We start from the raw sequence: 72,089 nt of genomic DNA, 5'->3' as shown, positions 1-72,089 counted from the left end.
TGGGGGGGGGCAGTGAATGGAGAGAGAATTAGGAGAAAGAGGGGGAGGAGAGGAAAGCACGTGCAACTAGGAAGATTGAGTCAGGGTAAGACTAGAAGACAGGAGAGAGAGAGAGAGAGAGAGAGAGAGAGAGAGAGAGAGAGAGAGAGAGAGAGAGAGAGAGAGAGAACATAATAGATGGAGCCATTATTGGTTTGAAGAGAAAACTGAACCTAAAGAAAGGTCTAGAGACCTACAAGACTGCCACCAACTAACAATTTGAGCAACCGGATAGTAAGATCGACAACTAACTTATCCATGGAGCCCTAATATTGGACATTTTATCCCCCAAGAGAAAACAAGAAAAAAACCTGCCTAGACAGATCTTAGCTCACTTTAGGTTTTTCTAGCAAGTTGATCAGACCTGTTCTTTTCACAAATGTGCATTTGTAAGTTGCATTTTGTGGCACATGAGTCTGTATTCAGTCTATTATGTATGCACAGTGCTGCTTCCCTCTCTATGGAAACATTGGGCATTCTCTCTGTTAAATGACCACACCAGATGATGCACTAAGACATTCACGTGTTCCATGCTAATGTTTTGGAGGAAATGTGGGTATTCTGACAGGGTAGTAATCTGAAAGGCTTGTTGGCAACTTAAGGCCAACTTAAGGCCCTGCTTCTTGGACTGGGGAACTTTCAGAAGTCAGAACAGGTAATTACATTTTACATTCAGTAAACCAGCCACAGGAAATACTTGATACTCATTCCACAATCCATCCACCGCAGTTTCCAAGTTTCCATCTTTTCATATTCCACCCACATGGAATAGTGCCTCTAAGAATGAAAACATTGATAGATGTACTTAACTTCTCTGTATGACAAGGTTTCTCTTTGTTCAAAATACACACCTACTTATTAGTAGACAAGAAATACACTGAAAAAAAAATCTAAGTGTGTTAATGAACCATTGTCCTTACAATATATACCATTGTCTTTTCCTAATAGAAAGCACTTGACTCATTGACAGTAATCATAAATGGGATTCATTTTCCATTTATGGCAGTGCACTTTTACAATTGTAAAAGCCATGCTTGTTCACTTCATTGCTGGTTGACTTCCTGTGCAATGTGACAGGCTGTAGCAGAAGGGAGGAAAGTAAGTTATACCTGTAGTCCTCATTCTTGTCCAGATTTGTTCTTGCTGATTCCCATCTGCTGCAACAGAAAGCTTCTCCAATGATTGCTGAGGAAGGCACTAATCTAAGAGTATAGCAGAGTAGCTATCATTAGGCATTGCTACATTTTTTGTTTTTAAACAGTAGTATTTGGTTTTACTACTAGGACACTGGGCTATCTAGTCTCAGGTTCTTGGTCACCCAACCAGTGCCATGTTTGGGTTCCATCTCATGGAGTGGGCTTTAAGTTAAATCACATACTGAATGATGACTCCTAAAATCTTTGTGTCACTATTGCCCTAGCATATCTTGCAGACAGGACACTGTTGTAGATCAAAAGGTTTGTGACAATGTTGGTGTTTATGCTTCTCCTTTGGTAGCACAGGAGAGTACCTCCCTTGAATCAAAGATGCTAGGCCGTAGTGATGAAGGCTCTATGGAGGCACTAGATCAACTTCTCCGTATTCAATGCAGTGCATAGGTATTTTCTTCACCAGTGGGGTCTTGCCATTGGTTTGTGGAGAATGGCTTATAGTCTTGGCAACATCCTTGATTGTTTGGGAATTTCCTTGGGACCTCTTTGGTCAACAACTCAATTAGATGTAGCCTAATCCTGACACTGGAAGCTTCATTTGGTAACAAGAAATGTCCATGGGGCTCTGTCTTCCCTGTTATTTGGTGATTTCAGTTAGATTGCCTTCATACATGTACATATTTTAGGAAATTTCTACTGCATTAGTTTTCCATGCTACCCCTCAAATGGCCTTTAATGTTAGTTGTCCCCCCATATATCTTCCTTATTCTCCATCTCCTCTCCCCCAGCCCACTCCATTAATCTGTAACACTCTATTTTCCTTTCCTAATGAGTTCTGTCACCCTTGGTCCCTTACTCTACACTTAAGTTCTGTGATTCTATGGGTTATAGCTTGGTTATCACTGATTCAACAGCTAATATCCATATCTAAATGAATACATAATATGTTTGTCTTTCTGGGTCTAGGATACCTCATCCATTTTTTGTGAATTTAAGTTTTTAATAGTTGAGTAATATTCCATTCTGTAAATGTACCACATTTTCTTTATTCATACTCTGGCTAGAGTGAATAGAACAGCAGTGAGCATGGTTGTGCTAGGGTGAAGCTTCCTTTGGGTATGAGCTGGATCTATGGGGGGATGGATTTCCATCTTCCTGAGGTACTGCCACACTGATTTCCTTAGTGGCTGTGAAAGTTCACACTCCCACTAGCAATGTAGGAGTGTTCTCCTTGCTCTACATCCTTCCAGCATGAGCTGTCACTTTTACTATAGATCTTAGCTATTCTAACAGGTGTACGATGAAACCTCAAAGCACTTTTGATTTGCATTTCCCTGATGGCTAAGAATGTTGAACATTTCTTTGTTTCCCAGCCACCTGAAATTCCTCTTTTGAGAATTCTGTTTAGATCTGTATTCCATTTTTAACTGGATTGTTTGTTCTTTTGAAATCTTGTTTCTTGAGTTCGTTGTATATTTTGGATATTAGCCATCTGTCAGATGTGGGATTGGTGATCTTTTCCCACTCTGTAGGCTTCTGCTTTGTCAGAGTGACAGTATCAGTTGCTTTATAGAAACTTCTCAATTTCATGAGATCCCATTCATTTGTTGTCAGTTTTAGTGCCTGTGCTATAAGTTCAGAAAGTCCTTTCCTGTTCCTCACTTTCTCTTCTGCTGGGTTCAGTGTATCTGACTTTATCTTGAAGTCTTTGTTCCACTTGGAGGTGAGTTTTGTGCATGGTGATAAGGATGGTTCTATTTGGATCTAGTTAGGCCAGCACTATTTGTTGAAGATGCTGTCTTTCTTCCAGTGTGTTTCTAGCGTCTTTACCAAAAGTCAGGTGTCCAAAAGAGTGTGGATTTACATCTGGGTCTTTGATTTGATTCCATTGATCAGCATGTCTGTTTTTGTTCCAGTACCATGCTGTTTTTAGTACTATAGCTCTGTAGTTGAACTTGAGATCAGGGATGGCAATATTTAGACAGTTCTTTTGTTATTAGGATCATTTTAACTACCCTATGTGTTGCCAAATGGAGCCAAAAAATTGATTTTTTTCAATTTCTGTCAAAAATTGTGTTGGAATTTTGATGGGAGTTGCACTGAATCTGTAGGTTGTTTTTGGTAAGATATCTTCTTTATATAAATATGTAATATATATATATATGTGTGTGTGTGTGTGTGTGTTTAATTATATATACATATATGTATATATGTATATATAATTTATTTTATCATTAGTTTTTTGCCTGTATGTACATCTGTGTGAGGATGTCAGAAGCACTGGAACTGGAATTAGAGACAGGTTTGACCTGCCATGTGGGTGCTAGGAATTGAGCCGGGGTCCCTTGGAAGAGCAGCCAGTTCTCTTAACTGCTAAGCCATCTTTCCAGCCCTTTTCTTCAATGTCTTAAAGTTTTTACCATAGAAGTATTTCACTTGCTTGCTTAGAGTTACCTCAAGATATTTTATACTAGCTGAGACTATTGTGAAAAGTGTTGTTTCCCTGATTTCTTTCTTAGTCTATTTGTCATTTGTATAGAGGAGGGTTTCTGATTTTTGTCAGTTAATTTTATATCCAGCTGCTTTGCTGAATATATTTATCAGCCTTAGGAGTTTCTTGGTGGAATTTTTAGGGCCACTTATATTAATATCATATTACCTGCAAATAAAAATACTTTGACTCCTTTATTTCCAATTCTCAGTCCTTTGGTCTCCTTCATCTGTCTTGTTGCTTTATTGAATACTTCAATCACTATATTGAATAGGTATGGAGAGAGTGAACAACTTTGTCTTGTTCCTGATTTTAGTGGAATCTCTTTGAGTATCCCTCCATTTAAACTGATGTTGGACTCTTGGTCAAGAGGGAAATGCAAACCCAAACTACTTTGAGATTCCATCTTATATCTGTCCAAATGGCTCAGATAAAAACAAACAAACAAAAGACAAAAACAACAAACACAAGTGACAGCTCATGCTCACAAGGATGTGGGACAAATGGGACACTCCTTCATTGCTGGTGGGAGTACAAAGTTCTGCAGCCAGTATGGAAATCATCATGGTGGTTCCTCAGAAAAATGGGAATCAGTCTGCCTTGAGATTCAGCTATACCACTCTTGGACATATACCCAAAGGACACTTCATCCTACCATAGGACACTTGCTCAGCCACATTCACTGCTGCTCTATTCGTACTAGCCAGAAATTGGAGGCAACCTAGATGACACTCAACAGAAGAAAGGATAAAGAAAATGTGGGACAATTTACACAATCGAGTCTTATTCTCAGTCCTTTACAAAATGGCATCATGAAACTGGCAGATGAATGGATAGAACTAGACAAAAAATCATCCTGAGTGAAGTAACCCAGAATCACAAAAATAAATATGGTATATATTCACTTATGTCTGGATATTAGCCATTAAACAAATGATAACCAAGCTACAGCACAGAAAGGCTAGGAATAGAGAAAGGCACTATGTGGGGACACATGAATTCTTGGAAGGCATTTTTGCTTAAGTTTGCAGTGCACCATGTTCAGACAGCTCTCTGAGCTCAATGGAAAAATGCAAGACTCCCCCACCCATTCCCAGAGCTTTCTACTCTCTTCCTGACCTTATTTTGAGGCTGTCCTGGAGCTCGAATGCCTGACTTATCTTAAGTGTAACCTTTGACACAGTTCCCTGCAAATGCTCTACCCCTGTTGCTCATATGATAATTAGGTATTGTGCACCTGTCTGTATGATGGGACTGTGCTGCCAAATGCTAACAAAGCATACTATGAGCACTTACGGGGTGATGCCTCAGCTGCTCTCCTCATCCTGTATATTCCCCTCACGCCTGAAAATAAAATTGAACTGTCCCACTGACGCCATCCATTTGTTTTTGTTATGCTGACAGTCACACAAGCCCTGCTTGCTGTTCCTTCTCCCTTTGTCCTTGTAGCCTGGTGGCCAACAGGCTGTGAGAAAAAGGGAGACCCCCACAATGGACCTCCTTTGTAGGCTGCAAAAAAGAGAAACATAAACACCAACCCAGCTATAAAAGCTTGCTCTACAATCTGTCCTTCCTGCAAAGTGTACTAGGGCAATGGTGGCACAAACCTTGTGGGAGTAACCAACTAAATTTTGATTTGATTTAAGGTTCATTCCAAGAGATGAAACCCCCTACATGACACTGGGTGATCAAGAACCAGAGGATAGATAGCTCAGAGACCTAGAGTAAAGCCAAATACTACTACTGATCTAAATAAATAAATAAATAACAATGGAATGACTCCTAATGATATTCTGCTATGTTCATAGATCAGTGCCTTATCCAGTGAACATCAGAGAGACTTCCTCCTGCAGCAGATGGGGACAAACACAAAGATCCACGGCCAGACATTACACAGACAGAGACCATGGAGCACACAACTGTAAATGAAATATCTCTATGAAATCTCTCCCCACCAGAGCTCAGGGAATCCATCAGAAGAGGAGGCAGAAAGAGTCGGGTGGACAGAGAGGGGACAGAGGACAGCAGAACAAGGCCCCCTGAATCAGCTGATCAAATCTCATATGAACTCACAGAGATTGAAGCAGCAAGCACAGGGCCTTCCCATCTATACCGGGTCCTCTCCACATATACTATAGCTTTCAGTTTAGTACTTTTATGAGACTCCTGAATGTATGAGTGAGTGGGTCTCTGGTGCTCATAATATCTCTTGGGGATCTTTTATTTTTCTGTTGGTTTGTCTTGTCCAATTTCAATGTCGTGAGTTTTGTTGTATCTTATTATAATTTTTTACTTTTTGATGTTTTGTTGTATGTCTTAGAAGTCTTTTTCTTTTTAAATGAAAGACAGAAAGAGGTAGATCTGAATGGGAGAGGAGATGGAAAGGAGCTATAAGGAGTAGAATGAGGAGAAACTGTATTCAGGTTACATAGTGTGAGAACAAAATCTGTTTAGTAAGAGAATGAATAATATGGAAATGCTTCACCTTCAAAGATTATTAATGATATAATTTTAATGCTTATAATTTTGACAAATTTAGAAAATAAAGACGTTCTTAAGTTTTCTTTACACAAAATCTATAGGCTTTCATAATATTATAAGTATTTATGTAGTAGCTAATTTTAAATGATTGTGCCAACTTGAAAAAAAAAAACTAGAATCATCTAAGAAGAAGGAACTCAATTGAGGAATTACCTCCCTCACACTGTGGATATATCTATAGGACATGTTTTTGATTTATGACTGATACAACAGGTACCACCTATGGGTTTATGGTTCATGATAGATAAGAGTGGTAACTGAGCAAGTCAGAGAAAGCAAGCCAGGAGGCAGCTTTCCTCCATGATGCCTGCTTGGGTTCCTACTTGAGTTTCTGCCCTCACTTCCTTCAATGATAGAGAATGATCAGAACATGCAAACCAAATAAACTCTTCTCTTAACAATGAATAAAAATAAATAGGTGTTGTATATGGAACTACTATAAGCTGCTTTTATTAAGTTGAGGTATATTCCTTGTACCCCTAATCATTCTAGGACTTTGATCATGAAGAGGAATTGCATTTTGTTGAAGGCCTTTTCTGCATCTAATGAGATAAATATGTGATTTTGACTTTCAGTTTGTTTATATGGTGGGTTACATTCATCCACTTACATGTGTTGAACCACCCTACATCTCTGCGGTGAAGACTACTTGATCATGGTGGATGATCCCTTTGATGTGTTCTTGGATTTTGTAAGTATTTTATTGAGCAGTTTCGCAACTGTGTTCATAAGAGATATTGTCTGTAATTCTCTCTCCTTGGGGGGGGTCTTTATATGGTTTGAGTATCAGGATAACTGTAAGGCAAATTGAGCAATGTTCCTTTTGTTCCTGTTTTGCAGAATAACTTGAAGAGATTGGCATTAACTCTCATTTAAAAGTATGGTAGAACTCTGTGTCAAAACCACTGAGCCTGGGCTTTTTTGTTTGGGAGACTTTTAATGATTGCTTCCATTTCAGCAGGAGTTATAGATCTGTTTAAATTGCTTATCTGATCTTGATTTAACTTTGGTAAGTGTAAATTATGGAAAAAATTATCCATTTCATTTAGATTTTCCAATTGGATGTAGTTCAGCATTTTAAAGTATGTCTTTAGGATTCTCTGGATTTCCTCCATGTCTGTTGTTATGTTCCCCTCTTCATTTCTGATTTTATTAATTTGGATATTCTCTCTTCATCTTTTAGTTAATTTGGGTAAGAGTTTGTCAATCTTAACAATATTCTCAAAGAATCAAATCTTTGTTTCTTTGATCCTTTATTTTTTTGTTTGAATGCTTGTTTCTATCTTGCTTATTTTAGCACTGAGTTCAATTATTTCTTCAATTATTTCTGCCTTCTACTCCTCTTGGATGTGATTTCTTTCTTTCTTTCTTTCTTTCTTTCTTTCTTTCTTTGTTCTGGAGCTTTGATGTGTGTTTTTAACTAGTATGAGATCTTTTAGTTTTAGTTTTTCTTTTTTTAATGTGGACATTTAGTGCTATGGATTTAGCACTGTTTTCATTGTGTCTCATAAATTTGGGTATGGTGTGAATTAATTTTTATTCAATTCTAGGAGGGTTTTCATTTCTTTCTTATTTCTGTCTTGACTCATTTTTCATTCAGTAGAAAGTTACACAGTTTCCATGAGTTTGTTGTTGAAATCCATCTTTTATCTGTGGTGGTCTGATTGGATGCAGAGAACTATTTTACTTTTCATGTTATGTGTTTAGACTTGCTTTGTGTCTGAGTATGTGGTCAGTTTTGGAGAATGCCCCAAATGTTCTGTTTGGGTGGAATGTTCTGTAGATATTTGTTAGGTCCATTATTTTTCTATTTACTTTTTGTCTGAATGACCTGTCCATTGGTGAGAGTGGAGTATTGAAGTCTCACATTATCAGTGTATAAGGGCCAATATGTGATTTAAGCTCTACTGCATTTATTTTATGAACTTGGGTTTCCTTGTGTTTGTGGCATAGATTTTAAGAATTTCAAACTCTGAGCTGTGCAGTTATGGCACACTCCTTAGGACAGCCAGAGCCACTCAGAGAAACCCTGTCTCGAAAAACAAACAAAAAAGAAACAGAACAACAACAACAAAAAATCCAACCTAACCCCAAAAAAATGTTTTTCAATATCCTCTTGGTGATTTTTTTTCCACTGATGAGTATATAGTGTCCTTCCTCAGCTCTTCTGATTAGATTTGGCTTTTAGAGTTCCCACTGGGAAGTCAGTTGTTATTTTAATAGGTTGGTCTTTGTATGTTACTGTTACAAGCAGCCCACCAGAGATGAGCACTCAGACACAGTTTATAGCCAATTGAAAATCTATCCCAGACAGCTAGTACTTCACCCAGGTATTCAGAGACTTAGGTGTAGTTCTGGGTGTTCCAAACAAGGGTTTTTTGATGGTAGAAGCCATGTGCAGACATCTTGCCTGGCAGCTTTTAGGGAGAAGAGGGATTTCTCATAATCAAGCAATTTGGCAGAAGCTAAGATAGATAATCTGTTAGCTGGGAAGGGAGGTTTGCACAAGCAGGCCATTTAACAGATGCTAATAAAAGTTAGCTAGGACATAATGGCCCTTGGTTCCTAGAATAGAGTTAGGTAATTTTCCATGGGATTCTCCATCAAAGAGATCAAATTCTAGTTAAATCTTTAAATGTTCTCAGCAAGAATATAAGATGGAGGAACATTTACATGGTCTTTTTCCCTTGTAGCTTTTAATATTCTTTCTTTGTTCTGTATGTTTAGTGTTTTGATTATTATGTACCATGGGAACTTTGTTTTCTGGTCATTATTCTTGGTGTTCTAGTGCTTCTTGTGGGTTTTATAGGCATCTTCTTTAGCTTAGGAAATTTTTCTTCTATGTTTTCATTAAAAAGATTTTCTGTGACCTTGATGTGGGTTTCTTCTCCTTCTATTCCTATTATTTTTAGGTTTGGTCTTTTCATACTGTCTCTGATTTCCTGGATGTTTAGTACCAGGATCTTTTTGATTTAACATTTTCTTTGAGCATGATACTCATTTCTTCTATTGAGCTTTCCTCCTCCATCTCTTGCATTCTGTTGGTGAAGTTTGCCTCAGAGGTTCCTGTTTGAGTTCATAATTTTTCATATCCTTTAGATTGGGTTTTCTTTATTGATTCCAGTTTTGAACTATTTTATTCATTTACTTCCATTGTTTGTATTTTTATAGATTTCTTAACGGGGATTTCTTCATTTCCCCTTTAAGATATCTGTCATATTCATAAAGATCTTTTAATCGTGCTTCAGCTATGTGCAATCTTCAGAGCCTGCTTTGGGGTGCTGGGCTCTAGTGGAGACATATTGCCCTGGCTATAATTGATTGTGGTTTTTATGTTGGTGTCTAAGCATTGGATTTTGGGAAGGCTGTAATTCTAGGTGATGATATCTAGTCTTGTCTTCATTGGGTGAATGTTTTATACCTTGGTTTCTGTTGCCTTCTCTGGTTCTTAGGAGAGTGGCTTCATGCTTGCCTAGTAGGAAATTCTGGAACCCTGATACTCATGGCCACTGGGAGTTCCAGGAAAGCTCCAAAGCTACAAGAGAAGCCCCATCTTGAAAAACAAACAAAAATGTGTTTCTGTGTATTGGGAACTGACACTTATGAACGGTGATAGTTGGGTTTCACAGGTGAGAAGAATTGTTTAGTTAGTCCCCTGGGAATGGGGGCAAAGGGTTAAGAGAGCCAAAAGCAGGTAGTCTGCTACAGAGCTGGGGATGAGACTAGGGGATTTGGACTTGGAGGGATGGTGGGAGGGGTGAAGATCCACAGTTAGCCTTCCCTGACAAGTGTGTCACTGAACCTGGTTTTCACTGTGGAGGGATGAGGCTGTTGGCCAGCATGCCGCAGTTCTTTTGTCCCCAGCCTCCATTACCCAGTTTACGGGTTACAGGTGCATATAGTCATGCCCATGCAGGTCTTCATGTTTGTGCTGCAAACCCTCTCACACTCTGAACCATACCTCGGACTGAGACTTCTACAGCCATGTGATGAAATAACCATTTTCTGTTTACATTGTCTTTTTAAAAAGTTCCATGGTGTGGAACTTCTCGGGCTGTGCTCATGGCTATGGCTCCAGGTGTAAATACACTTTTTCCCCTTAGTTATTTGAAGTGTGTGATTGGAAGATGAAGTAAGCAGAGGGTCATAATCCTCTTATTTGCCAATCTGGTCAATGGCTGGGTACTGGATTTTTATTACATTAGAGTTCAGAATCTAGTTTATCAGTGGTGAAGAATGGCAGCTTCTGGATCCATGGGTCGCAGACCAACACACTACGCTCTGAGGTAATATTAGTTTCCTGACATTTTTAGTTATCTACTTGTGCATAGCAAATTTGACCAATGCATTGCAGCTTTCAACAGACTGTTCCCGTCTCATGCATGTCCTCTGAAAGGGAACACAGTGTTTTTCCTCAGGGTTTTTCACAAGGTTAAAGGCAAGTTGTTAACTAAATTTCAAACATCTGAAAGCACTACTGAGCAGGAGGACCCGCTTCTCAGTCACCTCATTCACGTGGCTCTTGTAGGCCCCAGTTTTCCCTGTGCTGAACCTTCAACAGATCTGTTCACAACATGGTAACTGGTTCCCCCAAGAGTGGGCAGGATAGAGAAAGAAAGAAAGGAAGGAAGGAAGAAAGGAAGGAAGGAAGGAAGGAAGGAAGGAAGAAAGAAAGAAAGAAAGAAAGAAAGAAAGAAAGAAAGAAAGAGAAGTGACACTGTAAGACAGAGCAGTGATGTCTTACAACTTAAGTTCAGAAATGGCCATCGTACAGGTGACCTCTAGTGTAGTGTACAAGGAGACACATATGGATGTGTGTATCATGAAGAGTAGAACATTTGGAGCCATTTCTGGAGGCTGGCCTTCACTTAAGCTAACACTGCCTCATTCAAACATCCCAGCGCTGCATGCATTTGCATTTGTCACTTTTGGTTTCTCTCTCTCTCTCTCTCTCTCTCTCTCTCTCTCTCTCTCTCTCTCTCTCTCGTGTGTGTGTGTGTGTGTGTGTGTGTGTGTGTGTGTGTGATGCTTGGGATCAAACTCAGGTCTTTATGCAGGCTAAGTACACCCTACTCCTAAGCTACACCCTAAGTCCATACATTTAAAAAGGTGACAGAAGCAATGTGAAGTCATGCTGTTTAAAATGTGTAAGTGAAGTGGGCATAGGCATGCAGGTGTGGTGACACATACTTTTACTTCCAGCACTCAGGAGAAAGAGGCACATGGGCCTCTGTGAAGTCAAGGCCAGCCTGATCTACATAGTAAATTCCAGGACAGAGCTACATAGAGGGATCCTATCTCAAAATAAGCAAACAAACAAATGAATAAATAAGTACAAGAATTTCATATAAGGAATTTTTGGAAAATGTATTTTAGGGCCTGTTCTTTATGCTCAAAAACTTCTTCAGATGCAACATGGAGAGAGAAAAGCTGAAGTTATGGGATTCAGAACTTAAACTTCAGAGGTGTTCATGTCGACTGTGCCCTTCTGAGATCAGAACCAATGTTATTGCTGGAAACCTTGGCCAGAAAAAGAATTTGTAACTTTACCAGCTCATCACTTTCTCCACTTCCTCTTGCCAACTAAACCCGAGCAAGAGATTTCTGAGGCATATTTTATTTCCTTCCATATGGCAGGTACTGTTGGATGCCTAACCAACATGTGTTCCTGTCTTTCTTGCCATTGGGGTCTCAGTTTATGTGGAATACAGTGGTAGAACTTCCCACTGGAGTTAGTTAGATATATATATATATATATATATATATATATATATATATATATATATATATATCGTCTCATCATGTTAAACTTGGCCAGGTAATTTGTTTCATGAATCAAATACTATTGAGTATGATATTAGCAGAGATGCATGCTTATTTGTGTAATTTTTATCTGGCTGGAGATAAGCACTATCTTCTACCCTTCATGAGAATGTGCACAGCTTGGCAATAGTGCCAGAATACAGCTATATGTGAGCTAGGCAGGAACACATGCATAGCCCTGATCCATGCTCAGTCAGTTGTGAGCAAATCCAGTAATCACCAGTAGTCTTGTGTCCACAAAGAGTAGCTGCTCTTGTGGCCCACTTAGGTGCTGCGGCTGCTTGGTTTGAAGTCTAGGAATGAAGTGGCAACCTGCCCAGCTTCAAAGGAAGAATCATAATTGGACTAAGAAAATTCTCTTTTTTCTTTCCAGACATAACAATGGCCTAATTTTAGCCACTGAACTAAACAAAAATAGCCTGTCAAGAACTTTTGAAAAGGTTTCTGCTTTCCTGAAAAAAATAAAAAGTATTGCTAATGCTCTCTCTCTCTCTCTCTCTCTCTCTCTCTCTCTCTCTCTCCCTCTCTCTCTCTCTTCCTGGAAAACTTGCTATTCACCTTGAAACTGTAAGTTGAAAGGCCAAGAGAGGAAAAATGATGGAACAAACAGAAAGTCTGGGCCCTGGATGACATGATTTCATGATTTAGTAATTTATTGAAATTCACAACTTTTTGCCTCTAAACTTTTTATTTAGTCAGGCTTCTGGTCCTTTTTTCAAAATATTTTTATTTGTTTGTTTGCTCATTGAGACAGGGTTTCTCAAAATAGCCCTGGATGTCCTAGATCTCACTGTAGACCAGACTGAGTTTGAACTCACAGAGATCTACTTGCCTCAGCCTCCTAGTAGCTGGAATTAAGGCATTCTCCATGTCCAGATTCTTTTTAAAAATAATTTCCATAGCTGGAGTTTCTTTTTAGTCTGGTCCATCAGATATTATCCCCAAATAAACATACAAAGACTTTATAAACTATTGGCCAATGGCTAGGGCTTCTTACTGGCTAGCTCCATCTTAATTATTAACCCATAACTACTAATCTTTGTATTTCTACATGGCCTTATCTTACCAGAGAATGTCTGCTGTGTCCTATCTTTCTGGTCTCTACATGGAGTCTCTCTTGAGGTTCCCTCTCTCTTATTCTCCTTCCTCTCATAGCCCTGCCTTATACTTCCTGCCTTGCTACTGGTCAATCAGTGTTTTATTCATCATCCAATAAGAGAAACATATGTACAGAAAGTCATCCCCCATAAAATTCTAGTAGAGTCTTATATATGAGTATATTTACATAAATTCCATTGTTTCTCATCCCCTCCCACTCTTACCCCAACTTCCTCTCAGATTCATGACACATCTTCCATAATTCTCTCTCTCCCTCACTCCCTACCCCCCCAACCTTTCTGAGTACATTGGCGTTGCTCATATATACAAATGTTTAACTCTGACTACTTGTGATTGGATAACATATCAGGGGAGGGAAAATAAACAGTCTTGCCTACACTTTTGTTTTCTTTTCTTTTTTATGAATAGAAATGCATAAAGAGGAAAGGCCATGAAATAGAAAACTAGATACACAGAAAATCCTGGAAAAAAATCTCTATACTACTGGAAAGTGTTTGTTTTTGAAGAACAAAATATGAGATCAGGGCAAATCATTTCTAATCAAGCAGACAATTTCAAATGCTTCTCAAAGGCAGCCAAATGAAGGCATAACACAGGTGTCCTTAGTTGCAGAAAAGTCTGTTCCTGGTATTGTGTTCTGGCAGAATCCCTCAGTGTCTAGAGAACAGCCATGGATAGGATGTAGCCCCAAGCTAGCCAACGAGCATGCCTTCTTTTAAAATGCTGGCAATGGGGGAAGTGAACACGTAAGAACAAACAATAAGAACATAACATATGTGTGTATGTAGATGCCATAATGAGACCCTTTACCTAGTACGATAACCTAAAAACTTATTAGATAGAAGACTTCCTTAACAAAAGTAAAATAAAATAAAAATAAAAATAAAATAAAATGGTTGTCACAACCTAACTAGTAGAAATGTTAGCAATCAAAACAGACAAAAATGGATTCAAGTGTACACTGAAACACTCTTTATGATGCTTTTGTGTTTCTGGTGGAAATTATGATGTCACCTGTGTTATCTCAAGAACCTCAGGCAGTGGTGACACACCCGGTCTTCTGAAACCTGTCTGTGATTGTCTCTTGCATGTGAGATTTCAAAAACAGGTGCAACTAGAATGTACTTAGACAGATAAACAAGGCCAGCCTGGAAAGATTTCTTGATGCATCATAAGTGTAACACAGCACTTGAAAACTTAAATCATTTAGCAAAGGGTTTAGTGATCAGGAAGTAACAGATGAACAAAATGACCAGAGAGACCACAGGAGATGACTTCTAGGGCAGATTTGAAGTTACAAATCAACTGAAAACAAAACAGGGTTAGTGATGTTGAAACCTGAAGCCCAAGAGCAGAGATCTTCCAGACAAGAAGCCTTCCAGGCTTGAGGATCAGAGGGCAGCATTCCAGCTCCTGAGTGCAGAGGACGCAGGTGACAAAGCATGCTGGATTGCTTTCTCAATCACCAAAACATCTGTATGGCCACAGCTAGGTTCCAAGATTGTCGAAGTCTTATGAATTAATTATCTGGGAAATTGGAAATATAACATGAATCCCTATCTGAATGTGTCTTATACAGCTAATGCTGATCTATATTTTTCTCCTAAAGTTTTTCCTTTATTTTTATTTTATGTATTTGGGTGATTTTTATGCTTTGTACATTGGTGTTGGTGTACAACATGTATGCAGTGCTCAAAGAGGTCAGCAGAGACCATTGGGTCCCCTGAAGCGGGAGGTACAGATGGTTAAAAGTTGCCATGTGGGTGCTAGGAATGGAACCTGGGTCCTCTGGAAAAGCAGCCAAAGCTTTTAACCATTAATGCATCTCACCAGCCCCTGAGTCACTGTCTTTTAATTTTTTTCTAATGTCCTTTTTAATGTAGTATTTTTATTATTGGAGAATTCCACAGAGTGTATTTTGATCAAATGTACCCCCTCTTCCCTCAGTTCCTCCCAGATCCACCTCTACCACCCTACCTCCCCCAACTTTGTATTATCTTCTAAAATTAGAAAAAATTATTATCCATGGAATCCATTTCGTGCTGCCTTACTACCATTGGGTGTGGAGGATAGTTGACCTACCAAGGGTCATACCCTTAAAGAAAACCAACTGCCCCTCCTTAGAAGCCATCAAATGGCTCCTCAGTTAGAAATGGGGACTTATGGCTCCATTCTTACAGGGTGACCTCTAAAGGATGTGTGACCAAGAGTCCCTGGAACTCTTTAGAAATGAGACACTGGAGAATCATAGTAAAGCAATCTATTAAACATGGGAGAAGCAGGGTCATCCCAGCATATAGACAGACATGTTTCTGAAGACCAAGGAGGTGACACAGGGGTTCCCTAAGAGCACACAAGAGCAAGGTGAGAAAGGCCAGCATAACACAGCCCCATCTGTGGTCAGAACTTGAGTTAGGATCAGTCACTAAGGTGGCCCCTTTGTCAAGAGAATGTAAAGCCACACTGGTCTGCTGGACAGTGTCTTAGGAGCAAAGACGTTATCCCAGCTGGAAGTTCTCCTAAACTCATCTCTTCTATAGCCGTTTCAGGGTTTCCTCCCGTGTGTGAAGCGCTGCTTCTGGCTTACCTGTCATGTGTCACAGGCTTGCACCATTTGTGAAAATAAATTGCAGGAGAAGAATTGCATATTTATGTAGCAAAAGATGCTGTGGCTGCTCTGAAAGCCAATGGATCCAGTTTTGTCAAGCCCTGGGAGCTTAGAGATGATTTACCCTCACACATGGAAGCTATTCAGTCTTTCCAGGTAGATACGTGCAGTTTTCAGAATCATGTTACTTCATCTAAAAACAAAAATAAACAAAAAAACTACTATAGTCATCTCGTGAAAATTCTTGTCTATTGGAGATTTTTAGTGTGCCCAAACCTAAGGGAATAAGCACTGTGTACGTGCTAGGTGTACGTCCTCACACTGTGACTCTTTACCCTCTGCAATACTTTCACTCACTTGGGAAAGAAGGCTCTCCCAAGCTCTGGGACAAATACTTATACTTACCCTGTGGCTACTTGGTGACAGCTGAGTCAAAGCTATTTATAGCTATTGGGAATCTCTCTGTGTGGTTAAGGACGGTTGTATTTTGTTTCATTTGTCTTAGTAGCCTTGGGGTTCAGAGAGTCGCAGAGAATGAATGGCTGATACAGCTTTAGTATTACATAGGGTTGACATTTTAAAGTGTATTTCTACTGTACAATTCTTGGGCTTAATTTAAGCCTTGTACATTAAAACATTCATATATTTAAAATTTTACAAGTCTCCCTCACTGGGAAAAGTGATCCCCTTGTGGATTCCTGTAATGTGAACTTTTCTGGCCCGGCAGGCCCAGCTGCCCTTCTCAGCCCCAAAGAAACACATGGACTCTATATTAGTTATAAAGCTGCTGGCCAGTGACTAGTGTTTCTTATTGGCTAGGCCTGTCTTAATTATTAACCCATTTCTATTTTCTATTAATCTATATATTTCTACATGGTCTTATCTTACTGGGGAATGCTAGACCTGCAACTCCTTTGCCAGCTACACGATGACTGCTCAGTGTCTCTGCAGAGAAGAGAGCTTATATCCTAATTCTGCCCAGCTACATCACTTCCTGCCTGGTCAATCAGCCATTCAGTGTTTTATTCATTAACCAATGAGAGAAACATATACAGAAGAACATTCCCCATCAGATTCCATACTGAACTCTGGAAAAAGAAAAAGTGATATCATCACAGATTGTCACACACCTAATTAACCCAATTTTTCCTGTCATTGTCCAGTATTTGGTTTATACCACAGGCAACAAGCTCTCAGTTTATTCTTATGTAATTACTTATGCTTAACTATTTAAGAAGATTTAACATCAGCTGGGCGTCGGTGGTACACACCTTTAATCCCAGTCCTCGGGGGCAGAAGCTGGCAGATCTCTGTGAGTTTGAGGCCAGCCTGGGCTACAGAACTAGTCCCAGGACAGGCTCCAAAGCTACACAGAAAACTTTTCTTGAAAAAAAGAAAAAAAAAAAAAAAGAAGAAGAAGAAGAAGATTTAACATCTTACTATCATAAGAAGTAGAATGAAACAGCCAGGCATGGTGGCTCTCCTCTAGCACATAGGAAGCTGAACCAGGGAGATTCTGTAGGACTGAGGCCAATTGAGGCAAGCCTGAGCTGAGACTGAGAGTCTATCCAGAAAACACATAGACTGAGATTAACAACAGTGATAATTCACACTACATCATTGGCATTATTGGTTACTCACATAGACTTTCATAAAATGAAATACAAGATTTGGGCTATGGAATAAAAGGATGGAAATTCTAGTTTAGGCACTGTCATTTACCTATCATTTGACTCTTCTGCTAACTTTTGGCTAAGATCAAGCAGACATTCTGTTTGTTCTGTCGAGTAAGCAGCAGAGGGAACAGGTAGGTTTGCACCTGTTAGCTCATGCCCCAAGGGAACTGTGCGCAGTGAGATGAAGGAAGCGATTTTGGTTGTACAGAGGCAGGATATATGGTTACACAGTCAAAATGTTCATAAAAGCGTGTGTGTGGAAGGCCTGGTCCCTAGCTGGTAAATCAGGAGGACTTAACCTCATCAATGGATTCGTCTGCTGATGAGTTCTGAATTGAACAAACTATTGGAAGGAGGTGGGAACCAAGAAGAGAAAGACAGTATGGAGGCAGGGCATCACTGAGGACCTGTCCTGAAGGATGAACTTTGTCCTGGTTCAGAACAAGTTTGTGCCTCTTTTAAATGGTTTGTCAGGCATTTAACCAAAGCAAAGTAAAGCAAACTAAAAAGTACAGCCAGAATTTTCTCTTTAACTTTTTATTTCATATATTCATTGTATATAGTAATGGATTTTTATAAGGACAGTTTCTTTCAAGTATGTTATTTGTTTTAACCATGTTTACACATTTAGCCGTATCACCTACTGTCACTAGTCTTTTTTTAAATTTTTTTCTTTTTTCTTTCTGAGACAGGGTTTCTCTGTGTAGCTTTGGAGCCTGTCCTGGGACTAGCTCTGTAGACCAGGCTGGCCTAAAACTCACAGAGATCTGCCTACTGCCTTCTGAGTGCTGGGGTTAAAGGCATGTACCACCAATGCCCGGCTCCATGTTTTTTATTCATGATATCACATATAAATTATTTTTTTTCAATGTATACATACTCCAAATTTTACATGTGATATAAGTTGTCTGGTTTATTTCATGTAATAGTGATCTCCAGTGCATTTATTTTCTAGCAAGTGTTATAACTTTAGTCTGTTTTATACATGAATAAAACTGTTCTATGTATACACATAGTATTTATACATAGACATACACACATATCCCATTCTCTTTACCCATTCATCTGTTGATTGATACCAAGATTGAGGAAATAACTTGATTATTCAAACAGTGCCGAAATAAACGTGTATGTACAATATCTGATGTGTTGACTTAGACTCCCGAGGAAACACCCATGAGTGGTATGGCTGAGTCCTACTGTTTTGAGGATCCCTAGTACTGATTTCTATAGTGCCGGGACCAATGTCCCTTCCCACCAGCATCATCTGAGAGCTTCCTTTCCCCTGCATCTCACCTGCACCTGTTGTTTTCTTAATGATGGTTGTTCTTACTACTGAGAGAAAGAATATCAGTGCAGTTTGAATTTCTTTGGTGACTAATGATGTTGAACACTTTATATTTTTATTTTACGTGTTTACTTTATTTTGAGACAGAGTCTCACTATTTAGCCCTGAAAGGCCTCAAACTCACAGAGCTCTACCTGTCCATGTCCCTTGAGTGCTACTGTGATTAAAGGTGGGCATAGCCACACCTGACATTTTAAAATATAGAGCATTTGTGCTTCACTTTTTGAGTTTATTTCATTAGCCTGTTTACTGACTAGATTGTCTGAGGTTTATTGATATATATATATATATATATATATATATATATATATATATATCCTAGAAATGAATCATATTTCAGATGCACAGCAAACAAAGCTTCTTTTCTCTCTTTTTCTCATCCACAAGCAATCTTTTCACTCAGTTAATTGTTTCTTTTACTATCAGAAGTCTTGTTATCTCATTTGGCTGCAGTGGATGTCCAGCAGTTTTACAATTGCTCTAGGGCAAATAACTTCACCATCTGCTTGTAAATATGTTTCTTTGTTCTTTGTCTATAATGGGTTGTTCTGCTGAATACAGTAGTTCAAATTGGCAAATGTTGCTTTCAGAGCTTGACATACATCTTGAATTTTACTTTCTGCCGGGAAATCTGCTGTGACTCTAACTGGTTTGCATATATATATATATATATATATATATATATATATATATATACACACACACACACACACACACACACACACACACACACACACACATATATATATATAAAAAATATATTATCTCTTGTCATTTGACATTTTAGCCTGCATGTGATGATGGTGTCCCTGATCTGAGAATCACACCAGTTTGCCTAGTTGGTGGCTATGATATGGACTGATGATAAGGAATAGAGCTGAGAGATACAAATAGTTGCATCACAGATCAAGTCTTTAGGCCAGACCTCACGCTGCCTGGAGATGATAGTGTTATGAAGACATCCCAGGTCATAAAATCACACGAGGTTAAGACCACCTGGCCCCTGTTACACAAGAAGCAAGCAATCACATTCATTATCTCTGAGAAATATTTCAGGAGAGTTAAGAACCCTGACCTTCCTGTTAAGAAAAGAGAGAAGTCACTTCTTATGACTCGTAAAACTGGAGTTTCCAGTTGTCATGTAAAACATTTCATTTGGTCCTCATATGATCACTGAGTGTATGTGGGTGTGGTGTGCACATGCTTGTTGGTTATTGTAAAGTAATTAACAAGAAATCTGTCTCTGATCCAGAACACTATGTATGTTCTAGACAAGATTAAGATGAACATAAAAACTCAATGATCTTTGACATAATTATAAAATTATATCATGTGTTTCTAGTCTGTAGAATTGATGGTCTAGATGTGGTCTCAACTGTGGATGCATCCTCAAATGCTTCTCTAAAGAAACAGAAACAAACTATAACACATTTTATTATTAACCTTTTATTAAAGGTTAAAAAAAAAAAGACCCAAACAGACAAAAACAAACCAACACAAACCAAAACAACAAAAAACCTTACAAATGTCACAAATGTCAGGCAGGTATAGGAAAACACAGGCTGTGGCTAAGAAGACAAAAAGTCCTGGGTATCTGGAGTTAGGAGTCCCTGTTCCTGGAGGGAATGACAAAGCAGATTAAAGAGTTACAGGAGTAGAGGTCAGGGACTTACAGGCCTGGATTCTACTTGGGCTAGTTAGTTTTGTCAAATGGATGCAAGCTACAGTTACCTAAGAAAAGGGAACCTCAATTGGGGAGTTAACTCTATTTGATTGGTAATAGAGGGGCATTTTCTTAATTGATGATTGATATGGGAAGGCTGAGACCCAGCCAATGTGGGCACTCCCTGTGGGTGGTTCTGCATTGTATAAGAAAACAAACTGAACAAAACTATAGAAAGCAAACCAGTAAACGGCTTTCCCTGTGGTTTCTATTTCAGTTCCTGCTGGAGTTCCTGACTTGACTTCCCACTGTAAGATGAAATAAACCCTTTCCTCCCTAGGTTGCTTTTGGTTAGTGTTTTAACACAGCAATAGAGAAGCTAAGTAGGATTCTACTGTCCTAGGAGCTATACCCAGGCAAGGGGCTAACAAGCTTTCATAGGCCTGAGGGTTATTGTTGGTCCCTACAAGTTTGGAGAAGCTCCTTCTGGTACAATAGTAATTCTCCTTCGATAAAGTTTGCACAGAAAAAGCCAGGGCAATAATCAACTTTTCCTGTTAGGTTCATGCTCCAGGTTTGCTTCTGAGGCAGGAATGTGTCTAAGAGCCCAGATTCAAGGCAGCAAGAAGTGTAGGTGGAGGTTCAGAGGCTCCAAACCATAATCTGTTTGGTTTCAGCTGAGAATTCTACCAGCAGAATCCAAGGTGGGAGTCTGAGATATCTCCTTTGCTCTGTCCAGTCAATGAGTTTAAAAAATGGCAAACAGCAAAACTAAAAATTAAACACAACTTAAAGCTGCCATGATCCACCATCTTTTGGAAGGTGTTTGTTCAAGAGAAGACATCACCATTGTTAATGGAACCTCACTCCCCATCCTTAGGTACATATCCCATTACAATGCTCAGAGGTCCTCAAATAATTAGCAAGGACAGACAGAGGGAATATGAATGGGCATTGTTTCAGACTGGTTGTTCATATTACTTTCGGACTCATGTGCTGAAACCTATCATAATATGCTGGGATTAGGAAGTGAGGCTGAAGGACTCCATGATGGCTTTCTAGAAGAAAAATAGGGTTCCACCAGTAGCTCAGCTGACTCTGGCTTTAGACTTCCTGATCTCTAGAACTATGAGAAATACATTTCTGTTGTTTATAAACCATTCAGTCTATAGTATTTTTGTCCACAGAATTCTGAAAGTTTAACAGACTAAGAAAGGCATGCTCTGGGAACATTTAATAGCACTCTAGATCTGTGTCTCTACCAGTGTCCTACCCTGTAAAAGGTAGGAAGCAGACACACAACAGCCAAGGTACAAGGATGTGACTACTACCTGGCATTTGATGAAATTGATCAATTTAAATTAAAAAGTCAGAGAAATCTTTTCCAAGAATAATGATAGTTACTTGGGAATACTAGAACATTGCTATGGGAACATTGGTTCCATAGTGAATGCTGGGTATTTTAAAGGCAAAAACAAAGATTACATAATCTATTTTGATGCACTGGCCCTTGGTTATAATGATTAACATTAAGAAAGATGTTAATTTGGGGTTGAATTGTTACTGGGCAGATGAATATACAACTGTGGTGGCATCTGCAAAGCTTGTGGCCTCAGTGAGTCTTTTGGAATAGACACTATCAGGTAATCATATGTAATAGCCCTTCATAACCTTCCTGATTATCTTTTGAATTGCATTTTCATTGTTAGTTGACATAAGTGGCTTCATTTTGATTCTGACAGCTTTCATATTTCTTTCAGGAGTCTCAGATGATAATGTAGGCTGTTCAGGAGATAGTGATCAGGATCAGTTCCAGAATGAGGAAGACAATCTCTAGGACAAGCACCAAATGGGCCAATGGAATCCCTGTCCTTCACAAAGGTCCTAATTGGCGTTGGTGAGGTAGACCAGAAGGCCTAGTAGGGCTACAGGGAGGGTGGTAAAGCAAATGGTGTGGGTGGGCTACAGTTCTTGAGAGCCGCAGAAGACCCTGCAGTGAACCATGCTCTGGTCCAGGCAGGACATGTTTAACCTTTCTGTGATGGCTAGCATGGCACAAACACAATTGCTGAAACATTCACCTTCCTCAAGTGTGGGTGCTAGGAATTCACCTAGCCACTAGTGTCAGGATCATGCTTGGGATTTTCAAATCAATGGACACCTGAAAAGCTGGAGTGTATAAAAAGGAAAATAAAGTGCCTCCCACAGGCTAGGTTGAAGATGGAGGTGGACATCATTCAGTGCTCATGCGCTGATTGGTGAGGCAGAAGAGACTGCTCTGCCCAGCCTTCTCAAGGGGAATGCTCCAGTGACCCGCTTCTCTAAGACTCTAGGAGTAAGGAGGTTGTTGTGGTGGCAGGAGTGACTAAGTCTGCTTACTAATTTAGTGGACCTGGTGACTAAGGGATGGCCACTAGAGTCTAAGTGAGCTGTTTTGACCTCAGATATTTTACTTAGCCTTTCTGGGCCTCTGTTTCCTATCCTACAAGATAAAGGCAGCAATATTATATTTTATTTATTTAATTCATATGTTTATGGGTTTTTTTTCCCCCTGTATGTACCTATGCCTATGTGTGCAGTTCCATTTAAACCAGAAGAGGGTGTCAAGCCCCCTGGAAGTGGATTACAGATTGTTGTTGTGAGTCACAATGTAGGTGCTAGAAACCAAATCTGGCCCCAAAGAAAAGCAGCCAGTGCTCTTAACTGCTGCTTTATCTTTCCAGCCTCAGCAAGATTACATTTTTCTTTCTTTCTTTCTTCTTCTTCTTTTTTTTTCTTTCCATACAGGGTTTCTCTGTGTAGCCTTGGCTGTCCTGGAGCTCACTCTGAAGACCAAGCTGGTCTTGAACTCACAGAGATCCACCTGCCTCTGCCTCTACCTCCCAACTGATGGGATTAATGGCATGTGCTTGGCTTTTTATTTCTTTTTTTGCAGGATTGCATTTTAATGTATAAATGTAACTATATCTTAAGAAGTGTATTAAGTGGTACGTGATAAAGCCTAAATAAAGCCTAAATACTGTGTACTGTCTTAATTATTGTTATGTAATTGCTATATTCCTAGGACCCCTAAGAAACTTCGGTTGACTCACGTGATGAGTTGTTACATGGCTGAGCTCCCTTCCCACTCCCTTGCATACTCCCCTGCAAACCACACTATCTCCCACCATCCATTGGCTGGAACATCTGTTAAGATGGTACCCAGATGGAAATCATTGCAATTCATGCTGGAATTCTACACTACCAGCACATTCAACAATGAATTACCATTACCAAGGCATTAGTTACAAGTAGTATTGAGTAGTGCTTACAGTGAATGGCTGTCAGAGTGTTCCTAACAAGAAAGAGGATATCCATGGAAGTTGTAGTGGTTTCCCCTATAGTTTATCAGAGCCCCTATGACTGCGATCAGAGTTGGGATACATTCTTTATTCCTTGCACTCTAAGCACTTCCTGTGGGCTGATTTCCGAAGGAAAGGTGGGTCTGGTGGCTATTACAGAGATAGCTGCTACTGTAGACATGCTCTGAGAAGAAAAAAATACTAGAGAGTGGTGGTCTGACTTCCCTTTGGAAGAGAAAAAGTATGAGTCAGCGTGGAGGAAAATATCAAATAGCAATTTCTTTCTTCAAGACAATCCTAGTGCTAATGAAGGTGTGTTCTCTGGGTCGCTCAGTTTTCGTTATCTATGCATAAGCCTCTCTGCCCCTTCATATGATACCTGTATGTATTTGCAGTGTCTTCTAATGTTCCTTTTAGACTGTCTTTTATGGGTAATGGAACATTTTCTTCCATTGTGGGAAGACAGAAGAATGTTATCAGGTTGACTCTTCCATGAGGATCGGACAAGACATTTAGTTTGTAGCATTTCTAAAAGTTCCTTCACTGCCTGTCTTAGTTAGGGTTTCTATTGCTATGAAGAGACATCCTGGCTGTGGTAATTCTTATAAAGGAAAGCATTTATTTGGGGGCAGCCTTATAGTTCCATTATCATCTTGGTAGAAAATGGCAGCATGCAAGCAGACATGGTGCTGGCGAGGTCACTGAGAGTTCTACATGGGGATCAGGCAGCAGCAGAAGAGACTAGGCCTGGCTTTTGCTTCTAGAGACCTCAAAGTCCACCAGCAGTGACAGGACTCCTCCAACAATGCCACACCTGCTTAATAAGACCACACCTCCTATTAGTGTTACTACCTGAGCCTACTGGGGCCATTTTCATTTAAACCGCCACATTGACAGACTAAAATCCATGGACTGTACTACTCACATGCTGGTAGACAGAGGCAAAGGGACAAGACAAGCTGTGGCAAATCATTTTCCCCATAATTGCTGAATGCAAGTGAAGGCTCATCCCTGCCTTTTCTTCTTGCAAGTCTCTGGTGTCATCCAGCCTGCTCCTCAGTCTTTGTTCTTGCTTGCCACATGATTTCTGAGGATGGTGTTCTCTAGGGTACAACTTTGGGCCAAGCACATCTTGATCAGGGAGCATGGGCTCTTCTGTCTTACTCAGAAATATGAACTTCAAAGATGTCCTGTTCGGCACCAAAGGAGGGTGCAATTACATAGCAAGGCCATCCATAAGTTTTTATAAAAGTCCAGCTACTCTCTGGGGACTTTAGGAGTCACAGTTTGAGAGTAAAGAAAGGGTCATTTGAGGATTATCTTCTGAAAATGAAACTAAAAGTGATAATTCTGGTAGATCCATAGACTGTGTCAATGGCTCAGATGATCGAGCTGTCTCCTGGTCCTACACGGAGTCCTTCCGGCATGGATGCCATTCACTACATCACTGAACTGGGCAAGAAGATGAAGATGCCTCAAGGGCAGACAGGCTTTTCTGAAGGAACAAGATGTTTACTTTCCGTGTGAGCTAGAGCACAATATCAATATTTGTATTTCAAGTGCTTGTTTGGGAGCTCATATTCATTCACCCTTCCGTTAAGGCAGGTGACCATGGAGTGCCAGGGCTTATCAAAACTCCACAAAACAATAGGAGGAACTGTTGCGCTTTCATGTCTGATTATTGCGTTTTGTCAACCCAGGGCTCTGATCTCCCAAGGAGTTTCTAAGACAAAGGTGTGTCATGTTTGAGCTGGCTAGCTAACCAGAACTGTATTTCCACACTTTCTATGTGAATATGAATTAGTATGACAGACCAGTTTATTGCTTTGGGGTGGGATGGGAGTGGAGCCATATTGCAGTGTTCTGGTACCTAATTTAATTTTGTGGTCACACTGCAGAACCGCAAGATGTCATTTTGTCTGATTCTGCAGTTTAGAGGAAGGAACTGTGATTCAGAAGGCAGTGGTTTGCTCAGGGGTTTTGGAAAACAAATCAAGCAAGAAACATGATCACTGCTGAGGTCTCTGATTTGCTGCTGGTTTTGATTGCATTCGGATCAGGCCCCACTGTGTGCATCAGTCCCAGCTGAGGCTTTCTGCTTTATTTTCATCTCAGCTGTTCTCCAGCCATGATTCTTTCAGACCCTAACTCCTTCCCAGGTCTTAGCTCTAGCCTTTTCAGTTAGCCTCATAAGACAATACAGGATCCTGTTTTTAAACAATTCTTTCATCCCCTTTTTTTTTTTTTTTTTTTAAAGACCTAGATTAAGCAAGGGATTACTAAGGCTTTGATCTTGAGTATGTATGGCTTCCAAGAAATCAGAAGACATCTAATGTGATACTTTGTTATTGAGCCAACTGGACTTACTATTTCTAACTAAAAGTATTTGACACCATACACATATTCACTTCTATCATTTGAAATTATCTTAATTACTGTTTTAGTTGTTTGAGAGCTGCAAGAAGGCACTGCGAGTTGACAAAGGGACTTCGAGAAATGAAAAGTCTGAAGAGGAAGTAGAGAATTGTGAAATGCCATTGTAGGGAGACTGATAAACAGCTTTAGTGGCCCTGCTGGGAGACCTCAGGACCCACATGAGGCTCTCCCTTCATGACCCACTCTGCCCTTCTAATTGCTTCTCTGGTGCCCTTTCCTTCTCTTTCATTAATTTTATTTTCAGATTTCACAAATCAGTTCTTCATATATGTGGGTAGGGTATGGCATTTCAATACAGAATACCTGTATACTGATCTGACTGGGATCATTGTTATATTTATCATTATGTACATTTTACTTAACCCTTCTGGGCCTTCATTGTTTCTTTGTGTCTGGAACATTTAAACTGGTTGTTGTTTTCAAATTCAACTAATCACTGTCAAGCAGTGTTACCTGCATATGCTATAGAACATTAGAAGTTACTCACCAATTGTATTTTGTATTATTAATCATCCTTTCTGTAAGTCTCCACTTTGAGAAATGTAATTTGGTGTTACAGGGTAATGTGATCATTTTCTTGGCTGCAAGCAACAGTCAACAAAGGAAAACAGTTTCTAGAAGTTCAAATAAGGAGTACCCTTACAGTATAACCAGTGCATTTTGAGACTTGGGTCATTTCAACCAGATGGTTATATTTATCTTAGAGAGTCCTATGAAAAGCTCCCGTGCAGTCATGGTACAAAGACTTGGAAAATATCTACAACATTGCAACACAGTTTATAGTTTTTGAGTGCTAGTCTGTAATAAGAAAACAAACCAAAAGCCAAACTAAAAAAAAAAAAAAAAAAAAAAAAAAAAAAAAATTCAAGAATGGTGTTCCAGCATATTAACAAAAGCTGTTTTAATATGGAACTATCCAAAAGCCTAGATTTTTTAAAATCACAATTTCTTTATTCTATAGTGCATGTTATATATAACACATTCCCCTTCCTATCTGCACATGATGCAACTCATGAGGAAAACAAAACCATTTGCCTTCATTATAGACAAAGCTCAGACAGCTTAAGGGACTACAGCTGGTTCATACCCATATGGAGCTCTTGTCTTCAGTTGGGATTAGCCCTAAATCTGGATCACTTTGTTTACTTCAGTTCTTTCCCAATGATAGACGGCTGTTGTGTTTGGAGACAGTTTTATACTAGAAGTGCTTACTTAGCATTTGGAATTTGTCAGCACATTTCTGTGTTTTAATTGCACTTTTGATAGACCAGTGATCTAAGTAAATTAATCTCTGGGCCCAGAGCAACCTCCAGCCAGCCCATCAAATTAAGGTAATAGCCGACATCCTGAATTGTAAGTAAATAGGAATGTGAGTGAGATGCATGCCACATATGCAGGTGGTTAGCCTGCCGCCCATCCACTAAGGTTCAGTTCATATACTTCTAGGAATGAAAAGCTTGACCTTTCATCAAAGACACAATGGCGAGTGAGGTCAAGGCCTTGATAAAGATGAGCAGAGGAAGGAGTGGATCTTTAATGTGATAGTTAATGCAGGTTCATCAGTTGTAACATGTTATCATTGTCAGTATGTTGACATTTCAGAACTGATTCACGTGTAGGGAAGGGAACTTCTGAGAAATTTCTTATTTTTTCTTCAGTTTTGCTTTGAATTTAAAATTGATTAAAAACTTGGAGCTGGAGAGGTAACTCACTGGTTATGCGTGTGTACCCTTCTTGCAGAGCACTCTAGTTCAGCTTCTCACAATCCCATCTAACTCCAGCTCTGGGAGTCAGATCCCCTCTAGTGGCCTCTATGAGCACTGCACCTGGATCTCCTTACACCTCAATATACATACAATTATTATTATTTTTAAACCTTAAAACATCACAGAACAACTTGTTCTTCTAAAGGGACATAAAATTAATGGATTAGGCTATGAAGCAACGTTCAATGGCACAACTGAGTTTTCAGTTTAGTATGGTGACATTTCAAAAGTCTTGAAGACAAATGAACTAGTAGTTCTGCTACTAGGTTAAGTATGCAAGAAATATGAACATCACAGATGAAGTGCTGATACAAGCTCTAACATGAACGCTGTCATGTTTGAAAATACAATCAATGTTCCCCACAGGCTCACTTGTTAGCCTGGTCTCCAGCCAGGGACACAATTTAGGTCTCAGGATCAGGTGCCTGGAACTAACTTTCCTTGATGGACTAATTCACTAATTAACAGCTGACTGGCCGGTTAGGAGATGATGCCAAGCTGGAAGGAAATTACTTGAGGTGTCTTTGAAAAGTTTATCTTGATTCCCGCCTTCTTCTCTCTTTCTGCAGTCACAATACACAAGCTCGATGCCACACTCACCTCAGCCAGGCTCTTCTATTTCACCAGTTCTGTGGCAAGGGACCCAGCTGACCATGGAGACACAGTGAGCCTAAACAAAGTCTTGTGTCCTTTCAGCCATGCTACAGTTAAGAACATTAGGTGGACGAAACTGGTTGCAAGAGCTCACATTGCATGACTCCATTGAAATGAACTGTTAGAAGTGGCAAATTTGTCAGGTTGAGTATTGTTACTGAGCAGGAATGGTGTGGAGGTTGAAGAAAGTGGGTGATTTTTTGGGGGGTGGAGGGAATGGAGGGATGAAATTGCTCAAAAGTTGGCTTCCATGATGATATACAATTCTGTAAACATACCAGAACTCTCTTGTTCATTTAACATGTGTGAGCGAGGAGTTACATTTCAGTACAGTTGGTATTTAGTACTGATTAAAAATATAGGCCATTTGTGCTAAAATAACACAATGAATACTACTGGCTGGGTGGCTTATACTTTGTTTTGAGGTGTAGAAGCTTGGAAATACAACCGAAAAGAATCCTGTTTGTTGTGGGAATTAATCAGCCATATCTGGCAAATAAATGAATTTTGGTGTCAAATTTAAAAGTAATAGCAGCAAAGCCTCTTGACTTTTGAAATATTTTCCTATCTTCAAATTAAAGATGAGGGCATCTATATAAACTACAGTCACAATACCTACCAGAAAAAAGGTTCCTCTGTGATTCAAAATAGAAACCAGTGGTGAGTGCATACACTCCACAACACACAGAACTTTACACTATGAGTTTCCTAAAAAGCCTGGCCAGAAGCTGGAGAGTTGGCTCAGTGATTTAGATCACTTCTTTCTCTTGCAGAGAACCAGGGCTTGATTCCTAGTATCCTTATGATAAACCATAATAACAGGTAACTAGTCCCAGGGGCCTGATGCCCTGATCTGACTCTGATGGGCACCAGGAAGTCGGTACACACACACACACACACACACACACACACACACACACACACACACACACCAGGAAAAAATTCCTACACATAAAGTTAAAATCTAAACAAACACATAAATTTGACCAGGCTCAGGTAGCAAGGCCTATAAACCACTGATACAGGGCCTGAGAGAGGGGCCTCAAGTTCAATGTTAGTCTAAGCAACGTTATCAAGATTAAACAAACAAGCAAATAAACAAAAGACTTTTAATATTTTGTTTTAATAAAATAACTTTATCTTTTGAGAATTAGCAGACAGTTAAAAAAATTAAGTACAACAGTCATTGCATCGTGCCTCCGCCAGCAGCTGTGGTCTCGGCCTACAGAGCAGCTAGCCAGCTGTAGTCTACTTTTCGGAACTTTCTCAGCTCTTTCTCTTCAGATTTTGACAGCTGATGTATAACATTTTCTCCCAAATCCATGTTATTTGTTTCCTGGGCTTTTTCAGTAAAATCCTTTTCTTCATCTGAACTGTCACTTTCTCCTTTTTCTTCCATAGCTACATCGTCAGGCATTTCTTCAGTACTTAACAAAACAGAATAAAGTGTAAACACTGTTAGATACTTCTAAATAATAACTTTAAGACACACTGAAGCACACACAGAAAAGGAAACACAACTGAAAACACCATGGTTAGCATCCTTCTGGAACATGGGCCATAAAAGAGCAAGTGAACTTCCAAAACGTGTAATTCTCACTGCATCTTTAAGCATACACAATATACTTTTCTCAAGTCTGTCACAAGTATTGTGACAAGTATTAATCTTATGTCATTGGCTACATTTCAAGGCTGAGATACAGAAAACAGTGAACAGCATTTCCCAAACAATACAGAAGACCAACCATCTGGAACTCTTACCTTTTGGTTTCTTTAGACAGCAGCAGTGAGTTTATAAACAGGGAGCACAGGAAAGAAGCTGACGGCAGTACATGGGCTGGGGTGTGAAGAAGCTAGAGGCATATAGAAAGGCAACCTTTGTTAAAATATCGTCCTTCCTAATACTCTTTATTCTAAATGCCTAGGCAAACACAAAAGGCTTCCCTGGAGAAAAACCAAACCAAAGGAAACAGCCCTTCCAGCTTCACACACTTTGTGCAACCCACTCCTCACCCAGGTAGGTGCAGGAGAGAATCACCTCACTAAGGTACTGTGTTTGTCTTGACGGAGGATGAATCAAATGCTACTTGAGACAGTTTGCCTGCAGCTTCAGGTGCTTGCTCTGTTCACTGCCTCCCATGGCCTTCTGTATTGATCACTCACCTCATTAATTGCAGGTATGTTCTCTGTTAAGGGGAGTTGTATCAGTTCATTGTCTGACGTTTCATTTAACCTTGTATCCTGCTGTTGTCTGTGTTTTCCCAATATAAAAGAAAATGGGGTCGTTGGCAGACTTTCCTCTGCCAGCAGCTGTATGGATGGAAGAGAAAAGGAAATTATTTCAATAAAAAGGCAGATTTCTTTGACTTAACAGCTAGGTGCCACTGAATTATGAATGGCTCTGGTGAAAGCTTAGAAATTACTCCTAGTTAATTTCATGCCACAGACAAAGCAGCAGATGATTAGTGTCCCATTTTCTACACGGGAAAGCTAACCAGAGATGCTGAGGACAGAACTATGGTTCCTTGCTGGGGCTTATAAAGAGAATAGGAAAGGCTCCATGGTGACATGCTAGGATGAAATCTTAGAGCCAAGAAAGCGATATTCTAAGACAACTGTGATGAGAGCAAAGTACTTATGTTCATGTGTGTTGATAAATAGGAGCATGAGAAAACTACCCACAAAACAGACAAAAACTGAATAGAGTAAAAGGCTGGGGACTAAGTATAATTTGTTTTTTATTAAAAAATAAAAGCTTGGGGCAGTTGGGGGTGTGTGGGAGATAGAGCAAGCACCTCCTGAGTTAGTTCCCCATCCCAACTCTCCGGGCCCTCCACAGTGCATGCAGAGTAAAGACGGATGTACCCCTAAGGCCTATTTGACTTCCTACTTAAAACTTCGAGGCACACCTCACTCCCCTGTCCCTCCATCTCCAACCCTGCTGCACATCTTTGCATTTTCTAAAGCACTGCACATTTACTGACTTGTTGGTTAGCATCTGTATCTTCCTGGTAACTACAAATACCACATCTTTACAGACAAGGCTGTTTTGCTAACATATCCCAATTGTCTACAATAATAGTCCCTGGTATATAGTTGGTGATCAACAAACAGAAATTTGTGAATAAATTCAATGAGTTTTCAGAAGAAATTAAGTAAGCAATGGAAACACAATCAAAGAGGAAGAATGGGTATTTAACAACATCAGAAATTAAACAATCTTAGGCTACTGCCTTCAAAGTGCTGAGAAAATGGTTTTCAGTTTACACTTATACACAACTAACCAATCAAGTAAGAAAGAATTAAGAATACTGCCCAAACTGCAAGATCCTAAATTTGAGCAAGGTCCTAACCCAAGCATGCATCAATAGTCTTCGCCAAAGCAAAGAAGTGACAGTTCTATGGGATCTAATGTTTTAGAGGTGACATGGATTCCTAGAATGATGAACACAAGCCCTAGGATGACCACTGTGTAGTAGACTCAGAGAACAACTAGTCCAGACTGAAGTAAGGTATAGGTTTGTGAAAACAGTTTTCCATGATTTGAAAGAATACCCTTGTGCCTGAAAATTCTGAAAAAATTAAGTTAATTTGCATAAATGTTAGAGTAGAATTAAATAAGAACAAAAGAAAACAAAACAAAAAAGAGGCTATCATTAATTCCAGGAGGGGGAGTATGTGGACTTGCTGAATATGAATACACTTATACGTTAAGACAATACAAACTTTCAGCTTCAACAGATAGATATATCCATAATCTATAATCTAAACACATTCTTAGAGTAAGTAAACAAAACTTTAAGCACAATAACAAGAAGTTTCTGTGATGATGATGATTTAGAAGTCCCTTAAAAGTTCATGGGGAGTTGGTTGTTTTGAGAAGACAGTGTAGATAACAAAATCCAAGATCCTTAGTGGAGTAGGTTGGGATGTCATTTCAATATAAGCTCAGCACACACACTCATCTACTCTGGCATGTTCCACCCCACCCCAATTTTTGATTTACAATTGGTTATTCAGTCAATTCCATTTCATAAATTAGACATGGCAGGCCAACTGACTGATGATTTAAAACACAAGATTATTCTTCTAGTACTCTAAACTTTAGAAGGGCAGTGTAATGTCAAATCAGTCTACAGGTATACACTGTACAATTCCTTTTTATAGCCTAGATAGCCACTTTTGCCACAGCTGAATTCTAATACCTAACTTTCTTTAAGGAGACAGCACAGGACACACACAGCAGTGAATGCCTACCTGTTTGCTTGTTGGTGTGAGTTTCTCTTCTGGAGACTTTGTACTAAATGTTAACAAACACTGAAAAGACAGGTCAGTTAATGGAGCAAATGAACATTATCAGGTACAAATTAAGTAAGATGACACAAAGGTCCTAAAATGTCAAATTTTAAATTTGATACACACATCTGCTCACAGAAAAGCTATACAAGAAAAAGCTATAAAAGTTTACTGAAAAAAAAAAAGTTTACTGGAAAGGTCCTGTAAGAGTTATAAGACTATGTTTTGAAAAGCATGTAAGACCTAGTAACAAAATAAAAGCCACCAGTTTCTTCCATAGCAAATCAAATCATAAAATTAGGGGAAAATGCTAATAAATGCAACTTAAAGTAATTTGGTGCTTTTCTTGTGTCACAGGGTTAACACAAAGTCTCACTCACAGATGTGGGGTAAAGTGACTGGACAATCACATTCATGGCACTGTTGTACTGACATTTATTTACCTGACCACTTCTTTTGGGAAATGAGTGCTTAATGAAAGAGTTCTACCTAGAGACAGACTTTCTAAAATAGTGTCTATAAACTGGTCACACTTTTCATGGGAGTCAATTACCTGTGATTTCGTTAGGAAGTAAAACTGGGACCTGTTCAGCCACTGGTGAGCTTCTGAGGTGAATGATCCAGGGACATCTCGAGGGACAAACACTCCCCACTGGACTTCCTCTCTGGAGACATTCTTTTGAATATACAACGGCCTTGGCTCACTAGGTTTAAATACAAACACTAAAGGGGAAAACAGAAAGATGACGCCATTTTACCTGTGGAAGTTGGTTCTAGCCTCAGGCTGCTGGATCACACTCAACCTATACCCGCCCACCAGGTAAATGGCCCTCTTAGGACTGTTTCTACTCTGTTGTTTCTGTTTAATCCACCTACTGTGCACCAAACAGGGTAGGGATGAGGACTAGGATCTGAAAAATAAAAGGAATTCTGTTCCAGAGATCAGGGGCATCTGTAGAAGAGCATGACACCAGAATACTGCTCAAACATTCGTCTTAAGTATCAAAGACATGCAGACAATGTCTCAGAAGCAGATGAAATCCAGTTACACATTCAAAGGGAGACTTTGAAGGCAGAGTGCAAACTGGCCTGTGGAAAATTCAAGGATATAACTGAACACTCCTAGCTCTAAGTGTGAAAGCACACATTATAGGTGTTGGGCAAGAGAGGCAGGGCAGGGCCCCAGGCTGCAGATGAATTTCTGATTCAAAGTGAGTGTGCTTGAGCTTATACTAAAGACATAGAACAAAAACACAAAACAAAACAAAACAAATAAAAACCTTAGAAACATGCCTCACACTATCAGAGCATGGTTAGTACTTACGATCTGAGCCCACTGCAGACTGAGACACCGCAGCAACATGGTCTGAGTAGGGGTCAGGTTCCAAAACTCTAACATTCAGTTTTGCACTCCACTGCACTGTGGAAAAACGATACACTTCTCAGAAAAAGTTTCCTAAAAGCTCCATGTCTTTACAACAGGTGTTCTTCATCTTTCCTGGAACAGTCCAGCCCCTTACTCTTACATGGAAGGAGTTTACACTTTCTGTAACAACAGACACATACTGAGTGTGATCTGTTATTCTAACATGAAAGGAATTTACTCTTACATTGCAGGAGTTTATGCTTTCTGTAACAACAGACACACACTGACATTCCCTGGGGAGGCTCCAGTGAAGTGTGTAGGAGAAAGCAGAGCTGCCCACCAACTCCAATTCCTTCCACACACTACCAGCATGAATAATAAAAACCCAGAGACACATATTAGGGTTCAAGCTGAATATCAGAAAGGCAAAGCGACCAGCCACTAGAGAGTTCTCACCTCCATCTCAGATTGAAAGAGCAAACATGTCTCCACAAATCCTCAGACTAAATCCAACTACATCTGTCTCTACCAAAACCCAGACTGCAATGAACCCCATCTCCTCCCACTTATAAAGTTTCTCTCTCCACCCAGCCATATCACTCCTGTCTCCACCTCCCTAGTGCTGGAATTGCAAGTGTGAGTTCTGTTTCTCTCTTAGACTAATTTACTCTTAGAGATCTATCTGCCCCTGTCTCTTAAGTGCTGAGATTAAAGGTGTGTGCCACCACTGCTTGGCCTCTATGGTTGACTAGTGTGGTTGGCTTTGCACTCTGGTCATCAGGCAAGCTTTATGTGTTAATAAAATATCATAACACTCTGTGACAAAGTTAGGCTCATTCAGACTCATGGATGTTGCTTTCCTGGACTTACTAAATGTGGGTGACAGAGACCACCATATCCATTTATTGCAAAATAACATCATACCTTCCCTATATGCAAATCAGTAGCATGCCTCATTTTTCAGGAGTACTCGGACAAACTACTTTAAAATCTTATACTTTATGGGGTCCTACATACAATCGATGATACAATACATACAATTCAACGCCTGATGATAGAGTCCTGCACCCTGAGCACACTGGGCACAAGTGCCTTATTGTTTACAGTGCACAATCTACTATCAGCCCACTGATTCAAAACTTGGCCAAGTGAAACACTATATATTGCTGTGGTAAAGACATGAAAATAGGACCCTTTATTCCTAACCTGTCAGTCTAACTACAGCAACCCACATGTGCCCCCCTAAGTCACCTCAGAGTAACACAGCAGCTTACTTGAACAGCTGAGCAGGTTCCAACAGCAGAGAATGCCATTGTCAGTCGTGCCAAGAAGGTACTTTGAGCATGTCAATCTTCCGAAGCACAGGTGCCTAGGTCAGAACCACACCAGAGTGAGCCACAGGCAGTGCTAGCTAGCACATTTATATACAAAGAGCAGCAGGGTGTGCCCACTAGGTTAGTTCTACTCAGTACAGACTTGTAAGCAGGTATGGGTTTTCCTTTTTGTGTTTCTGGCAGTTGTAACAGCAATGGAAAAGGTGCTAAGGCAATACAAGTGGTTATTTAGGCACTTGTATTTCTTTAGGACACTAGGACGATCGACTGACTCTCTTCTATGCTGCATCATGTAACAATCACCACACAGCACAGGACCGTTTATGTAAAATATATAACGACAATTAACAAAACCTTATGTTCTTTACCTACAGGAGGAAATCTGTATTCAGATTCTAAAGAAAGTTTTACAAAGTAAATTCAAAATCAGCTACATTAGATGAAATTAGTCACTTGTCAGAACTGTCTCATGCCTGGGTACTACAAGTAATGGTTTGAATGTTACATTACGTTTTATTTGGAACCCATAGATTGGCATGTTGGGATTAACCAAGGCTGGCATAGCTTTAATTGCTATACAACATGCCCATTAAATTGTCTATTAACACTGAACAAAGCTGGATATAATAGCCCAATATTAATCCTAGTTTAAGAATGCCTGTCAACTGCCCATGTACTCACAAGTTTTAGTTTTCTGACATTTTGATTAGCTTAACCTTATTCCCCAGCAAACTATAGATTACTTTTTTTGGGGGGAAACATGCATTTTTATTGAAGTTTAAAAGCTCAGTGAAATTACAAAGATATACATACTTTGATAGCAATATAAACTAATTTACCTACCTTATTTTCCCAGCTCGTTGGCAAAATGTACATTTTAGCTCCCATGTTTCTGAATCCCATATTGTAACAATTTCTTCAAAACTAACTGCTAGTAAGGAGCCGTCTTCAGAGAAACAGCAGTTGGTTGCCTGATACTTGTGGTAACTACCCACAAAGTCACAGGTCCAGCCAATGGCTTTTTCTGTGGAAAAACAAGCCATAACAAAAAATAGCATAAACATTAATAAACATGTTATTAGCTGAAAAAGTTAAACAAAGAAAACAAACATAACAAAAACAGATTCGCACAACTGTGCTAACAAAGTGTTACAAGATATCATTTTTGGTATTTTCCTCTCCTGGAGACTTTGACATCCCTGTAATGGAGAAGAGCTAGACCCAACCACAAGAGCCCTTTTAGCTGTACCAAACTGACATAATGTCACTCACTTCTCCAAGGCATAGATGCAATGAAAGAGTATATAAAAGTTTAAATGAAAAAAGCTGTCCAAATTAGCAATAGTTTACAGACTTTAACCAGATAGAAAACACTTTCTTAATGAGGAGATTGATGATACAAATATATCACTTCTTCAAACTGTATTTTCTCAACATAATCTATACGTTAACTTACTATATATATCAGAGTTATAACTTACTATATATATCAGAGTCATCTGCCAACACCCACACTTTGAAGTGGCCATCTCTGCTAGCTGTGACCAATATGGGTTTTTCATAGTTTTCTGCATTATTGAAACAGAGAGCTGTGATGCGGTCATCATGTGGCATGGCGATCTTTGTGTTAAGAACAAACCTAGTAGAAGGAAAATCACAAATTTACTCTCAGGAAAGAGTCGGTAGGCTAGTACTCTGTACATCATGCAATAACACCTTTAAAATGGGCAGCTGATAGACTGTTACTCACAATGGTTAAATTTCACATACACTATGTCTAACATTACAGGATAAGCTCTAATATCACATGCATCTGGGGTGACTCAAATACTGATCATTATAGACAGTAGCCAGCTCACTAGTAAAAATGTACCTAATGCAAAACAAACCATGACTGAAGGCCTCTGTAGCAGTCTCTGCAGGGCAATTACACAGAACTTAGAAGTCTGGTTTCTTCAAAAAGGACAGAGAGGGAAAGAAAGGCCTTGAATTGCTCCACTATATTTACATTGTAAAAACATAGGACTGACTCAGACCCCCTGAATATGGGTCTCAGCTAGAAGGACTGAGCAATCTAAGGGACCTCAGACAGTGGAACCAGGATGTATTCCTGGTGCACAAAAGGACCTTGTGGACACATGGAGGGATACTGCCTTAACCTAGAGACAGGAGAGAAGTCCTAGTCCCTGCTTCAAATGACTTGACAGATTTACATGACCCCACCTGGATGGCATTGCCCTACATGTGGAATTGGGGTGGGGGGATGGGAAGGGAGGGTGGTCAGGGTGCATGTGAGGGGGGAGAGAGGATGAGAGGGAGGGAGAGATGAGGGAGGGAGAGGGAACTGGGATCGACATGTAAAATAAATAAATAAATAAATAAATAATAATAAAAGGCCTATTCACACAGCCAGCTGTTGAGACTGCTTGCTCTGTCCTTAGAGAGCATCAAGCTGAGTATCAAGTGCCTCCAAGAGCAGATGTTACAAGAGAGGACTAGGAGAATCACTGAATTCTATTCTTTAGAAATGTACCAAGCCAGGTGTGGAGGTACGTGCCATAAATTCCAGCACTGGGGAGGCAGAGACAGGCAAATCTGAGTTTGAACCAGCATGGTCTACATACAAGCTCCAGAACAGCCAGGACTACACAGAGACTCTGTCTCCAAAATAAAAAGACTGATACACAAAGACTGAGTGAACAATTTTGCCAACAAGCAGTGGGTTATTTACATAAACATGACAGATGTTATGGTCCTACTTGGAGAGTTAGTGAGGCACATCATTTGGATCCTAATTCTGGATTTGCCTAGAATTGTATATTATGTTATGGGCTACAATTCTTTCTCATGTTTGACCTTTTCTGTGATGACACAGCATGACCTACACTGCACCAATGCTTTCTCAGAATAGAGAGCTAAAATAAAGCTTTATACTAGAATAATGCTCCAAGCCCCATTTCCATGTGTCAAAATGAAGCACAAAGGTTGACAGTTTTAACTGGGACACAGGAGTACAGTGGTCACACAGTAGGATTACCCTTGGGTTTTCTTGCTATAGGTCCACAGCTTCATTTGCAGTTCAAGCTCAGTTTCATTTTCTTGCCGTTGTTCAACTGTCGCCAGCCAAGTGCCAGAGCAGCCAAAGGCAGCCTTGACTAGTTCAATCTGGATTAGACCGTCATCGTTGATATACTCTTGCTGTATGATATCTAACTGACAAGGTGAAAGAGTCCAAAATGTTATTAATGTAAGTACTTACAGTCATGTTTTCTTCTAAGAAAACCTAAAGGCTAAATTAAATTCTCTATCCTGTTAAGAGTAAAAATATAAATCAAGATAAGCAATTGTCTAAAGTAGGCTTTTTATTTATGACTGATCTCTGAATCCCTTAAAATGGGTTGACTTGGTTTGCTAAGAAAATAAAGTGGTTGTTTTTGGTTGAGGAGTCTTCATCTAAATAGCTATAGATCCAAAATGTTTCAGATCTCATTTGGTGTTTAGTAAATTTGCGTAGACAGGAGGTATTTGGGGGCTATGACCCAAGTCTACACATAAAATCCATTTTTTTTTTTTTTTTGTTTTTTCTTTTTCAAGACAGGGCTTCTCTGTATTGCTTTGGAGCTATCCTAGAACTAGCTCTGCAGACCATGCTGGCCTCAAACTCACAGAGATCTGCCTGCCTCTGCCTCATGAGTGCTGGGATTAAAGGCATGCACCACCACTGCCCGGCAAAATCCATTAAGTTTTATGTGCACTTAAATGTATAGCCAGCTGGTGGATAATTTTACATAATAGTTTTAGCATTGTACTGTGACATCTTCATACAAGTCAGACACAGGGTTTTCCTCATGTAGTATCAGGGAGGTACTCAGAATTTTTAGATCTGGAAACATTTAAGAAATGTTTTGGACAGGCTCATGCCTTTTAACCCCAACACAGAGAAGGCAGAGGCAGGTGGACCTCTGGGTTCAAGGTCAGTCTGGTCTACAGAGTGAGAACCATGACAGCCAGAGCTAAACAGAGAAATCCTGTCTTGAAACCCCCCTCCCCTAATAATAATAATAATAATAATAATAATAAAAACCTCAAACAAAAAAACTTTGGATTTTGAGACTGGGGATGCTCAAACTGTATTAAGTGCAGTAACTGTCCTTTCAGAAGATGTGGGGGGGGGTATTACTTTTTTTTTTTTTTTTTTTTATGTTTATAGGATACGGAAAGAAAGAAAAACTAGTTACTATGGCAGTAATGTAAGAAGGGCACTGCAGGGCACAAGGAAAATGTGGACTGCATTTGTGAGGACTGAAGTATCCTTGTTTAATCTCTACTAAACTTTAACTCTAGCATGTGAATGATAGTTTTACCACACAGCGGACCCCCATTTGTGCTGTCAACCCACACAGGCTCAGTCCCTTTCACTGTGACTCAAAAGCACATGTATGAGCAGCAACAACTGCACTAGAGTAATCACACACTATCAGCTCTGTTCAAATACAAAAGCACAGGATCAATATCAGCAATTTCCAAACAACCCCAGCAGTACTGTAAAGACCTTTCACTCATTTTAAAACTTATGGATCAAAATCTTACATTATATAACTGCTTATCACCCTGGAGAGAATAAAATTGCAGGTGACCAGGCTTTCCATTCAAAACCAAAGCTTTGGTTCTTGGGTCGACCATCAAGCCAGTAGATACACTCCTATCTGCAAGAGAAGTGACAGATAGCACTGAACTGTGGAACCCCATTCACCAGGTACAGTCCCACACTCCCTAGAGTCTGCAGTACCTTTCACAAGGCCTTGAATAACTGCGGAGGCGTTGAGATTTCGGTGAATAACTGTTATCTCTGTTAAAGCAGAGAGGAAAATAATTAAACATAAACAGATCAGAATATCAAGGTGATGAGGATCAGATGTTTATGTTACTTTGAATTATGCCAGAACACAACAACTCAGTAAGTTCAATTAAGCCACTGTTATTAGAAAACCAGGGCTATATTCTGTTAGTTAGTTGAACTAGTTAGGGATAGAAGTTTCTGTAGAAAGTCATTAACCCTTTCTTCCAAATTATGTGTGCTCATGTGTGTGAGGAGGAGGAATGTGCATGTGAGTGCAAGTGCGTGGGGAAGCCAGACGAGAATGGTGGGTACCCCAAAACTGGAGTTACAGGTGCTGGTGACCTGCCTGACGTGGGGTCTGTATAAGATTAGGGTATCTATTACCCACTTTTACAAACTGACCTAGGTGGGAAGAAATAGAAAGAAGAGCAAGTACCTCTCTTCCCACCACACACCACAGTACTCCCACAGACACCTGAAAATGTCATGACTTATCAAAATAGGAAGGCCCACTTCAAACCCACCTTCCCTTTAAAGATTCTGAAAATATAATCTCCATAGCAACAAATGCATTTAGCCTTATGTTTTCATGAAACAAATTTTAAAATGATGGATCTGGTGGCACATGAGGCCGAGGAGCGGAGAAAAACAGAAGAATGGAAGAAATAAAAAAAAAAAAAAAAAAAAAAAGAACCCCACATATTAATAAACCTCTTACTGTTTTTAAGTAGTTTTAGGTCCCTTTATTTTCCATACAGAGGCTGGTGAGGAGGTTATTACCCCCTCACAATGAGAAACTCAGACTTACTGTTATCAGAGTGGGACGTACAGAACAAATCTCCCGCAGGTGAGACAGAGATATGTTCAATAGTAGATCCCAAGCGAGGGAGAAACTCCTTGTTCTTCTCTGATCCATCTCGCCACTCTACAAGCACACACTCACGCCCACCACTCAGCAGACTGGTACCTTTGCAGCCAAAGAAACCAAATGGGCAGAGTTTGGAGGGAAAAACAAAACAAAACAACAACAAAAAACAAACACAATCAGCATTTAAGTGATCTTTTTGGAAACTTAAACAGAAGTATCTTCCTATCATTTTAACTGTTTTTATTGATTATCTTTCAGTCTTATTATTTTATTTTTAACTGGCATAGCTGTGCAGATATACACAGTACAACATAATCTTTACATACATATGTAGTGTAATACTCAAATCATGTAATTTTAACATCTGGCACCTTGAGTATATCTATTCCTTGTCATGAAACAATCAAAATTTTCTTTTTATAGTCATAATAGCAATAGCTACAGCCACTCTATTGTACAACAGAGCAAACAGCAAGGATGACCTACAGATAAAAATATTTGTCAATCAAACATCTGATAAGGGATTAATAGTTATAAGATGTAAAGAATTCAAATAGTTCAAAATACATAATACAATTTGAAGAATGGACCAAAAAAAAAAAAAAAAAAAAAAAAGCCCTTTAATACAGACATTTCCCAGAGGATACAGATGATCAACAAATGCATGAAAGAAGATCCTTTGCATCAGTAAAGTAACTACCAGAAATACAAACAAACACTCCAAATGAGGCAGTGCCTCACTCTGTCAGAGTGTGGAGAAAAGGGATTCTTCTCACACAAGTTGTTTCAGAAAACGAAGTCTACACCGGACTTATCAAGCTCGCTCTGGGTAGAAACCCAAAGGAAATGAAAGCAGCATACTGAAGAAAGTAACCAAACCCTGGGCGCAATTATACAAACTAGCTGTGCTCAGCCCAAATAAACAACACTGTCAGCAGCATGGGGAGGAGACACGAAGGATTTAGTCACCCGACATTTGCAGTACATATTACTGTGTGTTTATGGTCATTCCTTGCCCTGAGATGGGCAGAGGCCACAGTCGAGAAAGGAATGAAGGGGAAAGACAAATTAGCAGAGAACAAAGACATTTTATGAAACATACAAATAAATATGCACACACATATGTACAAGCATAACAAAACCATACCACATTTAGATTTTATTTTTCAAGGTTAAATGGAAAGGAGAGTAAAGAAGGTAGATAAACAGTTCACATGCTTTCTTTCTCTTTTATGTCTCAATCTCATGTCACGACAGCACCCCTGCAGACACCAGGCACAGTTCCCCAAGTCCAAAGCTTTGGTAGGCTGACTTCTCCTTCCTGGCACATGGGCACTAAGGCCTGTCCTGTTAGGCTCCAGAAGGAACATGTGAAGAACAAATCATGTTCCTGTCTTGCTTTGTAGGCTAGGTCTTCCCTAGCGTCCTGTCAGAATATAGACCTAAGTGACATAACTTCTGTCACATGGATGTGAGGGCACTAAAAGTAAAAGACACAATTTACTTCCTATGTGCCTTACATCCAACAGGGTCTGAATTTAAGTAGGCAATACTTGGGCTGGAGAGCTGGTGCAGCTGTTAAATGTTAGTCTCATGACCAAAAACACAAAATAGGGAACGCTCAATCAGGCAGTCTGTCAAATCAAAACACAGGCTTCAAAATTACACCCAGGCCCAAATTCTACTTACTAGCCATTGGACTTTATGCTAGCTAGATACCACCTCAAATTCTCACTTCCTTCATCTGTGAAAGGACAATTAACAACACACTTCATTGGTCCAAAAGTAGAGAATGGAAACACTGGCTGCTATTTGCATCTGATAAACAGCAGCAGAGTTATTGACTATGACTTTATAATAAGACTATATCAAAATCTGGCATATACTGTACATATGTTCTTCACGTCAGGAGAGATGAGAAGCTAAACCACATACAACTGTGGTTAGCAAAGCTCAACAAAAGTCATAAGAAGTGTTCATAATTTGACACCCATAATATGTTTTATTTATTTTATTTTTTTTTGTTTTGTTTTTTTTTTTGTGACAGGGTCTCATTACCAAACTTAGGCAGGCCCTGAACTCTTGGTAATCCTCCTGCCTCAGCCCCCTAAGCAATGGGATTACAGTTGTATACCACACCTGGTACAACTTTAAATCTCAAACTAAAAATGTTGTGAATACCAACATTTGGCTCAGACACTTCTAAATTTCCTTTTAATTGTCAAACTGGCACTTACCTGTCACTGTAAAAGCCAAATCCATAACCATATCATGGTGCCAATGCAAACACGTATATGTGTATTTCTTATCATCATGAAAATTCCTCCTGTTGGAGAAAACAAAATACTTTAATATTTTTTCCCTCATATAATACATCCTGATTATGGTTTTCCATCCCTCAACTCCTCCCAGTTCCTCTCCACCTCCTCTCTCATCCAGACCCATTCTCTTTCTGTCTCCGAATAGAAAACAAACAGGCTTCTGAGATAGATATAAAATAAAATATGGTAAAACGAACACATCAGAATTGGACAAAACAAACAAAAGGAAGAAAGTCTAAGGGAAGACACAAGAAACAGAGCACTCTTATGCTCAGGAATTCCACACAAACACTAACCTGGGAGCCATACAACACAGGCAAAGGACACTATATCTGCCTCCTTTTCCTCAGGGTTCCCCGAGCTATGAGTCAAGTTAGTGATGGAGACATTCACTTAGGGATGAGGAAAGAGAATGCCTACCATGATCTCAGGTGAAAATAGGAAACAATGGGATGCCAAATCCAACAAATAGCAGTCTCAAGTGTTCTGGCTTCAGTATTTAGGAATACCCTGTTGTTCCTAACCCGAACAACCTCTACAGGCAATGCTATGTTATGGTACCATTATACCACCCAATTTTACACTGTCCTGTTTTAGTTAAATGGTTCCAGGTGACTCGGAATGATTCCCCCTCTCTAGAAGCTTAAGGTTAGGAATCCTACATTACAGTGTGAGGGGAACAGGACAAGAAATGGAGGAGGCAGCACAGCCCCGCCCTTCTGCAGCACTAATGCTCACACCACCTTCCTTTGGACCTAGGGATAGCGCTGCTCTGCAGGATGAGTGTGAAGTAGCATACAAGTGACCCATGTTTTCCTAGACTCACTGACCAAAGGCGGATTTTGCCATCCATGTGGCCAGATGCGATGCAGTCTTCCTTTGGGTGGCAGGCTACACAGGTAAACTTGTTCTTAGCATTCTTCTTATTTTTGGTCGATGGTAAAGTAAAACTAGGAAAAAGAAAAACAAGTCTCCCTTGGTTACAAATCAAGCATTCTGTTTGGTAAGCAATTACCAAGATACAGTATAAACGTCATGTGACTCACATCTTATCACAAGAACTGGTCACTAAAGTAAGACAAGAAGACAGTCATTTCAGTATCTTTTTCTGGCCCGGGGACAATTTTTCTCTCTGACATGGCATATTACTCATCCTTACAACTCAATTGGATATTATCTCTGCTTAAACTTATTAATTTGAAGTACTGGTGGCTGAAATGCACTAAACATTTTAAGTCCATGCTGTGATTTTCTTTTGTCACAAGCTAGGATTATCAAGCAAGAAGCAAACTCAACAAAGATAATGCTTTCACGTTGGGCTGCTGGCAAGCCTTTGAGGCATCTTCTTGATTGAGGTTGATGTGGGAGGGCTTGACACTCTAGGGGTGATGTTACCACTGGTCTGAGGGTTATAAAAGCAAGTTGAGTGAACCACAGAGAGCACAGTAATCACCACTCTGGCCCTATGCTTTACTGCCAACCCCCCCCCCCCCCCAGTTTCTACTTCCCTTTATGATGTATTGTGAAATCATGATGTTAGCCAAGTACACCTCCCCAGCTACTTTAGGTAAAGATATCATAGCAATAGAAAGCAAACTAACAAAACCTTAGTAACCTCATGCTTATTTCAGTTCCTATAGCCAGTGAGAATCATCAGGGTAAGCCTTGACAATCTAAATCCAATTTTTACACCAAATCCATATTTGGTGCACTGTATATATGGGGTTTGGGACGGAGGTGACTCCTAGCTAAGATCCTCCCCTACCACTGTGGGTTAAAAGGTTTGTATCTCTACATGGTGGTCCCACTTCTTGAAACAAGACCCTGGATACAGGTTTGGATAACACTGTAACAAGTGCTCTAGTAAATATAACAAAGTTAATAAAAGGGAAGTCTTACTTGCATGTTTTTTTCTTTTTGAGAAAGTAAACAGATAGGTAAAAGTCCCGCACTGCAGCAATATATTCTCCCTGTTAATTTAAGCAAATGGTAACATTAAAAAGGAATCTCTTTACCTACAACTTCACTCTCTAGCTTTAAGTGTAATGATTTACACTTCTTCCCATTAGGCATACATGTGATACCATGCCAGGGTTGACTGTCTACATTAACTACTGCTATAACCCAGAAATAGTTCCTTCAACCTAAGAATGTTCCTTCCCTGTTTCATTCCTCAATGTCCCAACTCTCACCAGCAACTGTTTTTTTTTGTTTGTTTGTTTGTTTTTGTTTTTAACATTACAGCTTATTTTATTGCAACTGTATTTTAACACTACCCTTCTGAAATTTGCCTTAGGTATATTGTGAATTTCTTTTCATTGTTGAGTAGTATTCAGCTGAATAGGTACACCAGAATTCTGTTGTTAGCTGGTTGACTCTGGGTTATTAATTTATGTAACAACCATCCTGGGCTACATAGACCAGGTGTCACTCCTACACAACTACTCTGCAGTCATGTTCTGTCTTTGTATAGAAGTGGGTTAGGGCCAGGGGATTTAACTGTGCTCCTCATCTTGACATCAGCAGTAATCTTAGTAGAGGTGAAGGGAATTCTAACTGTGGTTTTACCCAAACTGATGGTCAGCAAGGCTGAATACTGAACTGATGATGATAAAGCCTTCTTTCCCTTGAAGAATTAACCCTGTCCAGAAGAATGACAAAATAATTCTACAAACCCCAAGGCTAATGAAATAGGTCTTTAGTGGCATTTTATTAAAAAAAAAAAAAAAAAGATTAACAGATAGCTAAACAATAGTACAAATACCATAAAGTACCTGTCAAAAACATGGTAGTATTCATGCATGTTGCAATATTAAGTTGAAAAGAGAAAAATATTCTGATTCTACTTCCTTTGAGTTCTATGTGTTCAAAAAAAGTCTTTAAATATTATCAGTGGTGAGACTGAATATTTTCTTTCCTCATTATATTTCTGTGTAGTATCTGAATTTCCTGTAGTGGGCATGTTAATTATAGATACAGAGCCTATATTTTCTAAAGACACACAATCTAAACTGGAACAATTTTTTTCTTTTATTAAGTGGAACAATATCTGTGATTTTTATATGAAACAGGTGAATTAAGAGTACAAATACCAGACATTGTTACTTTGGGAAAAATTAAAAAAAAAAAAGCAAGGGGCAGAATATATAACATAAGGATAGTTATAAAATAATATACATACCATAATCAGGAATACTTGTTAAAAGAATGTCACAAATTTTTAGTTACTAACAAAAATACAATATCACACTGGATCATCAGTGTTGAGGGAAAAACCTTCAGGGAATAGATTTTAAATATAAGCAGAAATTAAGGGAACAAATGTACCTCATTTCCAAAGGCAATGCACTTGGGTGATCGATTTACATAATCCAAAACAAAGGAGAGCTCCCTAGCTTCCACATCCTGGCTTGATGACTTGGGCAGCTTCACTGAAACCAGCTGAAATATGTCTAGCCAGAGGAAGTCATTTGTTAAACAATTTCTCTAAATCAAGTACATTTAATCTTACAAAACTGCTAATCTGTACTTTCAAACACTAAAACTGTAACTGTAGGTCATCCTGAACAAAACATTCCTCCCCCCCCCCCCAAGACAGGGTTCCTCTATGTATTCCTGGCTGTCTTAGAACTCACTCAGTAGACCAGGCTGGCCTCGAACTTAGAGATCCATGAGCCACCACTGCCTGACTGAAGTCTTCATTTTAAAAAAAAAAAAAAAAAAAAAAAAAAAAAAAAAAAAAGATTTCTCTATTCTTATTTTATGTCTATGAGTTCTGCCTACTTGTATATAAGTGTACTTTGTGCACAGCCTGATACCTACAGTGGCCCTGGGAATGGAGTAAAGGGTGGTTGTAAGCTGCCATGTGAGCAAAGGGAAACCAAATCCGGGTCCTCTGCAAGGGCAGTAAGTGCTCTTAACTGCTAAGCCATCTCTCTAGTTCTGAACTCTTTATTTAATGAAGTCTAAATCCACAGCCCTTCAACACTCCTGGATGTATCTATAGAAATAGAAATCTTACACAGGTTATTTTTGTTTGAAAGTACTAAACTGAGTTTTAAAATGGGCCCAAGCTGTTACTTGGCTTTAAACACAGTACTCTAGAGTCGGAGGTAGAGGCAGGAGGATCTCTGTGAGTTTGAGGTCAGTCTGGTCTACACAGTGAATTACAGGACAGCTAGGACTATAAAGACTTTGTCTCAAAAAACAAAACAAAACACCCAATAAATAAATAAAATGGGAGTGGTGGCACACGCTTTTAATCCCAGGACTAGGGAGGCATAGGCAGGTGGATCTCTGTGAGTTCAAGGCCAGCCTTGTCTACAGAGCTAGTTCCAGGGCAGGCTCCAAAGCTACAGAGAGAAAGTCTGTCTCTAAAAATCAAAAGGACTGCAACCTGAATACACTACTGGTAAATTAAGCAGTCACAAGTAAGAAGAAGCCACCGAGAACTTCCTGAATGTTGGCAGGGGAGGTGGCTCAATGGTGCTTGCCATGAGCATATGGTAACCCAAGTTAGATGCTCAAACCAGTTACAAACATAACTTTGAGAAACTGTAAGCTCCATCTGATGTTCACAAAAACAAATTAAGTGCATTATGATGTACCTGGTTCTTCTTTATTTATTGTAAGGAAGATGGAATCTTCGGCTCGGGTAGGAATAAAGAGGGCGTGGAGTTTAGGTCCAACGATGAACGTCTGAAAGAGATAACGGATCCCACTATACAGTGCGCAGTCCCTCCAGAGCACTGTGCCCACAGGGCAGAGTTTAAGATTTTCTCATTACTGTTTTCCTATTGCAAGAGAGTGTCTGTCTGGAGAGGCCATGTACACTGTTTGTTGAATCATCTTCTATATACAGTCCTGATTTTTCAATGACTGCATAGTGTCTCACCGACTAAACCTATCATAATTTTAAGTAACATCAAGGTTATACTAATTTTTTTCCACCATCAACAATTTAAGAACTACATACATTATAAGATATTTCAATGAGAAATTATACAGAAAAAAAGTACTATGTTTTTGGTTTTCTCCTCATTGACAAAACTCTCTCTAGATTGTGCTCATTATTGCACTTCTTTTTATAATGTGTATTTTGGCATGTAGGGAAATCCCTCTGCTATCTGTTTAAATTCAGACTTCTAAAATTAATGGGATGAATCACCTTAGCTTGGTAACTAGGATTTCTTTTGCTGTTATGTATAATTACTAACTTACACCTGCCTTCCCACCCTTTCCTGAGACTGCTGGAATAGAACCCCGGGCCTCACAGACACTCCATCACTGAGTTATATCCTCAGGGTCCATGCTCATTTATTTCCTATCTTGTTGGTGTTTAAAATATTTTCTCTCAGTGATTTTACTAGTCTTCTTTTTATGATAGAATCTTCAAATTTTTATATAGTCAAGATTATGCATCTTTTAAAATAATGTAGATATACATACCTTTATCAAAATGCCATCAAGATAGTCCCACAGCTTAATTGTGCCATCAAAGGAACAAGAGAAGAGCTAAAGGGTAAAATAGCACAGAACAGATTAAATAGTACTGCAAAAATATCACATGAAAAACTAAAGGCCTAAAGGATTGCGTTTTGTTTGTTGTTCATTAGCTCATATTAAATATCCCTATTTAAAATCTAAGTGCAAAGCTTTGTGAGCCCCAACATGATACTCAAAAAGTATCAGCTTCAACTTTAGAACTTGGGGCTGTTCAATTAGCAAAGTAAATATTCCCTGAATCCCAAAGCTCCAAAATCTGAGACACTTCCGCCCCAAGTATCTGAGATGAAGGATACCAGCCATCAGTCTCTGCAAAATAATCTAATTACAGCAGTTAATAATTACAAGACTCAAGTAGAGGTGGAAGGGAGGGAATCAAGTTTCTGCTCTGACAGGGGATAAGGAGTGCTCCAGAATTTGTTTTGCTTTCTCTAAAGCCCAATCCTTTTTTATTAGTGTCATGGCATTCATCTTATTAAAGTATTAAAATACATTCCTCAAATGGCCAGACAACACACCTGTTTTTTTTTTTTTTTTTTTTTTTCCCCTTCTAAAATCCAACCCATTAAGAACCATTACTTTCAGAAACACAGTAGGATTAGATCAGTCTGGGGATTGGGGATTCTTCTTGGTGAGCACAGATCTTAATAGCACACTGAACTATGACAGTTAAGTAAACTTAGCTTTATTACGGTTATACAGATTTTGCATTTTTAGGTGAAAATAGCTTGTTTATAAGGTTTGTGAATAATTTTAATTTGAAAAAAGTGCCAATTTGATAATTCTTGTGAACTAGGTCATGAATTCAGAGATTAAAAATAAAAAGTATTTGAGTAAGACAGTATTACCTATCCAGGTAAAATAATTATGTTTGGTTAAAAAAAAAATGACAGTTATTTTATCTGAATCATACATATGGATTAGTAAAACAGTTACAAATACAAGCAGTGTCAAAACAATATAGAACTCTCAAGTTCCCATCAGTTTTGTCCCACAATCTCATCTCAACAGATTATTTCCCTGGTTATAATCCGTAAAGTAACCCCAGGAAATTTAACTGAAATCTTCCTGTCAACAGAAAGACCACTGCTAGCATGTCCCATTACAGACTAGTACCTGCAGATGGTTGTTGGGGTTGAGGACAATTCCCGACACTATGTTTTCATGCCCGTGCAGAACGTGTACACACTCTTCTGTGGCACTGCTATACACCTTAATAAAGTCTCCTGAGACACAGAAGATATACCTGGGAGAGAGAGAAACACAAGTCTCATATTACAAAGACAGCATAACCCTTTTGTGGCCTATTATAAAGAGAACAACATGCAAATATCTTTCAAAATAGTTTAAGAACTGTACATTCAGATGTATGTATTGTTAAACCTATGAGGATATCAAACATAGAAAAACCTATGAGCAATAGAGAACTGTCTCACAAACAACCGGACTGCTCCTTGTTGAGTGGCGCAGACACTGATATCTAGTTATTCTTCAGTGATTCACTGGAACATGTGCACCATGCTCCAAAATGCTCCACAGACATTGGCTCACAAATGCTGAGTGAACAGTGCTCTTAAGGGTGAGGTCCAGGTACCTCTTGTATTCTATCAGTTTCTTTTCCAACTGCTGAAATGCTGATTTTGTTTATATCTCTTTGGAGTTGTGGCTTTCTCCCACAAAACAGATGTTCCTTCATAACTCAAAGTGGTTATATTCATAACAGAACTTGTCATACGAAAAGTTTAGAAAAGATACTTGTTCCGAGTCAATTCTACCTCATACTTTCCACACATGGTGGAAGGCTCAATCAAACCAGTGAGGACCAGTAAGGCTGTTCTCTGTGCTCCCAAAGTACCTATGCAAGCATATCCTAAGAGGAGATGTGCCTGAGAGGTTGCTATAGGCCTGTTTCATCATATCAATGACAATGAGTTGCTTACCTGCTCTCATCTTTAAAGACAGAATGTGGCTCAAAACTGATGATGCATCTATAAACTATTGGCCAACAGGTGGCTGTATGTGTGATCAGTGATCACCTCAGGAAAGGGATCACCACAGAGTACCTCCATCTTCTGCAGGGTTAGACCCTTCAATATCTTAGTTCAGAGGCTAATGATTGCAGACTGAACCACTCACTCCTAAGGTGTCCTTAGCTTCCATGAGTGGTTGAAACAATCAGGCTCCATAGTCACACCAAGTTAATACTGAAAAACTTGACCTTATTCCCTCCCCAATAAAGATACAACAAAACCAAGTTATTTTTTTCTCCCCCCCCCCCACTAAACAGCAAAAAAAGAACTGGATAATCTCCCTCCCAACCTCATTCTCCACTAGCTCTTATCACATACCACTGCTAACCATAACAATCTCTTCAATACAAACACATATATTTCTAAGCTGGGCCTGGTGGCATAGGCCTGTAGCTCCATCCACTTGGGAAGCTGAGACAGGAGCATCACTATAAAGGTTACCTGGATTATATCAGTGAATTCAAAACCAACCAGGGAAATGTAGTGAACCCCCATCTCAAAAGGAAAAAAAAAAAAAAGAGCAAAAACAACAAGTGGGTGTATCCTGCAGGTGTGTGGGGTGCTGGGAGGTGGCGCTGAGAGGTGGAGCTGGGAGGCAGAGCTAAGTGGAGGTTCTTGCCTAGTATATACAAGGTCCTAGAGCCAATCAGTACAAACAAAGCAAACCAACCAATTACCTTTTTGGATCCTCAAAAGGGAGCCCTTTCATTGTAACCCTCAATAAACTTCTCAGTCTAGACTACTGTGATGGTTTCGGTGAGAATGGAATGGTTCCCACTGGTTAGAAGAACTGTTCCTGAAGGATTAGGAGGCATGCCTTGTTGGAGGAGGTGTGTCACTTGGGGGCAGGCTTGACATTCCAAAAGCCCAAGCCATTCTCAGTTAGTTCCCTCTGAACAGGGATGCCTCAGGTACTGCTCCAGCACCAAGCCTGCCTGCCTCCAACATGCTCTCCACCATGATGGTCACAGATTCTAGTCCTCTGCAACTGTGAGCTCCAAGTTAAACATTTGGTTTTCTAAGTTGTTTTGGACATGGTGTTTTGTAATGGCAACAAAAAAGTATGTAAGACACCAAGATAGTAGCCCTCTGCATCTTCTCCATCTTTCTCACTATTAAGTAATGTAGCCTTAAAAGCAATGTGGGTTTGAAACAGCTGCTACTGAGTTTCCTTCACCATACAGTGAGTTTCTTGACAGATCAGGTAGTTATACCTAAACAGCTGACAAATACAAAAAACCTGAACTAGCAGAGTTGGCAAATGAAATGGACCACACACCTCATTCTACTAGCAAAGTTGGGGTGCAGTTCAATGAAGAGTGAATCTGGAAGGAGCAGAACTGTGACAACTCCTCTAAGCCCGTTTTTCCCTGTTTATTTCATAAAACAATGTCAACAAAACTCCCTTTACGTTTTTTCCTGTTTATTTCATAAAACAATGTCAACAAAACTCCCTTTAGTTATAAAGGCAATCACAAAAACTCTTGACTTGAGGTGTGAAAGTTACTTTCATCATTCATGCATTGAACAACCATGGGCATGATACCTGCCATAAATACAATCTTTACCCTTCTAATAGAGAAAAGGTTTTTTAGTAAGTATCTCTGGTCAGAGTACTTTGAGTAAATAAATAAATAAATACTAAGTAATTTAAAAATACTGAGTAAATACTTAGTAGTTACTAGCAGGCATCTCTTCTAGACGATACAATGTAGCAGCAAGGATGCCTGCCGAAGTGAAGTGAGCCATTGAGGCCAGGCGCTGTCGTAAAAGCTGTGTACATCTAGACACTTCATTCTTCCCAAACTCTGAGACAGACTACCACCTATAGATCTAACATCGGTTTTTTACTATGTAAAGTTCCCGTTTTTCTCCGGGAGGAGGGAAGAAGGCTGAGTCCTTAATTAAAGGTCTAGAGATCCAAAACATTCCGTAGACGGACACTCGTCTAGGCCGAACAGCCTGGACTGTTTTGCAGCCGCTCAGGCCTGGTCTAGTCTGGCCACGCAACCGCACGGAGGTAGAGTCCGGGGAGCACAGGCTCACCCACGCAGCAGCAGCCGGGCCGGGCTGCCCCGGGAGCTCCGGGTCTGGGCACGCGGAGCCCAGGCTCGCACTCGGCCCCGGCCGCGCCTGACAGTCCCCTGCCCGGACCGAGGCGCCCGGCGCCCCGTCACCCTCCTGCATACTTAGAATCCGCAGAAAACACGGCTCTCCTGAAGTTCAGCCGGCTGCCGCCACAGCGAACCACGCGGATGCTGTCCTCTACCATCTTCGCGCAGACGCAGGAACCGGCGAGCTCGCCGCACCACCAACTTCCTTCATCGGCCGGCTAGACTGGGCGTGTTTCTCTGCCCCGGTTCGCCCGGGCGTCTCTAGCTCCGAGACTCTATGGTCAGGTCAGCGCCTGCGCCGCCATCTTTAGTTTGGGCACTGTCAAATTAAAAAAACAGTGAAGTTTAACAGCCACGAACAAAATTAAACCATTCTCAATGCAGCCACAGCTATTTAATACAAAGAGCTTTCTCTTCGGCCTCTTCAATCCGATTCTATAACCTCTGCCAGAAGCAGAAGTGAGCGCCACTTCTCCAACCGAAGGCCTCGCCCTTTCTGTCCCAGAGATTGAGCGACGGCAAAATGACACAATCACCCCGCGCCAATTTTACCTCGGTTGCCCAGTTAGGGGTTTTTATTTGTATTTCTCGTGGCGGGTATTTTTGTTTTTGAGCATCGCTAAGTTCCTATAGCATCTCTGAAATATCTGCAGCTATCATTGCTATGTTCTTTTCTTTGGCGAAGTAGTCCAGGATTAAAAGTGGTGGCACACGCCTTTAATCCCAGCACTCTGGCTGATCTCTGAGTTCAAGAGCAGCCTTGTCCACAAAGCGAGTTCCAGGACAGCCAGGGCTACACAGAGAAAATCAGTCTTCAAAACAAAACAAAAACCCAACAACAACAACAAAGCTGCAATAGCTGTTGGGTTTGCTAAGGTTGTTCTGTTCTTTTGGTTTTGGTTTTGGTCTTGAATTCTGAGGATGTTGATGCTTCTCTATCTAACACCGTGTGTGTGTGTGTGTGTGTGTGTGTGTGTGTGTGTGTGTGTGTGTGTGTGTGTGTGTGTGTGTGTGTGTTTCCTGCACATTAGGGGATGCTTGTCTATGTTGAGCCTTCCATCTGTCAATAATACTTACCATTTTTGCTGGTTCAGAACTACCCTTAAGGAAGAGCCACTAATATTTTAATCCTAAAAGGAGTAGAGGCTTGGTACATTTGCAACTCACCACAAATTTATGCTTATTCATAGCAATTTAGACATCACAATTGCAAAAAAAAAAAAAAAAAAAAAAAAGCACAAAAAAAGAGCCCCACAACAACAACAAAAACTCAAAACCAAAATCAAAACAAAAAACCAGAGAAATTTACTTTTCGTTGGATTGAGCATATGAGAAATATGAGAAACACTAAAATCTTCATTATTTTTGGGAAACAGAGCTAAGCAGAAAGACACTGGTTATTATGTTTTATCTCAGATTTAAAGAGTTTCTTTTTTCATGATTATGATACACCTTTTCTTAGTGGAAGAACGCAGTGAATTTAGTGTCACCTTGTACCCCTACCAAGTCTCTTGATGTTCTAAGTAATAAATCCTTTAAGCTTTCTTGGAAACTCTGAGATCTGGTATATGCTTGTTATATCCTGAAATGATGAAGAGAAAAACAATGATCAATTTTGACTTCAGTTGTTTTACTGTATGGTGAATTTTGTCTAAATTGCTTAAGAAGAATTAGACTTCAAAAAACAAAATAACCCAACTAAAAAATGGGATACAGATCTAAACAGAGAATTCTCAACAGAAGAATCTCAAATGGCAGAGAAACCTTAAAGAAATGGTCAACATCCTTAGCCATCAGGGAAATGCAAATAAAAAAGAACTCTGAGATACCATCTTATACCTGTCTGAATAGTTAAGATAAAAAAAAAAAAAAAAAAAACATAAGCTTATGCTGGAGAGGATGTGGAGCAAGGTGAACATTCCTCCATTGCTAATGGGAGTAAAAACTTATACAGCCACTTTGGAAATCAATATGCTGTTTCGTAGAAAATTGAGACTCGATATACTTCAAGACCCAGTGATACTACTCTTGGGCATATACCCAAAAGATACATATTCATACCACAAGGACACTTGCTCAGCTATGTTCATAGCAGTGTTATTCTTAATAGCCAGAACTTTGAAACAACCTAGGTATTCCTCAACCAAAGAATGGATAAAGAAAATGTAACAATTTGCATTATAGAGTGTTACTTAGCTGTTAAAAAATGACATCATGAAATTTGAAGGCAAATGGATGGAGCTTGAAATAAAAATCACCTTGAGTGAGGTAATCCAGACCTAGAAAGACAAACATGTTATGTACTCACTTATAAGTGGATCTTAGTTGTAAAGTAAAGAATAATGCTGCAATTCATAGACTAAAAGAGCCTAGGTAACAAGGAGGGTTCAAGGGGCCACAATTGGTTCTCCCTGGCAATGGGAAAAGAAGAGATCTTGTAGGTGGACTAGGGGACATGAGAGATCGGGTTTGGGAGTATGGTGGAATAATTATTTTGTACACTGTGAAGATGTATCTTTGTCAAGGCACCTTCTTGTTGGTTTAATACAAAGCTAAATGGCCATTAGCTAGGCAGGAGGTATATTTGGTAAAGTCAGACAGAGAGAACTCTGGGAAGTGGACTGAAACACTGAGCATAGGAAACCTCAAAGCCCTCCCTCACAGAGACACATTTCCTCTAATATCCACTCCAACAAAGCTACACCTCCTAATAGTGGCACTGCCTATAACATTGTGAGAGCCAATTACATTCAAACCTCCACAGATGCCTAATAATATTCTGCTATACTCGTAGATTTGCTGCTGTAAAAAATTATTTTAAGATGTGTTACACTTGTCTAAGCTGTGGAACATTTGCCTAATGATGCAAAGGTTATTGCATCCCTTTATGTTTCATTAAATTCCGTGAAGCAATGTTACTGTGCCTGTCTAAAACACCTAATTAGTGTGATAAAGAGTTGGATGGCCAATAGCAAGAAAGAAGAAAGGATAGGCAGGGATGGCAAACAGAGAAAATAAATAGGAGGAGAAAAAGAGCAGGAAGGAGGAGGACTCAAGAGGCCAAGCATCCAGCCACACAGCAAAGGCATGGAATAAGAAGGAAAGAGGGATACAGAAATAAGAAAGGCAAAAGCCCAGAAGCAAAAGGTAGATGGGCTAATATAAGTTAAGAAAAGCTGACTAGAAATAAGTCAAGCTAAGGCTAAGCATTTATAAGTAGTAATAAGCCTCCATGTGTGATTTATTTGGGAGATGGGTCTCAGGCCCCCCAAACAGCCAATGGAGTAACAAACAAACAACAATTGGTAGCTACCCCAATTGTCATCAGAGAGCCTTCATCCAGTAACAGATGGAAACAGATGTAGAGACCCACAGCCAATCTTTAGGCAGAGCTCAGGGAATCCAGCTGAAGAGAGGAAAGAAAGATTGTGTGATCCAAGAGGTGGGGGAAGGTCAAGAGAATCACAAGAAATCCCACAGAATCAACTAGCCTGGACTCATAGAAGCTCACAGAATTTGAAGTGACAACTAGATAGCCTGTGTAGGACTGACCTAGGCCCTTTGTATATATGTGACTGTGTGTAGCTTGGTCTTCTTGTACGATTTTTAAAACTAGGTGGAGGGACTATCCCTAATGTTTTGGCTGACTCTTGGGAACCTATTCCTCATACTGGGTTGCCTTGCCCAGCCTTAATACAAGAGGAGGTGCTTAGTCTTACCAAACTTGATATGTCATGTTTTGTTGATATCCATCAGAAGTCTGCCCCTTTCTGAACAGAAATGGAGGTGGAGTAGGATGGGGGTAGGGGAAGCAGACAGGAGGTGGGAGGGGGAGAATGGAAGGAAAAGAGGGGAGGGAAAATAAATAAATACATTTTAAAGAACAATTAAAAATTGCTGAAGAAGGAATGATGTTTCCTGACTTGGTGGTGGCAACAGTTATTACAAAAGAAAACTGTGGGACCTGCCAGCCTGTTTAAATGTGCCTGAGAAGGGGATTGTGGACTAAGGAAAGAAACAGACTAGAGACAGAGATAGCATTGGGAGAGTACCCAGTAAATACTGAGATCAGCCCCAAGTTTATTGTTCCAAGATCTTATATACCCCAATCAAGGGGTGGTGGTGGTTAAAATACAAAGTACAAGCAAGTATAATTAACTTCTTAATACCCCAAACATCTGGCCACAATGCCCTAAACCAAGTATCCTGATGTCTTTGCAAGACATATAAGACATACAATAGCCACTCCTTAGGTCAAACATACTGTGATTTAACTTTGAAGGAGCAATAACAGGCTCAAACTCTCTGACTTTAAGTCAAGGTGGAATAGAGTCACTTCTATGGGCCTCCATAGAAAACCAACCCCCCTCCCAAAGACAACCCACAGAATGTCCAAGGAATGGTGGTACCTCATAGTACCATGCAGGGATTAAGACATCTGCCCTGCCCTGCCCTGCCCTTCTTCTGTGTAATATACATTTCCAGCAAAGCTTATCTGAGCTTGATTCTGTCAGAGTTGCACACAACATGTTTAAACATCATGTGTTGTCTTATAGTATCAATAGCATTTAGTAATGTATTTTCCTGGATTCTAGGCTTATAGCCACCATGTTTTAAAAATTTCTTTTCAGTTTTGTTTTAGGTAAGAGAAAAGAGTCCTAATTTTCATCATTTTATTTTTTAGTTTATTCTCGCTGTTAGCAATCAGCTTGTATAATGATGAATATATATATATGTATATATTATAATAAAATTGATGTTTTATAAGAGTATACCTGACTCACATAATATTAATGTTACAACAGTCAAATATTTTAGGGTTTTGTAATAAATATAACTGATTTAGGGGAAAAAAGAAACAAAAACGGCTTTTCACAGGTAGCGTTCATCATGCACTCTCTATGCTTTCTTTATCATGTAGTTTCAGTGAATGTGTTATTGGATCCCTATTGTGGGGTATTTGAACACTGTGTGAAGTATATTGCTGTGATTGGTAAAACAAAAAACTGCACTTCCAGTAGATATGCAGGAGGTATAGGATGGATTTCCAGGGAGAGAAAGGAAGAGTAGAAGAAATCTAGGCATAGTGGGGTGGTATGGAAGCAGCATGGGCATTACAGAGAGATGAGTTAACGAACCACACGACAGAATGCAGATTAAAATAACTGGGTTAATTTAAGTTACAAGAGCTGGTGGAACAAGCTTAAGCTATAGGCCAAGTTTTCATAATTAATAAGAAGTCCCCGTGCCATTATTTGGGAGCTAGTTGGTGGGGCAAAGACTTGTTACAGATCCCCAAAGTATGTGTCACATATGATGTTCATTAATATTATGTCTCCTCATTAATATTATCTACTAGTTCAAGTAAAATGGTTGTTTGTGAGAACTTAGTGGTCATCAAGTTTCCATTCTTCTCTTGTGTGCCATGGTAGGGACCGTAATGATGCACAAGGGCTAAAATGTGGTGGACAAAGACTGCACATTCTTTTGAATTCCTTATTCTCTTCCAGATGTGGCAGATTTAGTGAACAAGACAGTCTCTGTTATTATAAAGGCCTCATTATAGTTGTCGTGTCCCAAAGAAACTGGGAACAAGGTTCACTCAGATCCTATGGCTTCTCCCCGAACTTCCCCTACCCTAAACTTATAGCCCAGGAGTGGGGCTTCTCTTTCCTCGATTTCTGATTCCTATATAATTCAGCCGTTTTGACCATACACTTTCTCTGTTCCTCTCATGGTCTTCTAGTCTTGGCTCCTGGTACCTTCTCTTGCCTCCCCTCCTCTCTCTCTCTCTCTCTCTCTCTCTCTCTCTCTCTCTCTCTCTCTCTCTTTCTCTCTCTCTCTCTCTCTTTCCTTTTTCTCTCTCCCCCACCTTATGTCCTAGTTCAGCCTGGGGCCTTCCAGATATCTCTCAGTGTACTTTCCCTCACATCTACAACAAAACCATTCTCTTCAACCAAACCCAGGAGTGGCCATATACTCAATTTCATTCAGTAGTCTTTTTAGGAAAAAAAAAAGGTAAAAATGAATATAAATGATTGGTATGACCTATGCAAAATGACACTATCTAAGTGACATGGAAAGGTTTGACAAGTTCTATATAACTCAAGATAACAAATAATGCCAGCTTTGTGGGTCACATGCATCTTTGTCATATGCTATTCATTATGAACTCTACAACCCTTTAACAAGATAAATATTCTTAGCTCGATGTTCTCCAAATACTGCTATCCTTATGCTAGCAAAAGTATCAAATGATGTCAAAGAAAATAGAGCTTCAATTAGAAACTTTACATTCTTTATTGGTAATAACTCATTCTTTATTGGTAGGTCTTAATGTCATCATAATGTGATGGCAGATGTAATTCTGTAAATATGTTTCTCTTATTGGTTAATGAATAAAGCACTGTTGTCAAACAGGAAGGCAAGATAGGCTGGACTAGGAAACAAGGAAGATTCTGATGCCCAAATTCCCAAATATTGTTTACAAATGTTTGTTTTCATTTAAATGGGGTTGGTTATACATGGTTAATGATCATAACCAATCTCTTTTTAAAGATAAAAAGGTGATTATAGTACAGATACAAATACTTTGTTTTGGAATGGATTTTCACTTATTGATACAAATTTAAGGTCAATTTTGTAATGTGTATATTTTTCCTCTTGTTTAAGTATTGTGTTTATATAGCTCATTTAAAAATGTAATGTATAATTTAGCACAAATTATAGATAGTTACCTATAATAGTCAAAAGTTATAGTTAAGTTATGTTTTCTAGATATACAGAGATATATTTCAAGTAAATAGGCATTCTTCAAACCTTTCAAAGATCTATAGAATATGGCATTTAAAATGGTTTAGGTTTTTTTTTTTTTTTTTCAGTGAGACATAACTGCTCCTGGCAACAACACCAGTGTCAAAAAGAAAGATGGACATAGAAGAAACTTGTTATGGAGTTTGCCTCCAGTATGGCAAAACTAGCCATTTGGGCAAGATACTACTCTTATCTGGACTGTTTGACTTTATGTTGTATAAACAGGACCCACAAAAAAGTGACTGCTAAGACAAGATGAGCATTGCTATAGAGTCCCTGCTTTGTGAAAGAGTCTGCCAGACATTCTACAGGACATAGAATAAAGTAATTGACAAACTGCCAACACAGGTGAGGCTGTTTAAAAGTTCGTGCTTTGCTGAGGAGTCTGCCAGACACACTATGGCCTATAGGCTGAAGATGGAACATTATAGAAGAACTTCAGGTGACTGACCAGGCAGCAAGTTGTCTCTGTCATTTTTAGAGTTTATATATTATCTTTCCGTGGTTATAGTTTTCCTTAGTTAGGATTAAAGATAATTTACATATAAGACTTTAAACTCACAAGGATAGGATAGATGATAAAATATTTTCTTAAATCTTGCTAAATGTTAGTGGACTAAATATTGTTAACAATAGTTCTTATTTAATAACTGTTTTGTTATATGTAATTTTACTATGTTAAAAAGTAAACCCCTTCTTTTTATTTAGACAGAAAAGAGGAGATGATGGGAGATGTCATTCTGTAAATATGTTTCTCTTATTGGTTAATGAATAAAGTACGGTTGGCAAATAGGAAAGCAAGATAGGTGGGACTAGGAGACAAGGAGGATTCTGGGAGATGTAGTAGAGGAGATTCAAGGTGTAGAGATTTGAGGGAAGAGGTCTGGTAACATAAGACCACGTGGAAACAATTAGATTAATAGAAATGGGTTAATATTTAAGACAGAGCTAGCCAATAAAAAATGGTAGCAAGTGGCCAACAGCTTTATATCTAATACAATGTCTCTGTGTGTTATTTGAGGCTGATGCAGCTGTGGGACCAGGCTGGCAGAAAAACTACTTGTAACAATAATGAATTGCCCTCCACACAGTATGTAGGAGGGAAAGAAGTTATTTGGCTCATGAGTTTAGAAAGTTCAAGTCCAAGTTACCACTGAGATGTAAGTGTCACTATTACACTTGCAGGAATATCTTGTTTAGCTGGTTATTGTTGTGGCTCATAGGCATTTAAATGAACAGCAATTAAAATAGATCAAAACATAGACATTATGCTCATATGCATGAATCCCTAATAACATAAACAAAGCAAGCTCATTGATTATCCTTGGAGTCTTTCTCAGGATAAATAAATGTTGGTGAAGCAAAGTTTTTTCATACAAGTCTTACAGATAGTAAGTACAGAAGAGCTGACAGATTATGGAATCACTATTCTGTTATCTCTAATGAATGAATGGATGGGTCATGGCTGCTAACATCATAAGATACATGTAGACTGTTATTTGGGTTCATTCTTGTAGATTTCTGGGTATTGCCCTAGTGGCAGATTTCTCCTTAATCTTGTTGTGGTATCTCTTTTCTTGTTCTCCTCTTTCTTTCTCTGTCTCAATCTTCCTGTTCCCTCATGCCCACCTCTTCCCTCCTACTCTTCTCTTTCTCCTAACTCCCTCTTTTCTCCCTCCATGCTCGCAATTTGGTTGGGAGATCTTGTCCCTTTCTCCTTCTCCAGGAGACCATGAATATTTCTCTTAAGGTCTTCCTTGTTTCCTAGCTTTTCTGGCAGTATGAACTGTAGGCTGATAATCTTTTGCCCTATGTCTAAAATCCATATATGAGTGAGTACATACCATGTTCTTTTTTTGTGTGTGTGTGTGACTGGGTTACCTCACTCAGGATGATTGCTTCTAGTTCCATACATTTCCCTTCGAATTTCAGGATTCCATTGTGTTTTTCCTCTGAGTAATACTCCATTGTGTAAATGTACCACATTTTCTCCATCCATTTTTCAGTTGAAGGGCATCTAGGTTGCTTCCCTTCCATGATAATGAGATTGACAATTACCTTATATGCCATCCTAGGGCCTTCATCTAAGTAGCTGATGGAAGCAGAAGCAGACACCCACAGCTAAACACTGAGCCAAACTCCTGGAATCCAGTTACAGAGACAGAGGAGTGATGACCAGGTGGAGAAACCCACAGAATCAGCTGACCTTAACAAGTGGGGAGCTCAGGGACTCTAGTCTGATAGCTGGGAAACCAACTTAGGACTGACCCAGGCCCCCTGAATGTGGGTGTTAGTTTGAAGGACTATGGGGCCTCTAGTAATGGATCAGTATTTATCCCTAGTATACAAGTGGACTTTGGGAGCCCATCCCACATAGAGGAATACTTTCTCAGCCTAGTCACATGGGGAAGGGCCTAGGCTCTACCCCAAATGATATGACAGACTTTGAAGACTCCCCATGGAAGGCCTCACCCTCCTTAGGAAGCAGAAAGGGGATCAGTTGGGATTTGGTGGGTGGTGATAGGGGAGGATGAGGAGAGTGAGCCACCTGGGATTGACATGTAAAGCAACTTTGTTTCAAATTCAAATAAAATTAAAAAAAAATACATGTAGACACTATGCACTTCCTATAAAGACCTCAAATTCACTTTGTAAAATAAACTTTAAAAACTGTAATTTGATGACATCTGTATACCACTTAACAATTTTCAAAAATATGAGGGATGGAGAAGTATGATGACATTTTAAGAATGTGGTTGACAAAATCAGACAGAGGTCCATTTCATAGGAGTAACCTTCCTTTCCTTATCAAATAAATTTCAAGAAAGTTTAACAAAAGAAGGAGGAATCATTGTCTATTTTAAGATAATTGGAAGATATGTTGACCTTAATATCTGACCCATAGTTTTTCCTGATGTAAATGGTTGTAAAAAGAGTAAGACTCAACTAACGCAAAATATTAGGGTTTACTTAGGAGACTAACTTCATATAGGTCCAGTGTCAACATATTCAACAGATATTATATAGTATATTTAGAGTATTTTTAAAATTGGTTAAATGATTATTATTTGAGGGTCAGACATATGCTTATCACTTACTCATGCGACTATATGATAGTGTTAATTTAACAGGTGAAAGAGCACTGCATAGATTTATAGCCATCTGCAAGATACCATAAGAATAAGAGGTATTCAAACCAAGCTAAGCTCAAATGAAAGCAGATAGGAACAGGCTGAGAAAAATTGAGTTGCTTCAGGCTTACTTTAGTCAGAGAGGGGATATGAAAAGAGGAAGGCCAGGGTGGCAGACTATTAATGTGGTAAAATTAGATTGGGCTAAACAGTAAACACACAGTCATCGTTCTGTCTCCAGTTCTCCTCTTTAAGAGTTTCAGTTCTGTTTCAGAGACTTGGTTGCTCTCCACACACTGATGGTAAGGTCCTATTGCTGAAGACAACACTTACATAACACATTGAACACAGAGAAATCAAGCTGGTGCTATGTAGAACCTTTATCCTTGCTGACAGTGTCAGTAGTACTGTGTGATAGTGGCACAAAAATTATGGGGCTAACCACTATCCACGTGGATTTAAGTTCTATTTAATAGCAATGTAATCTTTTCATTTTAATGTGAAGGGTTTTTGAAGGGCATGTGATTAGGAACAGCCTGCAAATAGTGCTGGGAACCACTGTTATGGCAATTGTGCCCAAATGTTACACTGAGGTGCTTGAAAAATCCATAAGGAATATATTATCTTACTTTTACCTAAAATTAAATATAATATATACAAATATCTATATCTATATCTATATCTATATCTATATCTATATCTATATATACATATATATATATATATATATATATATATATATATATATGTTCTACTCAATGAGATGGAATCCATGCCCAGTACTGCTTGGATAGCCAAGAACCCGAGACTACATATGCCACAGACATAAGGGAAAATCAAATACTACTGTTCCTCTAAAGTAGTAGATGATCAACACCAAACAAAAGCAATGTTTTTCTTTTTTGTTTTGTTTTTGTCTTGTCAGGTCACTTATAAATCCTTTGTTTATGTGTATTATGATTTCTGGTGTTGCATGTTTAAGAGCCTTAGAGTATGCAAGTGTGTTGTGTATTTGTGTGCTTTGTATGTTTGTTGTACTTTTCTTTCACTCTTTTTTGTTTGTTTTGTCCTATTTTATTTGAATCATTTGTTATCATTATTTCTAGATGTCTGCCTATCTTCTTTTTTTTCCCAGGGTCATTATTTTTTCCATCTTTTTAAAATTAAATCTTAAAATTTATTTTACATATCAACCAGTTTTCCTTCTCCTCTCTCCTCCTACCTCCTTTCTAGCCCTGCCTCCACTTCTCAGAAAGGGTAAGGTGTCCCATGGGAGTCAGCAAAGCATGACCCATCAAGTTGAGGCAGGTGTAAGCTCTTCCCCCTCTGCATCAAGACTGAGCAAGGGAAAGATATTGATAGAGGGAATCATATGGGGTTGGGGAGAAACCTGGTGCCAGGGAAATTCCCAGGAATCCACAAGGATGTCCACAGATAAGACTCCTAGCAACAGTGGAGAGGGTGCCTGACTGACTATCCTCTTGGTGACTATCCTAATTGTTATCAAAGAGACCTTCAGCAGATGCAGAGGTCCACAGCCTAGCACTGATCCGAGTTCTGAGCATCCCCCTGAAGAAAGGGAGGAGGGGTTGTAGGGTTCAGGGATGTACAGAAGACCAGCTAAGACATCTAGTCTTGTAGGGGTGAGCAACTACTTGATTCTTGGACTTCCCATTCACAGCTAGCCATTGCTGGATTGGTTGAACTGTTTTGTCTGTTTTGGGGACTCTTTTTTCTCCTAGTCTTAATTGTAACTTGTTATGCCATGTTTGGTTGATATCCCTGGGAGGCCTGCCATCTTCTGAAGGGAAATGGAGGAGGAGAGAATCTGGGGGTGAGGGGAGGTGTGTATGTGTACGACTGGGAGGAGAGGAGGGAAAAGTACGGGTAGGATGTGTCATGTGAAAGAAGAATAAATAAAAACGAAAACAAAAAGACTTCTCTATTTAATATTTGCTGTTTCTGTTTATATAGTAGTGGCCACTGGGGAGCAAAAGACTTATTTTTTTGGTGTGGATTTAAAAAAGATTTTTTTAAATTCATTTTACACACCCTCCCTTTCCTTCTTCCACCCCACCCCCACCCTGACTTCCCCCAACCCATCCTACATCCATTCCTCAGAGAGACTAAGGCCTTTCATGAGGAGTCAACAAAGCCTGGCATATTCAGTTGAGGCAGGACCAATTCTCTCCTTCTGTATCAAGGATGAGCAAGTCATCCCTCCAGAGGGAATGGGCTCCAAAAAGCCAGCTCACGCACCTGGGATAGATCCTGGTCCCACTGCCAGGGGCCCTATAAACAGATCAAGCCACACAACTGTCACCCACATGCAGAGTGGCTACTTCGGTCCCATGTAGGCTCCTCAGTAGCCGGTCTAGAGTCCAGGTGCTCCTACTAGCTGGAATAGCTGTTCCCATCATGTCTTGACCCCTCCTCTCACCACGTACTCTGTGGGTTTCCTGTCATGCTCCTGACACCCTCACCCCGCACCATATATTCCCTCCTTTGGAGTAAAGCAAAAGACTTAAAAACTAAATTTCTCAAACTTTATTTTTCAACATTTTAAAAAATATTTTGGTCACATTTTCTTCTTTACCAACTCTCCAGTTTCTCACCACTCACTCAACGTCATGCTTCCCCCCCCCCAATCAAAATGAAAAACCAGTAAGACAAAAAAAAAATACACAAACAACAAGTGAAACAAAAAGCATCCTTCCAAAACAAACAAGTAGCCCCCTCCCCTCCAACAAACAAACAGCATCTCCCAAAACATGGAGTTCAGTTTGTGCCGGTCAATTACTCCTGGGCATGGGGCCCAGCCTGGAGTGTAGTTGACACGCCAGTGACAATCAGTTGGAGAAAACTGATTTCCCCAGCTATCAATTGCAAATAGCTCCTGGGGTCTCTGTCTGGTTTGAACCATATGGGCTCTTAGGGATCTTTAAGGTGGCAGGAAGCAGTTTGGCCGTCAGAGGGCGCTGTGCCCTTCTGAAAAGCCGTGGGAAGCCCCGCTTTTGTCATGATTAATAACAACTGGGCCTAAGGCATTACAATGAGGAAAACTCCGAGTTACGAGTTACAGTGTAAGTTTAGTGAGTGTGCGTTTTTAGAATTGCCATTTTCTCTGGAGGGCTATGTAAATTTCCTATCACTTCCACATGTGTGAGTGAGGACTGAGAAGTTGTTATTTGAGCTTCACTGTGAGGATTCTTCATTCTTTGTGAAGCTCCATGACAAAAAAAAAAAAAAAAAAAAAAAAAAAAAAAAAAAAAAACTGACATCCAACAAAATCTAGTCCACATTAAGCTGTTAAAATTATCAACCATTTTCTGAGACAACAGATCAAGTTCTGGAGTTCCATGGTTGCCTCCGAGACTCATTCACCAGGCAGCAGTCCGGAGTCTTCAGTATTTCCCCGATGGTACAGTAGAGCTGTGTTGAAACTGTGGGAGGCCGAGTTTCTTTGCTTTCTGTAAAGTTCTCACTCTCAAAGTGCACTTCATCGGAACAGAATGCCTCAGTAAAACACCAAGGGAAGGTTTCTCAACCGTGCAAACTACATTTTGTTATTCTTCTAAACGCCTTTTCTTTGATTTCAGGGCTCAGTAGTTTTAAATTGCCTACTCAGAGTACAGGATTAGAGGACATAACCTACTAGATTATTTCCGATTTTGGTAATAAATTATTTTCATGTAATTTGTGCCTACTCTTTCCAGTAGGTACATAGCTTCTCAGTTCTCTTCTGTGAATGCTTGCACGAACCTTCCTAGTTTCTGCTCCCAACATTTAAATACTCCCAAAGAGTGCTAACGACTTTTACAGTAACTCTTGTGTTACTGCACATGAATTCTCTATTTGTGTTTGGACCCAAGATAATATGTACTCCTTGTGCTGTTGACTCCTACTTACTATTAATTTATTAATTGCTTTTACTATGCAAATTATCTGTGAACAGATCCTACAGTCTTCAAGCCCTTAGAAGTCCCTTCCTATCTGAAGTCCGAGGTGATGAAAATGGCTTCAAAATCAAATATGAAAATGCTATTGCTTAAAAACTTGAACTACAGCTGTAGAAATACAAGACTACCACATGGGGGCAGCAAAGGCACATCATTGTGGTCGATGGTTTGCGTGTATGTATCTCCCAGAAATGACCTGATCATCAAGCTGCAAAGTATTATGATTATCTACCTAAATAATCAAGAACCTTGGAGAAATGAAACAGAGTGTGGACTTATTAGTCTAGAGTAATAATAAAGCTATTAAATCGCCTTTCTAGAGAAAAGTATCTTAAATTCTAGAGCACCTCCATATTGTAACCTTATTCCCCTCCTTCATGACATTTTCTCCACTGTAAAAGTTTCCTGAGAGTTAGGATGATGTTTTGTGACATTTGGGTTTTGAGAGCGGGGTCATTGGTGGCTCACAGGATATTATACTCTGTAGGAGGTGAATCTCTAGCAATTCCAGCTGTAGATGCAGCTCCTTTGCACACAGGCTGCATTTTCGGCCTGGTGTCTGGGTTTAATTTCCATGTGCAATGTCATACTTCAGCTATGTAAACTGAAACAGATGTCCGTGCTCTGAGAGTTCATTTGGCTCACGAAGGAGCCATTCCCCAGCCTCCTCCGCCGCTCCCACTTGATTTTGAAAGACCTTTTGAATAGGAAAGGCCTCTGGAGACCCATCCAGTGTGTTTGACCTCATTATTGTGAAGCAATTCATCCCTGGGAAACAAATAAATGTTGGAATCTGTTTGAAACATCTTAAATACTAGTATGGTTTTCTTTCCATCTCTATAAACTTTCGGCTTTGTCTATTTAGGAAGCCCAGTATTGCAAGCTTTGGTAAAACACAAACTAGATATTCTTGATTTTGTCACTTTTAAGCAATAGCTCTGATTCCTATTTCCCAATATTTAGTTTGAATAGGTGTTTATGCAATATGTGTATGACTTCTTAACTGCTCTCATCACAAATATTAAAGACCTATGTTGGTATGTGCATTTTAAGTGTCTTCTGATGTCTATACTTTGCTGATGACCAATATTTTGAATTTTGTGATGATTTTTATTTCCAGTAAACCACTCCCCCCATGCCAGAAAAAATGATTGTAACTAGTTTCCAAGGGTACTAGAAGGTGAAGGAGGGTCACATACAGGCATGCTTGTCAGGAACTCCACTACTGAGGTCTATCTTCAGCCCCCTGGCTGCCTTTACTCTGAGGCAAGATCTCACTGAGTTAATAAGGCTCCTCTTAACTCACACTGGTGCCCAGCTGGGTCCAGAACTTGTGTTTGGCCATTCTTAGGATCTACCTGCCTCAGCCTCTGAGCTACCTACCCACTTATCTTCTTTTCTCTCGGTTTCCTTCTCTTCTTTCTGTTTCCTCCATTCTCTTGATTTTGAAAGGTGTCGAACTGTGTTCCTTGTAGTTTATGCTGGTAGAGGTTTCTTGGGAGGCTGCCAACAATGTGAGTTCAAAACCTATTTGGGCAGTGTAATGAAACCGTCTCAAATAAAGATACTTAGTGGTAGAGTATTTGCCAACAAATTGGAAATTCTAGTACTCGGAGAAACAAAAAAACAAAACAAAGCAAAACCAACATAATTGAGGTGTTATGGGTAATGAGTAGTTTCCCCCCTCCAGCCTGGTCCCAGAGTCTCATCAGCCCCAAATAACACACAGAGACGCTGTATTAAATATAAAGCTGTTGGCCTGTTACTAGCATTTCTTATTGGCTAGTTCTGTCTTAAATATTAACCCATTTCTATCAAAGTATTTCCATGTGGTCTTGGCTTACCCGGAGAAAGGGTACAGTTTTTGGCTCTCTTGGTTCTACATGTTGAATCCTCTCCTACCTCTTCCCGAATCCTCCTAGTCTCGCTTATCTTGCTATAATTATTATTATTATTATTATTATACATGTGTGTGTATGCATGTGTGTATGTATGTGTGTGTGTGTGTGTGTGTGTGTGTGTGTGTGTGTATGTATGAGTCCATTTAGTGTTGCGTCGATGTAAATGAGTTTAAGGCTGACTCTTGGGTTGGAGAAAAGTTTCTCCTCCTTAAAGAATATTGAGTGTAGCAGTTATGAAAACACCAACATTGAACCACAGTTCAAATCTCTGATAACAAAGAAGCAGCAGCCCATAATTCTGAGGCACCAGGAAGCATGATGCTGCGGCCAGGCATTGAAAGATAGAGGATGACTTGAATAAGGGGGAGTTCATAGACTCCAGTCTGACAGCTGGGAAACCAGCATAGGACTGACTCAGACGTCTTGAACATGGGTGTTAGTTGGGAGGACTAGGCAGTCTATGGGGCCTCTAGTAGTGGATCAGTATTTATCCCTAGTATAGGAATGGACTTTGGGAGCCCATTCCACATAGAGGGATACTTCCTCAGCCTAGACTTATGGGGGGAGGGCCTGGACCCTGCTCTAAATGATATGACAGACTTTGAAGACTCCCCATGGAAGGTCTCACCCTCCCTGGGGAGCAGAAAGGGGATGGGATGGGGGGTGGTGGGGGGAACAGGGGAGGATGGGAGGGTGTGGGAACTGGGATTGACATGTAAAATAAGCTTGTTTCAAATTTAAATAAAAAATTATCACAAAAGAATAAAATAATAAAGAAAGCCAGTCCCTCCCAGAGAGAGAGAGAGAGAGAGAGAGAGAGAGAGAGAGAGAGAGAGAGAGGATAAAGAGAGAATGTCTGAAAGTGGGTTTTCCAGGTAGACAGATGGAGCACTTATCAAGCTCTGGTACAATTCCTAAAGCTCTTGAAAGGCTCCACAGAGATTAGGTGATGAGAGCAGAGAGACAGTTATGGCCAAGAGTCATGCTGGAAAAGACTGGAAATAGGAAGATAAAATTTTCTTTAATTAAAAACAAAGAATTATGACTTGGAAGTACTTTGATTTATATTATTCCAAGATGATAATTCAGGATTTTCTAAAATGAAAATTTAAATATTTTTATTAACAATGAGTTATCTTCTAATTGCATATATAAAATATATCAAGGGATTAAAAATGTGGGCATTACCATGTGTATTAACAGAATTTTTGTGTTGCTATACATATCCCAAAGGCTGATAAATGGCTGCTTTTTTATATAAACATTGAAAACAGCATTTGCTTATAATGAGTCATTCACATTCATATTTATCTTTTTAACTCAGAAGCTAAGTTTCCATAAACAGTGTTGCAGGTATGCGTGGTAATGATACATTAGTGATTAACTGACCATTTGACCTTTCTGAATGTCCAGTTTGATGAGTACACAATAGTGCTAGAGTACTTTAGCAACAACCAAGGAACAGTCTGATTACACAGAGTGTTCCTTGCAAAGTAAAACCAAGTTCAAAATGTTCAAAAATAAACTGTGTTAATTTGCCTTTTAGACTCATCGGTGGAAATGTGTCACTTGCTCTCTAAATTTAAACTTAGGTTTTGTATTGCTTGTTTTGTATTTATTTCAGTCTCAAATCACATATCTTTTGGTCTTGAATACATGAAAGAGAAATAAGTCATTGCTTGGGATCTGCATGGGCATCTTTAAAAGCATTGGAAACCTGCCCTTATGTTATTTTATATATTTAGTTCTAAGATAGGAAAAGAAGCATCCATCCTACTTGGTTTCATTTAGTGCCTGATATTGAATGTGATTGACTTTATGGATTTTTTTCTGCCTGGATTATAATTACAAAACAAATATACTCTATGTACTCTTGCCATTTCAAAGTTTCCATAAAACTGTGGTTCAGAGTGAAGAGAAAATGATTTTAAAATTCTTTAGGTTTTCTATTCTGTTTAAATGATTTCATAACCACTAAAGCATCAGTAATTTAATTAGGGAAAGCCTCTTGAAAAATATTTGGTTAATTAAATAATCTTGTCACAAGTTCAGTCCCTTAAAAGGGTATTTTAAAGCTTATGTTTTATTTAATTTTACATTTTAGCAGTAAGGGAAAAGTTTGAAGTAATTTAGGGGAAGTTTTTATAATTATTAGCTTGCTACTTTCCCTTCCAATTAGAAGTAGAAATTTACCGCTCATTTTAATGACTTTTCAGAGATAATATTACCTAATTAGCAATGATCTTTTGTTACTTTACTCCTTCAGCTTTAGTTGGGCAATTAAACATGTAAATTCTCAATGGCTAGGGTGCCCAACTTTGTAGTGAATGTGAGCTAATGAAGTCAAAGTATAAGGGTGTTTCTATAATTCCATGGCACCAGAATCTATCTGCTGTCATTTTGTTACCATAATTTTGTTTTGAAGCAAACACAACAAAACCAAAGACACAGAGAAAATATATCTCTGGGAAAGAAATGACACGGTGAAGTAAACGTTTATACATAAGACTTCAAAGACTGCAAAGAGCAATCCTAGCTTTCAGGTAAACAACTGCAGCTGTGAAAAATGACTTTGTAGGTGTTTGGTTGGGGCTCTGCTCAGTTACTCTGTTTGTTATTTCCAGGTTAGAGTTGGGCAACAAATGTAAAAGGACCATTAAATCAGCAATTCAATTTGTTATATCAAAACACACTGCTGACTCACAAATAAGCCTGGGTATCTCAGGACAGCCTGGATGGTTAGCTGTGTTATGATTTACATGACATGTGCCCTTTCATCTTTCATCACATGTGCAGTTATGGTTGTGTTCTACATGAGGCCAGTGAAATGGTGGGAATGGGGATGTCAATTCTATCCTACGTGGCTTCTACTCAGGGTCAAGGGTGATTATAAAAAGATGGAATAGTGTTTTTTTTTTTTTTTTTTAAGATGAAATAGTGTTAAGTCACGTTATT

General features: G+C 39.4%; 1 protein-coding gene across 1 annotated transcript; it reads right to left on the bottom strand.

The window, feature by feature from the left end:
- Window positions 1-29,751: 29,751 nt before the first annotated feature.
- Wdr75 (WD repeat domain 75) lies at window positions 29,752-53,558 on the bottom strand. The gene is made up of 21 exons (XM_051190116.1): window positions 53,406-53,558; window positions 50,303-50,432; window positions 49,130-49,195; window positions 48,289-48,379; window positions 47,009-47,133; window positions 45,581-45,651; window positions 44,512-44,631; window positions 43,598-43,686; window positions 41,301-41,459; window positions 40,442-40,501; window positions 40,243-40,358; window positions 38,690-38,865; window positions 37,134-37,291; window positions 36,496-36,676; window positions 35,593-35,687; window positions 34,277-34,372; window positions 33,506-33,675; window positions 32,914-32,973; window positions 30,820-30,966; window positions 30,418-30,509; window positions 29,752-30,083 (listed from the first exon to the last, which is right to left on the bottom strand). The coding sequence occupies exons 1-21, from the start codon at window positions 53,486-53,488 to the stop codon at window positions 29,879-29,881; spliced, it is 2,490 nt and encodes an 829-aa protein (XP_051046073.1). The 5' UTR covers window positions 53,489-53,558; the 3' UTR covers window positions 29,752-29,878.
- Window positions 53,559-72,089: the final 18,531 nt, after the last annotated feature.

This window comes from Phodopus roborovskii, unplaced genomic scaffold (assembly GCF_943737965.1).
Source record: "Phodopus roborovskii unplaced genomic scaffold, PHOROB, whole genome shotgun sequence".
NCBI lineage: Eukaryota > Metazoa > Chordata > Mammalia > Rodentia > Cricetidae > Phodopus > Phodopus roborovskii.
The sequence above is the reverse complement of the archived record's forward strand: the minus strand, read 5'-3'. Positions and strand labels throughout refer to the sequence as shown.

Bases quoted from the DNA above. Each gene is read 5' to 3' on its own strand.
- Wdr75 (XM_051190116.1), bottom strand. From the start codon at position 53,488: ATGGTAGAGGACAGCATCCGCGTGGTTCGCTGTGGCGGCAGCCGGCTG. The intron at 30,967-32,913 runs GTAGGCATTCAC...CCATCCATACAG, and splicing joins TCACACCAACAAGCAAACAG to CTGCTGGCAGAGGAAAGTCT. The intron at 30,084-30,417 runs GTAAGAGTTCCA...TGTTTTGTTAAG, and splicing joins CTGTCTAAAGAAACCAAAAG to TACTGAAGAAATGCCTGACG.